General features: G+C 33.8%; 5 protein-coding genes and 2 long non-coding RNA genes across 8 annotated transcripts; 2 read left to right on the forward strand and 5 right to left on the reverse strand.

Annotated features, from left to right (window-relative positions):
* Window positions 1-5,970: 5,970 nt before the first annotated feature.
* LOC120083240 (high-affinity nitrate transporter 3.1-like) lies at window positions 5,971-7,328 on the forward strand. The gene is made up of 2 exons (XM_039038907.1): window positions 5,971-6,424; window positions 6,524-7,328. Exons 1-2 carry the CDS (start codon window positions 6,295-6,297, stop codon window positions 7,033-7,035), a joined length of 642 nt encoding a protein of 213 aa, XP_038894835.1. The 5' UTR covers window positions 5,971-6,294; the 3' UTR covers window positions 7,036-7,328.
* A 4,030-nt stretch (window positions 7,329-11,358) lies between these two features.
* On the reverse strand, window positions 11,359-14,845 carry LOC120082712 (manganese-dependent ADP-ribose/CDP-alcohol diphosphatase). Its single transcript, XM_039037992.1, has 2 exons — window positions 14,715-14,845; window positions 11,359-12,598 (listed from the first exon to the last, which is right to left on the reverse strand). Exon 2 carries the CDS (start codon window positions 12,572-12,574, stop codon window positions 11,552-11,554), a length of 1,023 nt encoding a protein of 340 aa, XP_038893920.1. The 5' UTR covers window positions 12,575-12,598; window positions 14,715-14,845; the 3' UTR covers window positions 11,359-11,551.
* A 4,398-nt stretch (window positions 14,846-19,243) lies between these two features.
* LOC120083090 (quinolinate synthase, chloroplastic) lies at window positions 19,244-24,990 on the reverse strand. Its single transcript, XM_039038641.1, has 7 exons — window positions 23,800-24,990; window positions 23,028-23,312; window positions 22,450-22,668; window positions 22,133-22,312; window positions 21,375-21,887; window positions 19,872-20,033; window positions 19,244-19,792 (listed from the first exon to the last, which is right to left on the reverse strand). Exons 1-7 carry the CDS (start codon window positions 24,532-24,534, stop codon window positions 19,742-19,744), a joined length of 2,145 nt encoding a protein of 714 aa, XP_038894569.1. The 5' UTR covers window positions 24,535-24,990; the 3' UTR covers window positions 19,244-19,741.
* A 2,598-nt stretch (window positions 24,991-27,588) lies between these two features.
* Window positions 27,589-30,118, forward strand: LOC120083872. The gene is made up of 3 exons (XR_005483563.1): window positions 27,589-28,069; window positions 28,628-28,694; window positions 29,727-30,118. It is a non-coding gene; the product is annotated as an uncharacterized LOC120083872 (long non-coding RNA).
* A 20,753-nt stretch (window positions 30,119-50,871) lies between these two features.
* Window positions 50,872-52,929, reverse strand: LOC120084089 (cytochrome P450 71A1-like). Its single transcript, XM_039039988.1, has 2 exons — window positions 51,719-52,929; window positions 50,872-51,486 (listed from the first exon to the last, which is right to left on the reverse strand). Exons 1-2 carry the CDS (start codon window positions 52,601-52,603, stop codon window positions 50,872-50,874), a joined length of 1,500 nt encoding a protein of 499 aa, XP_038895916.1. The 5' UTR covers window positions 52,604-52,929.
* Window positions 52,930-53,318: 389 nt separating this feature from the next.
* On the reverse strand, window positions 53,319-55,056 carry LOC120083697 (cytochrome P450 71A1-like). Its single transcript, XM_039039537.1, has 2 exons — window positions 54,079-55,056; window positions 53,319-53,979 (listed from the first exon to the last, which is right to left on the reverse strand). The coding sequence occupies exons 1-2, from the start codon at window positions 55,006-55,008 to the stop codon at window positions 53,377-53,379; spliced, it is 1,533 nt and encodes a 510-aa protein (XP_038895465.1). The 5' UTR covers window positions 55,009-55,056; the 3' UTR covers window positions 53,319-53,376.
* A 12,450-nt stretch (window positions 55,057-67,506) lies between these two features.
* Window positions 67,507-69,593, reverse strand: LOC120084244. 2 transcript variants are annotated; one of them, XR_005483604.1, is made up of 6 exons: window positions 69,035-69,593; window positions 68,702-68,929; window positions 68,560-68,617; window positions 68,155-68,193; window positions 67,987-68,045; window positions 67,507-67,802 (listed from the first exon to the last, which is right to left on the reverse strand). It is a non-coding gene; the product is annotated as an uncharacterized LOC120084244 (long non-coding RNA). The 2 variants fall into 2 exon arrangements; XR_005483603.1 differs by having other exon boundaries at window positions 68,702-69,593.
* Between the last annotated feature and the right edge of the window lie 2,496 nt (window positions 69,594-72,089).

Below are 72,089 nucleotides of genomic sequence, written 5' to 3' on the forward strand. Positions count from 1 at the left end.
GACTGGTTGGAAGAAAGAAGGATTAAGAAGGTGATCCATGATGTGAAAGAAGAAGGATTGAGGAGGTTGAGAGGCATGATCACTCTCTCGATACCTATGAGTCCTTCGAGGGGCACGATGAGTTGGACCAGCATGTTGTAGAGCAAGAAAACCCTCTATCTGATAAACCCTATGTTAGTGAGCAAGATCAATATATAACTAAGCATCTTTTCACAAAGCCCAAGCCATATAGGCCTATTCAGATTAATCCTGCGATCGTTCAAGATTCTCCAAACGATCGTACAGGATAATCCAAAGGATTGTTTAGAAAATCTTAAACAATCGTGTGGATATTTATATACGATCGTGTAAAAATTCTAAATTTTTAAACGATTGTATAGAATATCTTAAATGATCGTGTAGAATATCTTAAACGATCGCGTAAAATATCTTAAATGATCTGTAGAATATCTTCTTTACTTGTATGTTTTGTGTCATTTATTCAGGATAACAATAAAGGGACTCATGACAGTAATAATAATGATGGTAATGATGAAGGTGGTGGTAATAATGAACGGACTCACGATGATGGTAATAATAATAATAATGAAGGAACCCTCCACAATGAGCAGTCTAAATGTATCAGTGATCAATGCGTGGTTGTTGAGCACAATACGACAGAAGCAATAGTCAATGAAGGACTTGAACTTCCCATACAATTGTTCAATCTTAGAAGCCATTTTGATTTGGATCCAGCCAATGTTATGGTGAGTGCAACTAAAAAGGAAGCCATTAAAATGAAGGTACGGTCGTTGTATGAATTGATCATCTTAACATTGAAATCAAAGTAAGGCCATTATTATCTGACTGATTTACAATTTAAATGTAGGAGAAAAAGGACATCCCCAAGTGCGAAAAAAGGAAGAAACCAACTAAGTTTTCACTTAAGGATGTGAAAAGGAGGGAAAAAGTCACATGCGGTTGGTAAAAAAGAGGGAGAAGCTCAGCCACCTTTAAGTGATCATCAACCATCTCTTCCAAGTGATCCTCAACCACTTTCAACTGATCCACACCCTCACCTTTAAAATCTTATCAAAAAGCTCAACCACATGTAATTGAGCCTCAGCCATAAACACCTGCAGTGGAATTGAATCTAGCAACAGGTGTTATCAATCCTAACCCCTTGGCCCCGATACTGAACTTTCTTATAAGAACCATTACTGAATATAACCCATTGTTCCTAATCCTAGATGAGCTGCATAATGCATATAAAAAATGGAAAAGCCATCCAAAAACTAAAAATGAGGAGTGAACGGCTGTATATACATCCCGAACCAAGGAGTTCTTTCAGGACACTTGAGCAGAACATATGGGTGATTGAGGACGTGAGTAATTCTGTAAATCTTATAAAATTTCTATACGATCGTTTAGAAAATGTTAAACAATCGCTCAAAAAATCCTAAACAATCATTTAGCAATTACCAAATGATTGGTTAGCAAATATTATACGATCATTTAGAAAATCCTCAACGATCGTTTAGAAATGCTTGAATGATCTTGTAGTAAATCTTCAATGATCATTTAAGAACAGCTAAGTGATTATTTACTAAAACCGGATTTATATTTATATTCTTTTTTATCATAATATGGATCTCTTATTGGTACACATGCATCATAAGTTGCAGTCGAGACTTGATCTGTGCAAGTATTGATTCACAATGGTTAATTCCAGCTTCACGGTATGCAAAATTTCACATCAATAATAACTGTTCATTCAACTTTATATTTATGTATTTCTTTGCCCCAAGATGCAATAATGTCACCATAAGGAATTGCTTCCAAGATTCAGCTAGAAGGTATGGAAATGGAAGATGGAAAAATTGCAGGTTGGTTGAATCAAGAAGCACACATGAGGTTTTGGGCAAGGTTGTCTTACTTCATTGACCACATACTTGGACAACACGAATAATATAAACCGTCATGGACAAAGATTGAATTCATATTTGGGCCAATCAACATCAAACAACATTAGCTCATGCTTTCCATCAGCTAAAAATCGTGCACCATCTATGTATTTGACTCAATGCCTAACAACATAGGTAGTGATATACTTGATGGTTATCGTCAGCTGGTGGCCAGATCAACACCTTCGACGTTGATTTCCATCGGATATGATAAGCGACATAGAAAATTCAAGTACGGGCCATGGAAAGTGAAGAGATTGAAAACAACTTCCAACAAAGCAAGTCTCTTAACTGTGGCATTTTTTGTGCTAAGTTTATAGAATATCTTGTAACAGGTACAAATAGGGATAGCTTAGAATAGAACAATATGAAATTGTTTAGGAAATAATATGTTGCCCAGTTGTGGGCTAATCAATATGTATGGTAATCTATACTTGAATTTATTGAAGTTAATTTGTACAAAACAAAAAATAACATGAATAAACGATCGTACAAAAATATCTAAAACGATAATCTATAAGTAACTAAATAATTGTTTATATAATACTAAACGATCGGTTATAAATAATCAATCGCGAATATATAAGTAAATGATTGCATATATATATAAGTAAACAATCGCATATATATAAATAAACGATCGCATATATATAAGTCAACAATCATTCAAAAAAAAGGTAAATGATCTCACAGAAATAAGTACATGATCGTATATACACAAGTAAACGATCGCCCATAAATTACATATCATCAAGCCTAGATGGGCTAGTGTCAGGTGTTATTAAATTCTTTCTACACGCTTTCTTGTTATGCCCTCTCTAACCACATCATGTATACCTGTGGATTTTTCATGGTTCCTCTCTAATAGAAGGTATCCTAACGGTTTGACGTCAACCTACACTTGGTACCTTTCGTGGTGGTAGAAGTTTGAAGTTTTCAAAGTCTGATCTTCAAGTCCATTCTTGTCTACGTCTAATAGGGAAGATCGGTTTTGCATAAGCAGCAAGCACACATTCAACTGTAAATCATTTTACACATAATGTGTGAACATTAATATTTCTAAGGGTTACCGCAGATATTGCATGGGAGCATGGGATCTCTATGCAATTGAACTCCATGTAAGTACATGTCTGTGAACGGAGATCAACCAACCCCCCTAAATATCCATCGTCCACATTAGTTATATGCATGTCCACCAAAGAAATATGATATGTTCTAGACATCAATATCGATTCCTTAAGAATACTCATTGCGCAATCAGTTACAATGTTTGTGCTATGTCATTGCATGCGTACGTCGGACATATAACCAACCTTGTAGCCACTCATGGATATACTTCAATAGCTTCGTGATTGGTAGTTCTCGTGCATCTTTCAACACTCCATTAAGGCATTTTACTATATTTGTCATCGTCTTGTCATACCTACAATGGACTTGATAAACCCTTATCCACCATTGTAATCCAATCACCTCAGGATAGGCCTTCATCCCAGGATATTGATGGAGCTTAGCTCAAGACATCTAAAACTCAGACATTATATAATCTTTTGTTGCTAGGTAGAAGTGTGGAATAATGTCCTTGTTGAATTTGTCCACCAATTTGTTCCAAACATGGTATATACATAGGGCATGGAATGCATCAGGGAATATACTTGAGACAGCCTTCACAATTGAGATATCAACGATCTGATATAATCACTAAATTCGGAATGTCTCCTATCTAAGCCTTCGAATGAGTCATGAACCAATTCCATAATGCATCGTTCTCCATATCTACAATGCTAAAGGCAATAGGATATATGTTGTTATTGTCATCAAAATACGTTACTATTAACAATGTACCTTTATATTTCTCGTACATATGTGTCCCATCAACAACGATTACTGGCCGTATACAGTTCAAGAAACCCCTAATACACGAACCAAGTGTCATGAAGACATACTTAAAGTAATGTCCGTCCTCAACTTCAACCTCAAAGATCATACCCAGATTTGCAAGCTTAAGTGCCTCGCTATATGCCCTAACAATAGCATATGATCCTTCCGGCGACCCTCGTGCAAATACCAATCCATACTCTCTAGTGCGATAAGCCTGTCCGTAACTTATTTTCACTCCAAAATCTTGTCGTACGTCCTCAATGATATCCCTCGGGCGGTATGTTCAACCAACTTATTCGTATTTGGACTTGATTAGGTGTCCAATAACCCAACTTTTTGCTTGTCGATGATTACCCATTCACATTTCAAGAGAACATGTATGTTCACTTGGATATTTATTCACTTTGAAGGAATCACCTTCTTTTAATTTTTTTGCATGGACCCTCACTTGTATTCCTCCACTAAACATCATACAGTTAGCAAGCTCTTCGTTGATTTCTTTATACGGTAGTCGAAGTTATTTTTTATTGCATGTATTGACAATTTAACTGATAAGTCATATTTCGAAAAGAAAATCTAACCAACCTTTATATCATCGTCATTCAGACAGTCATGAGGTATTATGATGGGGTCATCATACGATGGGCTCTCTGATGATCTGGGTATATCTATAAATGGTTGGGTTAGAACAGTGGAATGCATTTGAACCGAAAACATCACAACTGATAAGATGGGAGCAAGTGGGGTTGGAATATGAATGTAAGGTGTTGGAGAAGTTTGTGGTCCTAAAGATTGTCCATACCCATGCTCAGTATCAAACTGTGGAGTACATTTGGGTTCATTGTTGTGACCAAACCAAACTTTACTTCGATTTTCCCTTAAGTTACATGGTTCAATATGATCATCCATTGAAGACATGGTGGGAATATTACGTGTTGGAATTGTTGCATATCCAAAGTTTTGATTAGTTGGAATGGGTTGATTCATTGGATTGCACTTTTGGTAAATATTCTCAGTGTGTACTCCATGAATTTTGCAAGGTGTAACTGATACAAATAACGACATCCAGGATGCATCACTGCCTTCTAAAAAGAAGTTAAGATTTTTATCGTTGACTATGTCAGTATTATATATACAATCGTTTATATAATACTACACGATCATGAAGTAGAATATAAAAAATCGTTTATATAATACTAAACAATCATTGGGTATTATATAAATGATCGTTTAAATAATACTAAACAATCATTCATAGAATACTAAACAAGCGGTTATATTGTAATGAATGATCGTCTATATATTGTTATATGATTGTTCATTCAATATTAAATGATCTGGGATACAAGAAATATTGTAAAATATCGCTTACATTCTCTCCATTTCTGGATCTGACGAATGAATCTTCCTCTATATCCAAAGACACAATGAAATGAACAAAGATGAAAGTGATCAACAATGGGGATGTTATACTGCAACTCTGAAAGAATAATGAGAGAATGAAAAGTGCTTGACGGAAAATGAATAACTGAGAATGACCTTTCATTCTCCATATCAATGTTATTCAATGCTATTGATAAAATATTAGTTGGGAATAAATGCGTTGATGGAATGTTAGTGTTGCATTGAATACATATTGAATGAAGAGTTGAAAAAATCGTTGAAGGAAGAAGAAATGTGGCGTGGTTTGAGAAATTTTTTAAATTAGGGGTAAAGTTGTTATTTCACATATCAAAAGGTCAATTATAAATAAGTTTTTAAGAAGAGGTCATTCATAAAAAAAAATTTGAAATTTGGGTTATTTCGTGAAATTTTTCAAATTTCAACTACAATGTAATGAAATTAAAAGTTGATACAACACAACAAATTTAAGAGTTAAAACCATATCATAAAAAAAAGGCAATAGACAAAAAAAGCATTTTTAAAAAAAAAAAAAAAAAATCGAACATGGCGTGTGGCTTTTCCTTGTCCATAAAAGCTCAGCTAAGCCCCACCATCTCTATATTTTGCAATCTCTCATTTGGTCTTTCCAACTCCACAAGTGGACAAACCACTAAATTCTGAATATTCTACAATGAACAACCAACCTTCTAATTCTGCCCAATCTTTCCCTAGCAAACAATAACATGTGTTCAATAATATAGATGTGTAAATCCAAAGTCAACCCACAAAATTAAACCCTAATTCCCCTTTCAATACTATTTTAAACCTAAACCCTCTCTCCTTTCTGTCTCTTCAATGCACTTTAGAGCCAAAGCTTCCTTGATTCTGATTATTTAAAGTATATTCTTCCTTTTAACCAATTATTTTCTCAAATTCCCAACTTGGGCTTCTTTGACTTGTTCTATTCACCACCATTTCTATATAAACCAATCCCAACCCCTTAGCTCTGTTATCAATATCATCATCATCAAATCTGAGATTCAAAATTCACTTTTTGTCTTACAACTTGGAAAGGTTAAATCAAATCGATATGGCTTCAAATGGGTTTCTCTTGGCTACTCTGTTTCTGTCCTGTTTCTTGGGATTCTCCCATGGAAATATCCATCTCTCTTCTCTCCAAAGAACTTTGGAGGTCACTGCTTCACCAAAACCTGGACAAGGTAAGCCCCTTCAATCTTCCATGGAGATCTGAATAAAAAATTCGAACTTTACCAATTTTAACAAATGGGCTGTCCTTTTTTTTTTTTTTTTTCCTGCAGTTCTTAAAGCGGGTGTTGACAAAATCAGTGTGACCTGGATTTTTGTTGGGACTGACAAAGTCAAGTCGGATTCGGATTACAAGAACATCAAGGCGAAACTCTGTTACGCGCCGGTGAGCCAAGTGGACAGAGCGTGGAGGAAAACAGAGGACGATCTTTCCAAGGACAAGACTTGTCAATTCGACATCGTGGAAAAGCCGTACAATCCGGCGAACAAGACGGTTCAAAAGTTTGAGTGGACGGTAGAGCGTGACGTTCCAACGGCGACTTTCTTCGTCAGAGTCTACGTTTTAAATTCCGCCGGCGATAAAGTAGCGTACGGCCAAACCACTGATGATAAAAAAGGAACAAACTTGTTTCAAATTGAATCGATTACTGGTCGTCATATCTCACTTGATATTGCCTCTGTTTGCTTCAGTGCCTTCTCTGTTGTGTCGTTGTTTGGATTCTTCTTCATCGACAAGAGGAAGGCCAAGAAGGCGGCGGCGGCGGCGGCGGCGCAAGGGCATTAAGTTAAGAAAAGGTGGGAACTTTTGCTCTGTTTTGAGTTTCCTTCTCAGCTTGTGACAATGGCGATCTGCTTGATCAAGAGTAGACTTTATTATTATTATTTTTTAAAAGTCTTTCTGCATTTTGGGTTTCTCTAATGCTGTAATTTTCTAGGGGAAAAGAAAAAAGATGTGTTGAGAAAAAGAAGGGTATGGTATGATCTGATATATGGTGAAAAATAAAGTGTACTAATGTGTTTAAATGTTGATGTGGAAATTTTAATGACAATATTTGAATATTTCGACTTTTGGGGTTTTATTTATTGTGGGTAGATTCATAGTTATTAGAACACGAAAGGTTGCAACTATTAACTCGTGATTATAAAACATTAATTACTACTACAAAGCCAATAACTTGATCTTAGCTTATAACCGTTAGATTAAGATAATTACAATTGATAGCACTTTTAAGTTTAATAATTAAAAGTATAACCATATTTGAAAAAATCATAAATGTAGCAAAATCTAATCATAATAATAACCTTTCATGAGAGATATAATCAATGATTGATAGATTCCGTGAGCTAGATCGAACTCTGCTATATCTATTGTACTATATTACTAATATTTAAGTTCTACTGTTATATTTAGAACTCCGGTAACAAAATGTCATATATTTTTCTCTGAGTCAAACCTTAAAAAGATGGTCGAAGATGAAGACAAGTTGGGTATTGGTGTTCGGTTCTTTTTTGGTGTGTTTTCATTTTTCTACCATAAGTTTTTGACCTCTTTTATGAAGTTTTGCTAAAAGAAGAAAATTTTATTGTTTTTAATTTGAAAGTATGTTAAATCCAAAAAATTGTTCCGACGAATTTGATCCTTTTTTTTTTCCTAATCAATCTTGAGTCTTGTCAAGATGAGTATTCAAGCCAAAGGAAATATATATGTGGTTTACAAAAATTTAAAAAAAAAAAAAAAAAAAAAATTACCTTCTTAGTCCTCAAATTTTGAAAAATATGTGCATCTGATCTCTTAATTTTAAAATGTACCTTTTTAGTCTCCAAATTTATAAAAATAAATCTATTTGGTCCATGAGTTTTTAAAACGTACCTTTTTAATTCTCAAGTTTATAAAAATAGGTTAAAAATCTCTTTGAAGTATTTTTTGTTTGATTTTTAAAAAATAATTATATGATACTTAAAATCACAAAAAAAAATAGTTTTAGAGATGATGTGATTTTTAAAATTTATTCTTCTACTTATGAAATAATAATATAAAGTTACTTAAAGGGACTTTTTAAATCTATTTTTTAAAAAATTTGGAGATTAAAAAAATACATTTTAAAAACCGAAGGGAAGACCAAATGAGTTTATTCTTCTAAATTTAGAGACTAAAAGGTTACATTTTTAAAATTAGGGATCAAACACATATTCTTCAAACTGAGGGTAAAGGATAATTTTTTCTTCCAAAAAAAAAAAAAAAAAAACCATCATGAAATTGAATATAAAAGAAACAATCATGAAATGGAATGTGAAAGGATAGGGATGGTATTGATGGTAAAGATAAATTTTAAAAGGGAAATTTTCATACCTAACTTTTTGGTAGTAGCATTTATCATTATTGCGTCTACTATCATCTAATTTCTTTCAATACTTCTCTATAGGGGAAATTATGTGTATATAAATATTTAATTTAGAACAAATTTATCCTTCATTCAAAATGAACACCTAATTTTAAAGCATTATTTAGAGATTCAATCTATTTTCAAAATTTATTATCATATATATCCAAAAAATTGTATATTTTCATATATAAGATTTAATAGAATATTCACACAAAATAATTCTTGTGGTGGACGGTTGGAGAGAGAATATATATTAAAAAAATCTTTTCATATTTATGAAACATCATTAATGTTTAAGAGAGAAAATATATTTATTATTAGTATTAATTAATTGAGATTTTCTTTCCATTTTTAATTGGAGAGAGAAAATACATTTAATATTATTTTATTTTTCATTTAACACATTTCACATATCAAGCAACTAATTTTACTAGCGGATTCATGTTATTTTTAAATATACCTTGAACATTATATTAGATTTTTGCAAATTTTCTAACCATATGTAAAGTATACTAGTAATTATATTTGATATATATTCAAACACAACTGGTTTTATGGCAACTTATTGGGTTTTCTAGAGGATTCGTGGTAATTTTTAAATATACTTTAGAACATTGTGTTAGGTATTTGAAAATATTCTAACCAATATATGAGATATATTAAGATTTTGTTGATATATTTGAAATGTACAATATGGTTGTACCATTCAAAAGTTTCGATATAACAATATCTATATGACAGTCCAATATATAAATTAAAAGTATATATTTTTAACCAAATTTCTTAATCATATATACCACAGTTTATAAACCACAGATTGACTTAATATTCAACATAAATTATAGTATATATCATATATCACAGTATATAGACTCATTGTTCAACATAAATCATAGTATATATATCATATATCATAGTATAAATCATACTTGGTTATATTTATTTATGTGTTTAGGGTTAAAAAAATAAAATAGGCTCCTTGGTTTGTGTGTGCAAGAATCTCCCCATCTTTATCTCTTCTAGAAGCCATTGTTTCCGTCGTCCATCCCCATTTGTCGTTGTTCAATCGTCCGTTGAGTGTCCACCGTCGTTTGAGTTGCACCGCCATCCATCGTCAAGCCGAGTCACACATCATCCATCATCCAGTCGAGACACGCACTGTCCGAGTCTGCCGTTTGTCTTCTGGTACTAACCGAGTCTGTCGTTTGTCGTCCATGTCCATCGTTTGTTGTCTAGTTTTGCACCAAGTCTGTCGTTTTTCGTCCAGTTCTGCTTCGAGTCCATCGTTCATTGTCTAGTTTTGCTGGTTGTCCCCCATTCGTCATCGAGTTCCACTCGCCACCCGTCACTCATGCACCATCCTTTGCTTGTCAATGTGGTTGTTGGTGGGTAGGGATGGCAACGAGGGCGAGGTGGGGCCGAGGATGCACTCCCCATCCCCATCCCCGTCCCCGCCCCATTCCCCGTTTTGGGAGTCGGGATCGGGGAATCCCGCTGGGGAAAAAATCTCTCCATTTTTATTTTTATTATTTTATTATATAAAATTAAATAAATTAATATTTATATTGAAATTATAATTTTTATATAGGAAATTAGTATTATTGTTATATATAGTTTTAAAATTAGACATTACATATTTTTTTATTATAAATTAATAAAAATTAAATTTATTATATTAACATTAAAAAAAGAAGAAAAAAACTGAAACAGTATGTTTTAGTAATTATATTATTATTATTAATTATATTATTAATTATATATATATTAGCAATTAAAAAAATCGGGGTGGGGACGGGGATCGGGTCGGGGACGGGGCGAGGATCCCCTCCTTGTCCCCGATCGGGGACCTGATTTAAATCCTTGGTTTGACCCCGTCCCAATCAAACGGGATTTTCCACCGCCGATCGGGTCGGGGACCTGCAGAGACCCAACCCTAGGGGGAATTTTGCCATCCCTAGTGGTGGGTTGCTATGAAGGTGGACTAGGGATAGATAGAGAGTGGGTTTTTGAAAAAGAATTTTGGTTAAAATAAAAAAAAAAAAGGTGTGTGAATTAATGAAACTTTTGAGTTTCCTTTTTTGAAAGATGTGTAATTGATTATATGTTAGAATGGATACTTCAACTTAATATTTGTACCTGTTATTTATTGTTATATTAGAGCTTTGTATGAAGAAGAGTTTAAAAGACACCAATACACCATATTAGACTTAAACATAAAAAGTAATTAGACCCTAATATTTTTGTAATTGAACTTTCAAAATCATTTGTTTAATCCTTAAACTTTTAAAAAGTATTTATTTTAATCCTTATTGTTAAGATTCTATTAACTTTTCAAGAATGAAATATGTTGAAGGATGTCAACAACCAATGTGAGACCAAAATCTTGATCCCAAAATAACTTTTGAGATCTCCCATAGGAGATCACCTTTACCCCCAAATTGAAGATTGAAACCCTAGATTTTGTAGGATTGTTAACTGAAACCCTAATCTTAATAACAAAGACCAAAGTTAGCATTTTTTAAAAGTCCAGAGACTAGATGAATATTTTCTAAAGTTTAAGGACCAAAATAGAACAAGATTTAAAGTTCATAAGATTTAAACTTACATTCTTCTAAATAATAGAAAAGTTGGACACAAATATAATATAGGGTCTATATTAAAATCTTATGTGTTGTTATCCTAATTTTAAATTTAAAGAATAATTTTCAAATTTAAATGCAATATCTAACAATTAGGATATCATAACAACTAACCCTTGTAAAAGGGGTAGTTGCTTGTGTCATAAAAAATTACAAAATCATTTTTCAATGGCTCCTCATCCGTCTCTACAGGAGAATCTAACTTAAAATTTCATAGTTATCCCTTTTTGAATTGCTATATACTTTATGACCATGAAATATATACGGCATAAATGATTTATGATGTAGATGTTAAAGGGTCTGTAATGCAGCCATTCTCATAGTCACAAGTTTGATCGGTATCGAAAAGCATTTTCGAGCTGCTCATCCGATCTGTAGCAATAAGATATAAACCATCATTGTACACATCGATGGATCCGAATGCGTCGCTGCCGGGGGGACACTCGAGGGCGGCTTCAAGAACCCTATGATGTATTCCATGGGAATCAATTGTATATCCACCTGTATGATTATGTCCAGCCAGGCAAACTTTGACACAATTGTAGTTGTGTATCAGGTCCATTACTTCGTCATAGTTCCATAGAAGTGCTGCAAAAGATGTCGCCCCAGGATCAAGGGGAAGATGACAGCAAACAATCACTTTTTGCTTCAAATGTGTTGCTTCCTGAAGTATACCATCCAACCATTTCAGTTGTTCTTTACCAACTCCTCCATTGAACATAAGGTATCTTCTTTCTAAGCCAACCAGTCCTGATGGGCTATTCTTATCTGCATTTGGGTTTCTCTGGGATAGGATTTCAAGGGCCTCCAGTGATTTTGGATGATCCTGAGGCCAACCAATAGCACTTATATCGTAGCCATCGAGTACGACGAATCTGAAATTCGGAATAGGTGAGAAGTCGAAATAAGCACGACCTTCATCAAATTTTGGAATCTTCAACAATGGAAGTAATTCTTTGCGAGGAAGATTGTAGAGGCAATGATTTCCAATCATATGATATACCGGACCATTAAAATTATCAAATTCACCAACTACTTTCTTAATAGAGCTGAGAGATTGGTCCTTGGGGCAAAATCCATCCACAATATCTCCAAAATTTAGGACGAATTTAAGCTTTTGTTGGTTGTTCCAGTTTTGAACTGCCCTTTTCAGCACAAGAATACTATGTCTATAATAACGAGGAGTACCAAGGAATGAGCGACCATCAGGAATATCAGCATACTGAACATCAGAGATAACACCGAAAGATAATAATGGCTGCTTTCCTTGAATACTTCCTATACCATTTGCAGACGCCATATTGTTGTAGAAAACAGTCGAACCCTATCACAAGAACATGAATGATAAGAATAAGATGCCATAAGAGAAGTGTTCTTGAAGAAACAAATAACAGGTTATTTGGCCAGACGTTCCAAAAAGGAAAATTGCATTGTATGCAAATACATTTTAAGAAACTAAAGTCATGACTTCAACTTTTTTGTAATTGTAGGTGACAATCACATACAAATCCGATAGCATTTAGATTTTTAGGCGAAAGTTTTTTTCCATGTTTACAAAAAAAGCAAAACTTAAGGACACAAGCCAAATTTTCAATTTATTTTTTTTTATTGAAGTTGCAATTGTCCCTTCCAAAAATGGTCACCATGCACTACCAGTACCAACAAGGATCGAGTTTCCTATGACTGTGAACTTCTAGGAAGATAGAAAACAAAAGAAATAAATAGGTCTCGCTGACAAACGGAACTCTACATTTAATAAGTAAAATCCTACATGGAAAAAATGGAAAGAAAATTATTGATAAAGCATAGTACGGTAAAGCTTTTCATTTATTACCATGGTACTCTTCCACTGAAAAAAATGTTACCAACTTATTATGACTGGCATATGTTCTGACATCAAACATCAGGCAACATGTGCCTTTTCTATGGCATGGCTGTTTTAGTAGGCCTGTTTGATTTGATACCAAAGCAGCCAAGCCTTGAGCATGCTACATTATCTAGGTTTTTCTTTCTTCCTTTTACCTGTGGGATTTTGTTTCTCGTTTGGGGTGGGGGTTTGAATAAAAGAACAATCATAGAAAGAAAAAAAAAGAAGCCTTTCTTTTCCTCAATGAGCTTTCATCTGTTTTTAAAGATAAAAGAAAGAAGCATATAAACTTGGTGAAGGGGCCCTATTCTCAAATCTCCAGACTTGGCATAACAATAAATAAGAATTGGAATAATACCATATCTTTTAAAAAAAAAAATTCCAAATGAAATTTCACGGCACAAGACACCAAAAAGAAGGAAATGGAGGATACATGTTACATGAAAATCTCCCGGAGAAACTTGTCAATACTCTTCTCTCACACAGAAAAAAAGGAGGGAAAACAAAAGGTTAGAGAAAGAGATAAAAAGAAAAAAAGTATGGATCCACACTATGGTGTAATATTCAAAAGTTTTCTGATACAAGAAGTTGTCAGATGCAACACTTGTGGAAGAAGAAAAAGTTATGAACTAGAAGCTTCCACGCCATTTGTCAAATCCTAGTATAAAGCCACCAAATCCTCGATCCAGTTTTTCATGGACTGATTTTCAAGGAAAAGTAGACACAAAAGATTTCTTTTAACTTGATAAAATAAATCAACATCTCCATGTTAGATAAAATGAGGTTCAATCTCAAAACCAATTGACAATAAGAGAAGTTGCCTATACATCTGATAAAGATTTAGGAGGACTCTTGATTAATATGGGATCTCAACATACTCTCTCAAGATGATGTCTCTTTGGATTCGTCATTCTTAAATCATATTTCAATTATTTTTAGACCGAACACTCCTTTAGGCTTGCCGATGCCATATTAGATAATATGAGGTTTCATCTCAAAATCAACTGACAACAACAAGAGTAGTACGGGGTTTCTTGATTAACGTGGGATCCTCAACACTCCATGAGAATAGTCTTGCTATCCAAACTACTACCTTCAATTCACTTGAATATTGTACATTGGTTAAAAATTAAACACCAATCATGAATGAGAGACATCAGACATAAATAGCCCAACTAATAACTAAACAGAAAAAATAGAATCCATATCGTGAAAACACTAAAACCTAAATTAATTAATTAAAAAAAAAAAAAAAAAAAAAAAAAAAAAAAACAGCAATCATATAGTAAGTCAATAACCAAGGTGTTTGAACTCGAGAAATTTCCCAAATGTAACAAAATGTATCGATCAATAAACCATTCAACTCAAAACTCGAAAGCAGAAAAAAGTTATTTAAGAACAAAGAAAGCGAGGGAATAGTCAGGCATTATGTCTAAAAACAACTACAGATTAGCAAAAAGTTGTGTGAATAACGAAGAACGAGAAATGCAGATTAGAGAAGATAAATCAAAGTCATGAACGAATGGAGGAGAAAGAATGAAAAATCCGGAGGGAAATTCGTAATTCAAATTACCTGATGCTTGAGAGATTTGAAGAAGAGAAAAGGAAAAATCGACGATGAGTTGTTTCAGCCAAATTCGGAGGAATTGAAGAAACTGAATGGAGAAGGTTTTGAGTTATATATATATATTATAAAATGGTGGAATTTAGCTGGTGAGGGTAATTGTTAAATATTGAAATGACCGAAGTAGACTTAAATAAATATTGTAATGACTACATTGTCCTTTGACTGCTCACGCGTGTCGCTTGAACACGTGCTTACGTGGTCCAATGGGAATGCAGGTTTTTGTTCTTTTTTTTTAATTTAACCATTAAACCTTTGACTGACTCACGCGTGTCGCTTGAACACGTTCTTTTTTTTTAAAACAAAAAGATTAAAATTAAATTAATAAACAAATATCCTGTAAGTAAACAAGTTATAATATTTATTATTTATGTTATATTTACATTGGTGTAATTTTATTGCTTTCTTTTTACATTTCATATTTTTTTTAATACTATAATAGAAAATGTCGATTCACCCTTGATGAATGTGAATCCATGAAAATATTGATGGAAATGTCGATAAAGTTTTAATACCTAATTGTATCAATCAATTTTCCATTTGTCAAGGTGTGCTTAAATCTTGTCTAATTTAATCCTTGTATGCAATTTTTTGATCATATTTTCGATTTAAGCTAAATTTACCCCCTAATTATAATCTAAATAAACATAAGAGTCCCTCAATACTCACTAATTATCTGAAAATTAAGCTTAACACAAAGTTCAGCTTGATTAATGCAAGACCAACTATTGAATAAATATTTCAAAGCTTACAATATCAACCAAAAAAAGAAACCTAAGAATTTTGGGTTTATGGTTTAGAATTTAGGGGTGTTTGTTTCAAGGGTTGGGATTGGATAGGTTAAGACATCCTAAGTCCAACCCTTATTTGGGGTATGGATTTAGGAAGCCCATACTTTCCCTATGAGTTGGAATAGTGTTTACTATTCAAACCTATGGGTTACTCCATTCATTTTTTTTTCCTTCCTTCTAATTTAATCTGGAAGTATGTCAACTAACCTCCGAACACCAATTTTGGTGACCACTGCGGTTAACTCTGGTTGCCTCCCTCTGACGATCGTCGTCGGCCAACTCCAGCTACCACCCTCCCGCGACCGCCGCTGGCCAACTTTGGCACCACCTCCGACAATCACCACGAACCAACTCTGGCCGCCACTGACCAACTCTAGTCACCACCTCCTATGACCTTCATTGGCCAACTCCAACCACCACCTTGGCGACCACCACTGGCCAACTTTAGTAGCCGCCTTGGTGATTGTCGTCAACCAACCTCAAGTCACCATTGATCAACCTCTGGCAAATCCCTTCCCCCCACACTGGCAAAATTTCGCCCACCAACTCCGTTGGCCACCTCCGGCAACCACCACCAACCATCCTTGAAAAATATTAATAAAAATACTCTTAGTATATAAAAAACTAGACAAATTTGTATATAAAAACACTTTTAAGAAAGAATTGCGATGATGTATGTTTTTTTATTTTAATGAGTTTTTATCAAAAGTGTTTAGTTAAAAATGAATTTTTAAAAGATATTTTTTTTATAAGTCATTCCAAACACGCTAATAGACTCCAATTGTATAGTTATATTTATTTAGGTTATATGTATAGAACTATATATGTTTGAAAGCTTTAATTTAATTTAATAACATTTTAATTTTTTTTTGTTAGTCAATTTAACTAGCTCGAAACTTATAATCATTTTCTAAACATAAAGATTTAAAATGTTTAAAACAACTTAGCGATCGAATAAAAACTAAAACTTAAAATTTATGATTTTTTATTCCTCAAATGTAATTTGATAAGGAAAAAAAATATAGTTTTTCAATAATTGAATTTAATATTAAAATATTAGTTTATTTCAATTTTAAGTCAGCGAATTTTGATAAAAAAAAAAAATTGATCATTTTCAAATTAATTAAAGTGACAAAAGTCTATGAAATTTTATTTCAAAAACTAGTAAAATTGAAATATCAAATTATTAAAACAATAGATTAAATACAATTATAATTTTAGTCAAAATCTCTATTTCAAATTTTTGTAAAAAAATATTCTTCTGAATTTTTAGTTTATTTTAAACTTAACTATATTAAAATAATAAGATGAAAAATTTAAACTAATCTAAAATCTAACTAATGATTAAATACAAGAAAATATTTCACAAACTAAATTTTATTTATATATACTTCATTCCAAGCTACTTAAACCTGAACTCTAAACATAGGCTTCTTAGACCCAGATTTTCAATACCTGCACTCAAACATAGTTTTCTTAAACAAAGCTACCTAAACCTCCTAGCTTAATCGGGTTTTAGGATTTAGAATTTTAAGGTCTAGGGTGTAAGGTCTAAGGTTTAGGATCAATCCTAAACCCTAAACCTTAGACCCTAGATCCTAACCTTTAATCTCTAAACTCTCACATCTTTGAAACTTCATTAGTTTTGTATTAGTTATGCATATATACTCAATTAAATATACATGTGAATATTTTCGATGAAAGTCTACCAGAGGGTAAAATTTGGGAAATTATCAGAAATAGCCCCTTCAAGTTTTTACTTTTCAAAACTAGCACACTTTTTGAAAATTCGTTCAACTAGTTTTTCTCGCTCAATCTCAAACGAGATCGACTAACGAGATTTAGATAAAAATTAATTTTTTTCTAGCTTATCAATTATTTTGGGTCTTGGTACCAATCTTTTCAAAATGTTCCCCAATTTTATACCAAATTTAATATATTTTTAAATTTTCTTACAATTCGGTTATCTTTACCGAATATACATAACTTTTCAAATCTTTAACGCAATTTATAATTTCCAATTCAATTTACCAATTGTCCAAATTGATTTTTTTTTTTTGAGAAATTCAAATTATTTTTCTAGATGGATCTTAAGTGATTTTTTAAATTTTGAAAAATATTAAATTTTGCAAAAATAAAAGGAAAATATATTAAATCTCAGTATTAATCTCAGACAGATTAACACCGAAATTCTATGTTTTTGGACTTTTTCGGTGAATTTTCGGATAGATTAAGAACAAGATTCTATATATTTCTCATACCGTACTTAAATGTTTTTTTTTTTTGTTGCAAAATTTGATATTTCTCAAATATTTAAAACCACAAATCCCATCATTTGAAAATTAAATATAATTGCAAATCCATTATAATTATGAAAACAAAAATTGGATTAAAGATTTGAAAAGTTAAATAATATTTGATATAATATTTCTAATTAATTTCTAAAAAAATTGAAATTATATAAGATTTAATACAATATTTGGGAGTTTAAATAATATTTGAAGAAATAACATAATTTAGGGAGGTTAAATAATATTTGAAAAGAATAAATAAGTTGCAAAAACTTTTTTTTTTTTTAATAACTAAATTGACTGATCTCACCCGAACTAAGAAAAACTATTCTAACCAATTTACAAAAATGATGTTCATTTTGAAAGGTGAAAACTTGAAAGGTTATTTTCGACAATTTTCCGGTTATTTTCAACAATTTTCCGTAAAACTTACTCATGCTTAAGGTAAAAGATCAATACATTTTTATCAGATATTTGTCCTTTTATTTAATCTCAAAATTTGAACATTTTATCTTAATCCTTAAATTGATAATCTTTTATCATATTCTTGACTTTTTGATATATTATGTTAGAAGGGATGAAAATATTTGTCATCACATCAATATATCCATATTGTATGGTTTGAGTTCAAAATTAACATGATATCTACAATATCTTTTATAAATGCTTGTAAGATATAAAAAAGTCAATTTGGTCAAATATGAATAGAAATACTTTTAGCTATTAACAATATTTATAATTTAGTTGGGAGGAAAAGCAATTTAATTATTAATCCAAATAAAGTTCATAATTTTTTTTACTTACAGAAATATTCGTCAATATTGATATTTTATCAATATACCCGTAAAATTGAAATCTTGATATCGATATCGACATTTTAATCCTTGTCAAGTAGGTATGAAGATTCAAAATCTAAATAAAATTTAAAAAGTCACTTGTATCTTATCTTTAGAGACATATCGTTAAACGATTATACGATAACTTATCCCAAAAAAAAAAAAAAAAAAGAAGGATTATACAAGAACATGAGAGATTAAAATGTTAAAATGGATAAAAGTGTCAACAATACAAATATTAATAGACAAAATGAACTTAGCTCACTTGACATCAAACATGTACTATTAACCTATGGACCATATTGAAACAAAACTCAAATCTTAAAAGTAAAATTGTAACATTTTGAACCTCATGGATTAAATTGAATCCATACTCAACATTTGAGGACTAAAAATATAACATTTTCAAATTTAGGGACCATATGGAAACTAGACTCAAAACTCTTATATCAAAAAGGTTTCTCTTTTTTTTGTTTCCCCCATTATATATTTTGCCCTTTCTCCTCTAGAATTTCTCATGAGAACAAATAATATCCCTCCATGAACAAGGTAGATAGAGCTCCAGAAGAAAATCAATAAATAATGCACTATACAACCTTACTTGAACGGATCTCTACTAGGTTGTACAAATGTGTCCTTTGAGTTCTAAGATGCACTATAATATAACACAGTCAAGAGTTGTTACAGATCCATATAAAAAATTAGATAAATCATATATCGTATACTATATCATCTAAGCTACTAGATATAGTATCGATTAAACATTTATTCGAGGTGATGTATAAATGGTTGTTATTGCTATACAGTGGATTTCATTTCATTCCACTTCAAACACTAATATGATATGGTAAAAAATATTGAAAATAAACACTCGAGCCTTAAATATTCTATACTAAAGTTAATTTTGCCATTACGGGAAGAACTTAGCTCAGAGGAGAGAATCATCCTTGGAAGAAAGAGTGCATATTTTCCAGGCTCAACGGCAGTGGATGAGAAGAAATTATGGTTTGCTCTTCATGTAAAGCATGGATTGACTTGCTAAAACCGTCCCCCCATTGTTACCGGTTAACTATCTGATGAACAAGTCTCTCTGGCAGCTGTTTTGCAGCCTGAAAAAAGATCCAGTGAAGGAGAATCCAATATCAAGTAGCCCAGACAATGATACAAGTGAATAGAGGAAAAACAAACCTGGAAATCTCTCATGTGCAAAATCGGCTCGCAACCGATATCTGCAACTGATTTTCCAGTTACTGTATGCAGTTTGAATCTCTTGGCTTCATAAGCTGATATTGCACTTTTGTTATCAGGTAGATCGTGACAAACTTTCATAAGAGAGCTGAGGGAATTCATCTGGATAATCCCAAATGAGACGATGTAAGAATGAGAATTTGAGACAAGGTCTCATTTCAGAATGATTATGCTGTAGGTAAGATTTCTTTCTTTTTTAAAGAAAAAAGATGCATAACTTTTGATTAAGGGAATAAAAAGAGACTAATGCTCTGAGATATGAAAGATACAACAAAACATAGCATAAACAAAGACTAAATCGAAGGACATAATCATGAAGTTAAGTCAAAACAAACTAAGAGCTTAAACAGACTTAAAACAAGAAAGAAAAACTCAGAGAGAGGTAAGATTTCCTTCTTGTAAACGGAAGAAAAAATATGTTACTCAGAGTATACAAGTTTGATCAGATTAAATTAGCTCAACTTATGCATGATTTGCCTTCTGCCAATTCTACTAATAAGAAAAAGATATATATTTTCATATCAATAGTTCCCTTTTGAAACAATTGTTAGTCGTGTGGCCTCTTAGTTGCAAGAGAGTACGAAAGCTAATGAAATTTGCAAACTCCCCCAGATTCAATTCCTTGTTCCTCCATAACTTGATTTGCAAACTCCTCCTTGCTCTAGCATGTACATTTGCATCCCAACCTGTCTCTTTTTCCGACTCATTAGCGTTGGACCCATGTGCATTCTTACAATTTTTTTTCCCATCTCATCAGTCATTTCAGGCTTTTTTCTGAAATGAGTCTGATGACTCTGTTTTCGTCAAATCATCATGCCAAATTCAATACCTACAAACCTCCAATAATCTAAAATTTGGATCCATTTCAAAAACGATGTTTCGATACCATGGTTCCAGCCAACCAAAGTATACCAAAAAGCTAAATAAAACATAGAAATACAAAAAGAAACAAAGTTAACAAGATAATTCGAGAAGCTTAAAGGCCTTTCCCTGAGCCAAACTCAATACGAAGCCTCGATGATAATAATACTACCAAGTCCTCATAGGCAAATTCTCTCTAACTCTAACGGACTCTTAACTATTCCACATGCTGAAGCCCATAGGCAATATACTAAGTACACTCCAAATGCTAATAAATTCTCAGCACCAAACTCAACTATATTAGTGAATCAACCTGTAATTTGCAAGCTTCCATGGCATAAGCACACTCATGGATGAGAAGATGACAACCAACTGATGAAAGAAAAATTTGACAGATCAACTAAGGGCATCATTTAGCCTAAGTTTTCTCCCTTCAATCAGTTTGAGGGAAAACGAACTGGTTTTAGTCAGGAATTCCCAATTTAAAATTGAAACATGCAATATATATATCCCCTTCACAAAGCTATCCAGATTGAATGAGACAATGATTCAGTAGTTGCTAAAATAACTATAAATACTAACCTTCATGTATGGACAAGAGGCACATCCACCGTGAAGAGAACATCCCTCCCCACTGGAAACTCCAGGTACTACAGGTAAATTGATCTCACCAAGTACAACTGATTTTTGGCCTGGAGATGAACTTGATGATGTTCTTGTCAATGAATCTGATGACACGGGAAAGACAATCTCCACATTGATCTTTGCTCCTCCAGAAGTGCATTTCGCAGAACTTAATAAGTTACGAACAGCTGCCACAATTGAAGTTATCATTCCAGATTCTGTTCCCAATACGAATTGTAGATGTTCATTTACATTTCTGTCTAAAGCTTCTTGCACCCTTTGTTTTATGAAATCTAATATATTTTGGGTGGAACCTACAATTCCCATTCCTCTTCTTTTTGCTTCCATCGCTAAAGCAAACATTTCTCCAGGGACTTCAAAATGGGCAGTAAGAAATGCATCACAATACATTTCATTTATCTTCTCCACAACTTCATGGCCGAAAAGATGATGTACAATGCACGTACCTTCCTGAAATTAGAAGACATCAATTATGTCAAATAACAATAATAAATCTAGAGGTCAAATAGGTCAGTGAAGGTGCGGCAATCAACACAATCTGGGATAAAAGGAATTAGAAAAAGGTGCCAAAATCTGTGAAGATATCATAATCTAGCAAAACACTTGAGAGGTACAAGATTTATACATACATGCTCAATCAAAGCCTATGGTTAAGAGGAAGGTGTAAAGAGAGCAAGTACAAGTTCAAAAAAAACCTGATAATAGTGCAGACGAGGGAGCAAAGATCTAATTGAGTCCCTATTATGTTTTGGATGAATCTTTGCAATTTCTTCATCTGTCATCTTGGTCATCTGCTGCAACAGTTCTACAATATTTGCACCCATGTAGGAATCAGGTCCATACCAAACGTTTAATTCTGGTACTTGAGCAAAAGCCTGTAATAAAGCAAAGAAAGGATGAACATTAAACAGTTAGGCAGACTCCCAGTGTATTTTGAAGTTGATTTTACTTGCTGCTAAAAGACTAATAAGTAATAAGAATCAGAATGAATAAAAATGAGAATATTTTCTACCTGCAAAATCGTTGGCATGACATTCGAAGAAGTACAGGTAATTGTTGGCACAAGCTCATGAGCATAGGCTTTAGTTTCCAATGATGTATTTATGTAGATAACATGCAGGGAAGGAGAGTCCTTTGAAGCCATTTCAAGATAATTCATATAAGAAGGAGTAGCTGCAGCATCGGCCAAAGAACAACTGATCAGTTCATCAGACATCCTGTACACACCTACCTGCACATATGGAATCATTATTGGTACCTTAATTGTTCCACCACTAAATACTTCGAGCAGAATAAAAAAAGTATTGTGATGTAAAGTGAACGAGTTTCATCCATACACTGGAAGGTTAAAAAGCAACTTCTTTTGGAGAAAATTCTTGAATTAGAGATGATATAAGACTATTATGAAAGCTTGAATAGTTCATATAAAGGGATCTTGTAGAACATGAGGCACGGGATGGTTCAGATATCGGGAACAGGTAGTAGGCTTTCAAATGAATTACAGCCTGAATTACTTTAACTGTCAGTTCATCTAGTATCTAAAGGTAACAACGAAAAGTTAAGAAGAAATTTGAGAGGAAGAAGATGCACCTCCCCAAAGCCAGCTTGATCAAGAATTGCACGCACATTTTCTGACATGAAATCTACACCAAGTACTGTTACAAATTGGCATCCATCTTTTGCCATCTTGACAGCCATATCTGCCATTACCAATGAATCAGATATATAAATATGGGGCCATTCCTTCTGGGCAGCAGTTAAGACCCCTTGGACTTCAGGATCCATGTAAAAATGTGCAACAACACCAATTTTTTTCTCCTCTAGCACTTTGACAAGCTCTTTCACCGTAGAATCATTTGGGAACAAATATCTTGCCTGGAAAGAAACTGAATAAATGTATTGCTACCATAAACGAATTTCAAGAAACATGATAAGATTCCAACTAATGACAATGAAAAACTGATATTCTAACATCCAACTCTGCCACCCATAACAAACCAAGTATCATCAAACCAAACAAAATTCCAACTTTCTCCAAAAGTCATGACACACAAACCCCACTATAGTGAATCATGTCTAATCCACGTTCTCAAGGTGTGCACGTGCTCTAATGTGCTAAATATATGTTTTCTATCTCCACAAAATAGGAATGCACAGTGAACGGAGTCTAAGCTCTTATTTTTTTGAACTCCAAGAATATTGTTTAAAGATTTTGCACTCTTATACTTGAACTTTGTTTTTTTTTTTTTTTTTTTTTTTTTATAGTTAAATGACCTTTTCCCTTTCCATTCCCCATTACATAAAGAAGTATTTAAAGTTTAATTAATCCATAATCCATAATTTATATTAAATGTCCAGTAACCTGAGCTTCGGCATAACTTCCTTTTGCATGAATTCCATCAGCAGTCACAACCAGAGATGGAAACGGCTCAAATGGCGACTTCCCTTCAAGCTCCGCAATCAAAGCCTTCGTTCTCTTTTGCATACTAATCAAAACATTATACCAAGTATTTACTCTCGATCGCTCTCCACCCGTTAATCCCACATTCAAACCAGCCAAATCGTCAGTCTTCAACCTCAGAACTTCCTCAGGCATCGCACCGTCAAGCACCGAAACTAAACACGAACAAAACCCTTTAGAAATCTCCGAATCACTATCCGCAGCAAACCTCATCTTGCCCTCTTGATCCATTCGCACCTCCAACCACACCTGCGCCGTACACCCCATGACTCGATTCGAGTCAAGTCTCGCAGTGGCATCTAAAGGAGGAAGAAGACTCGCATACCGTAACAACCGCTTCATTCTATCGACCGGCTCCGATATGGACTCGAACTCCTCAATAAGACGCTGTAGCTTAAAAGAGACGAGCTCCGTAGTAGACGAAGGAGAGAGAGTCGTAGCAGAGCATGAGAAAGAAGAATTGAGATTTCGGGTACTGGATTGAAGCGACTGAACATATCTAAGGGTGTCGAAGAACGGTAAGGGAGTCTTTTGAGCGAGAAACTTAACATGGGCACACTTAAAATTAGGTTTCCGGCAAAGAGATACAACAGAAGAAGGGGTAGCTCTACTTGCCTTGATCGCAGAGAACTCCATGGCAAGAAGAGAAGTAACTACAAAGAGGGTCGCAACGAAAAATGCAGAAAAGTTTGAAGAGAGGAATAAAGGGGCAAGCGGTCAACTAATAGGTTGGGGGATTAAAGCGCGAATCTCGAGGGAAGCAGAAGAAAAGTCCGACACGAAAAGCAGAGAGAGAGAGAGGGGGGCAGGGCCATTAATTAAATGGAAGGTCGAAATCGCAGTTCGCAGATGATGACAATGGCTGCTGCTCCACTGGTTTTGTTAGCCAATATGGCTTCAATGTTAATGGGTAATCTTCAGATTTGAAGTAGTTGAGCAAGGGGAAGACAAATTTGAAGGTAATGAAGTGAAAAATGTATGGAGATGAAGAAATGAGAACAGATTTTTAATCTGTAATCTTCAGTTCGTTAGGATTAAAAAGGCTCCACAGTTGAGAGAAAAAGGTAAGCCTTTAGCTTAATAGTGAAGAGAAAAAGACGCCATGAAAATGGAAAATGAAACCGATGGCTGAAAAAGTAGAAACAAATTGTTCTCGTGAATGAAAAACAATGGCCCACTGCCACTAGCCTCCCTCTACCATTCAATTGGCTTCTGCCACGTGACATTCACTTTTCCATTGGCTTTGGGAACCAAAGTCTTTTGGTCTCTTATATTTAGTAGGGCTAAAACTTTCAAATGTGTGCATATTTATTGTTCTTTTCCTTTTGCAATATGCATTGCTTTAATGTCTAATGATGAGTTTTGAGAAAAGAATATTATTATTATTATTATTTTGCATACATCACGTACCATTTAGATTGTGTTCACTACTTTCTTCATCCCTCTCACTCATGCTCCTTCTTCTCCTCGTACTCACATTGTCTTCTTCCCTCCCTCTCCTACTTGATGTGGAGCCACCATTTGACCGTCATCACTCACTTCGATAAATATTCATGCTCACGCTCTAGGTCACCGATTGATCATTCGACTGGCATTCAATTGAATCAACAACAAATGCATCCATGGAAGCCGTTGTGTTTCGGTTGTAGTTGTTAGTGTCATGTTTGGTCTCGCCGTTTTCGAGAACTCAACGACTAGTCTAGTCTAGTAGTGGTTCGGATAAAAAGGATTCCATCCGCAGGGCACAGACAAATGAAGGGAAAGCATGTAGTTTTTCCAAGGTTGGGTTTTGAGATTCTATCTCTGAAAAATGCCTACACCTAATGGCTTAAGCCACTGTTCCCATTGTCTCGCTCTCACACTATGCTTTTAACCATCTTCTAATAGTTTATTGCAAGCACAATAATGATATGGGAAAGGAACATAAGAATTTGCTCTACTTCCAAATATTGGAGTGGAGAAAGAAAAACAGGAGTCTGATGATCTAAGGGAGGAGCATAGGCAAAAAGGACAAAAAAAAAAGTAGCCAAAGAGATGGGTCATCCTTAAAAAATCTCATAATTTTTAATAGGAATCTAACAAGTCTTTCAATTTTCGATTTTTTGTTCAACTCATATATATTCAAAAATTTCAAAATTTTAATCCATCTATTTGTATTTGCATAAAATTGAGGTTAAATTATAAAAATAGTCTTGAATAATGGAGTTGGTTTCAATTATATAAAAAAAAATACAAATATTTCATTAAAGATATCCAAAAAATTTGTGGGACTGAGACCTCGTCGGGACTTATCCCGAACAGGGGAGGAAGTGGGAACTTTTTTTTTCATTTACAATTTGAGGCCAGGGATGAGGATTATATTCCTCATCCTTGGCCTCGCCCTGCCCAAACTTTTGTGTATGTATATGTATACATATTAATACTATAGATTTTGTTAGGATAATTATGGATGTTTTAATTATTTAAGTTTAAGACCTCATTACTTTAATTTTTTAGATATTATAATATTTAAGATATAATGTTCTAATTGTTGAATTTTGATTTTTACAAATTAAGAAAATTTAGCATTTTAATTATATATTTTCAAATTGCATGTGTATTATTGTTTTTATTAACAAAATTGATAATATTTTTTATTTAAATGAAAACTGTATTGAAAATGTTTAAGGAATTGTAATATATATATATATATATATATACACAATTGAAGTAAAAAATTTGTTCGAAAAAAATAAAGGCACGGAATTTTTTCATGGGGGAAAACAATCCTCGTGGAATCCCCGCCCCATTCCTTGCAGATAAATTTGTGGGGATGCGGAATGGAATAACGGGTGGGGACGGGGAAGGGGAAGATTTCCCGGTCCTTGCCCCGCTATGTAGACATCTCTATGTGTCATGTCTTTATTTTTTATTTATTTATTTTTTGATGTATGTGTATATTTGTTCACAGATAAACTTTCACCATCTAACACTTTGTGTTAAATAAAGGTTAAATTATAACAAATACCTCTGAACTTTTCTTTTTATTTGAAAAATACTCATATACTTAAAAAAATTATAATATTATCCCTAAACTTTCATAAACGTTTCAAAACTACCCTTGGAGTATAGATTCTTTAGAATTTCGAATAAAAATCAGGAATTAGAATTGTGTGGGATGACCTAAAATGATGGAGTGATCCAAAATTTCGTTCTATGTCACCTACTACACTGTTTCAGATCTCAATTGTTGTCCAAATTCTGATGAATTTCTACTTCAAGGATATTTTTGAAACGTTTACGAAAGTTCAAGGGTAATATCCAACTTTTAAAAATATAAAGATATTTTTGAAGCATATGATAAAGTTCAATGGTATTTTTTTATAATTTAACCTTCAATAAACATGGAGTTCCAACATGTCCTCATTGGTACCTCCTTAAATTTCCCTTTACAGAATCATACATTTATTTTAGATTGAATATCTATTTGGCTCTATAAACTCTAATAGCTTATTTGATATTTGATCTGTTGGAATTTCTATATTTGTATATGAATATGTTTTCTTTTATTGTCTTTATTCTTTCCATATTTGTAAAAGGTCTTTCTCCTGTATAAGAAGACCTAATATGCACATATTGAATAAGAGAAAAAGGAGATTAATATTCCTATTTCTCTAATTTCTACACAGTATCAGAGACAACCAGGAAGTCTTAAAAACCTTTTTTTTACAAACCTAAAGAAAATAAAAAAAAGGAAAGAAACTTTCCATCTTTTTCGTGAGAACCCCTAGCCGCCAGCTCTGAGAGGAGTGCGTGCAATCACTTCGCTGCTATTCGCGTCCGTCGCCGGCCTCGAAACGTTCTGCAATTCGTCCCAGGTACAGTCGTCCTCAACTGTTCGGGTCGTGGGTCAGACGCCGGCTAGCTAGCAGTCATGTTCGTTCGTGGGTTTCGATTGACGCTCGCCTCAATCGTCGCCCATCGACGATCTTAAAAAAATTGCAGACCTTCTCCCCTAGGTTTTCTTCTTCAAGCAGCTGTCGCCTTCACGTAACGTTTAGGTTTTCTTCTTCAAACAGCCGGTGCCAGCTACTGTTGCTGGAACTCGCGCCGCCGTTAATGCCTAGCCGCCAGATTTGAAGTCGTGCCAGCCACCGCCCAGTGCACTAGTCTGTTCCTCTTCCAACAATTGGTCTGGTTTGCTTCAGCATTTGGTCTGGCTTAGTCTACTGGTTTATTTAAAATCTGGTTCATTTGGTTTAGTTCACTCCTGGTTTGGGTTACTTCTTTTGGATTTGGTTTAAAAACTCTTTCTTTTTTGGGTGGATTTCAACTATTTGCTAAATATTTTACTATGTTACGAGAGCAAATTCATAAAATCCTACCACTATCAACCACCAAATTTTCATCTAATAATTCATGTATTTCTTTGCCTCGCACAAATTCCAAGACATTCTCATGTAATAACTCATTTTCGTGGATTATTGATTGTGGAGCTTTAGATCACATGACTAGTTCTTTGTTTGCATTTAATTTGTACTCTCCATTATATTACAATAAGAAAATTAGAATTTCTAACGGTAGTTTTTCTTCTGTTACAAGAAAATGAACTATTAAATTGACTGAAAATATTTCTCTTCAGTCTGCCTTACAAGTTCCAAAATTAGCCTGTAATCTTTTATCCGTTTCTAAACTTTCCAAAAATTCTAATTGTCATATTACATTCCTTGAATCTCATTGTATTTTTCAGGATCAACATTCAAGAAGGATGATTGGGAGTGTTAGGATGCTGGATGGTTTCTACTACATTGATGAAGGTTCTTTTAGTAATAAAATAACTCAAGGTCTTTAATAGTATCAGTTCTCTTTTTATTAAAGAATAAATTATACCCTAGCATCATAAACTAGGGCATCCCAGTTTTCCTTATCTGGAAATATTTATTTCAATATTTATTTAAGGGAATTGACGGTTTATCTCTGGATTATGAAAGTTGCATTTTCGCAAAAAACCATCGGTCCATATATTTTCCAAAACCCTACAAAGCTTTAAAACCTTTTTATTTGGTTCATACCGATGTTTGGGGTCCTTCTAAAATTATGACTTATAGTGGAAAACGATGATTTGTTACTTTTATTGATGATCATGCTCTCTTATCTTGGGTTTACTTAATGTAATAAAAATATGAGGTGAAAGACATTTTTAGACATTTTTAGAATATGATTGAAACTCAATTTCAAACAAAAATCTGCATTTTACACTTTGATAATGGAACTGCGTAATTTAATAAGTTCTTTAATGAATTTTTGAAATACAAATATATCATTTATCAGTCTACATGTCGGGATACTCCCTAACAAAATGGGATGGCTGAAAGAAAAAATAGACATTTGCTTGAAGTGTCATTTGCTATAATGTTTGCTATGCAAGTTCCAAAATATCTATGGAGGGAAGCAATTCTTACAGCTACTTACCTAATAAATAGAATGCCTAGTAAGATCTTGAATTTTAAGATTCCCATCGACTGCCTTAAAAAAGAATTTCTAACATCCCACATGTATTATGAATTACCCCACAAAGTTTTACGTATGTTCACATACCAGATCAATTCCGATCCTAACTTGATCATAGGGTTGTTAAATACATTTTTGTGGGTTACTCTTTAAATAAAAAAGGTTATAAATATTTTGATCCTTTGACAAAAAAAAACTGTTTATGAGTATGGATGTGTCTTTTTTAGAAAATCAACCATATTTTCCCCAAAGTTCTTGTTACCTCTAAAAAAAGAGTTATTCTTAGCTTAATTTAAGCTTGTTAATGGATTTTATGTGTTTATTATCTTATTTTGTAGGTATCATGCACCGAGGAGGTAGAACCAAGAAATCGAAGATAAATGGGGCTAATTTGAAGCAATTTGGAGGTGATTTGAGTAGTCAGGCTTGAAAACAGTGAAAATTACGAAATTATCACTGCACTGTCACAACGTTGCAACGCTCTACCCTGACACTCTAAGGTAGAATGTGTAGCATTGTAATGCTCCAAATTTGCGTAACGTCAGCGTTAGCATTGCGGCGATGCGATCTTTCCTATAAATACTTCCCTTCGTCTTTAGGTCAAAATATGCCAAATCTGGGAGGCTAAATTGATGGAGGTCGAAGTAAAACTCGTTCCTTCGTTCATTCCCTTCAATTTTCGGTATCTTTAAGTTAGTTTTGATTTTTATTTTGGGTTATAATCAATGGAACAAATGTGTTCTCAGATTCGTCCATGAATTGAGAGGTAATCTCTATCTAGTTTCTTTGAGCAAGAACCCCGTGTTTAATTTCTTGAAGGTTTCTTAATTAATTTAACTACAATCTTGTGAATTCTTTGGTTGGACTTGTTTAATCTTAATGGAGTTTTGATAAATTCTTCTAACAAATTAATTTATTGAAATTCTTGTTTGTAAAATCATTCTAGCCTATGTATCATTGATCGATTAAGTTGCAAGTATTAGGATTGCATGTTTAGGGTCTAGACTTTTTCTGGCTAAACTCATGTATGCCTTAATACAATCTTTCTAAATAAATCATGCTACAAGATATGGCTTTCTGACTTGTAGTTGTTGATTTTGTGTCCTGAAACTCGTAGTTTGTAAATTAATAAACATATTCTGTTTGTTTTTTGATAGAGTTGTTATTGAAATTGTAATCTTGAATCCAATAAACAAAGGTCCTGAGGCTATTTAATGTAGTTTGAAATTTATGTAGTGACATAAATGTGGATTAAGTTACCTAGGTCATCAATTAACGAAATAGTTAGTTTTATACATAAAATGACATTTAGAACATAAAAAGTGACTATTTCATGGTTCAGTCTTATGCAAACTCATTGCATAGGATGCCCCCACTTACATATCTCTATATGAACGATTCAGGATCACATCGTTTGTATTAACTATAAAGTGGGCCGCATCTATAGTGTCCCCTAGAATAAGACGCCCAACCTTATTCATATACTATAGACCATTTTGGCTATATATTTGAACTTGATCCACATTTATGTCACTACATAAAGTTCAAACTACATTAAATAGCCTCAGGACCTTTGTTTATTGGATTCAAGATTACAATTTCAATAACAACTTTATCGAAAAACAAAATGGAATATGTTTATTAATTTACAAACTACGAGTTTTAGGACACAAAATCCAACAAACTCCCACTTGGACTAAAACTCCTAGTGGAGTATCACAATGTTAAATTTAATTGAGATACATATGAGTACAATAAACATATGAATACAATAAACTAGGGCATATACCCAAAAGTTCTCCCACTTATCCTAGTTTACAAACTTCGTAGACCTAGACTCTGTAGGTGACCTTCAAATACTTTAGCCGTGAGGGCCTTTGTAAAAGGATCAGCAATGTTTTGCTCAGAAGATATCTGGATTAATACAACATCTCCACGATGTATAATCTCTCGGATCAGATGGTATTTACGCTCAATATGCTTGCTGCGCTTGTGGCTTTTTGGTTCTCTTGAATTTGCAACTACACCACTATTATCACAATATAGGGTGATAGGCAGATGCATATTTGGAACGACTTCCAAATCTATCAAGAATTTCCTCAACCATATTGCTTCCTTTGCTGCTTCACAAGTACCTACGTATTTAGCTTCCATTGTGGAGTCCGCAATACAGTTTTGCTTCACACTTCTCCGCACTATTGCTCCTCCATTCAGAATGAACATTGATCTCGATGTAGATTTTCTTGTATCTTTATCGGTTTGAAAATCAGAGTCAGTGTATCCAGTAAGGATCAAATTCTTAGTACCATACACGAGCATGTAGTTCCTTGTTCTCCTAAGATACTTGAGAATATTTTTAACGGTAGTCCAATGATCATATCTAGGATTGGATTGATACCTACTGATTTTCCCTACTGCGTAGCATATGTCAAGTCTAGTACATAACATTGCATACATCAGGCTCCCTACTGCGGAAGCATAGGGAATGCGTCTCATATCCTCAATCTCTTGAGGTGTCTTAAGACATTGATCATTTGACAAATGAGTTCCATATCTATAAGGTAACAACCTCTTTTGGAATTCTGCATCTTATACCTAGACAACATTTTGTCTATATAAGTTGCTTGAGACATGGCTATTGTTTTGTTCTTGCGGTTTCGAATAATCTGAATCTCGAGAACATACTGCGCATTTCCTAAATATTTCATTTGGAACTACGTTGCTAGCCATTTCTTGATGTCAGTTAGGTAACCTACTTTATTCCTAATGAGTAGAATATCGTTAACATATAAAACTAAGAACACTATAGTAGAATTAAAGATCTTCTTGTAAACACAAGGCTCGTCAACATTCTGTTCAAAGCCATAAGATTTGATCACAGTATCAAATCTTATATTCCAAGATCTAGAAGCTTGTTTCAACCCATAAATGGATTTTTTAAGCTTACAAACCTTTTATTCTTGACCTGTTCAATAAACCACTCTGGTTGAGCCATATAGATACTCTTCTCAAGATTGCCATTTAGAAAGGCTGTCTTGACATCCATCTGCCAAATTTCATAGTCATAAAAGGTGGCAATGAATAAGAGTATTCTAATTGACTTAAGCATGACAACAGGAGAGAAAGTTTTTTCATAGTCCACACTCTCTCTCTGGGTATAACCTTTTGCCACAGGTCGAGCCTTAAAAGTCTGTACTTTACCGACTTGGTCTCGTTTTCTTTTGTAGATCCACTTACAACCAATTGATTTTACATCATTTGGTTGATCTAAAAGTTTCCAGACAGAATTGGAGTACATAGACTCCATTTCGAGGTCCATGGCTTTGACCCATTGATCACACTCCACATTTTTTATCGCCTGTTTATAGGTTGATGGATCCTCTATGTCGTCATCAGGTATGACAACTTGTGTTTTTGTTAAACCCAAGTAACGATCAGGCTGATGAACAACCCTCCCACTATGTTGAGGCATTCTCAACTCTTGAGAAAGATGTAATTGTCCAGATATACTAGGTTTATTTACTACTTTAGTAGATGAACTAACTCTATCTGTAGCGTCTTTGAAAATTTCATTCAATACTAGTCTACTGCGAGGTTGATGACTTCTTATGTGGTCTTCCTCTAAGAATGTGGCATTATCGATACAAATACCTTATTCTCTTAAGGATCGTAAAATAAACTACCTTTTGTTTCTTTTGGATAACCTACAAATAGGCATAGTTTTGAACGACGTTCCAATTTTTTAGGATTTTGCACCAACACGTGTGCCGAGCATCTCCAAATCCTAAAGTGACATAAACTGCCTTTACGCCCTTTCCATAGCTCATAAGATGTTTCTGAAACACTTTTAGAGGGAATGTTATTCAAAATATAGACAACAGTCTCTAATGCATGTCCTCAAAAGGAATCAGGTAGCTTAGCAAAGCTCATCATTGAGCGAACCATGTCTAACAAGGTTCTATTTCTTCTTTCAGATACACCGTTCTGCTGAGGCATATTAGGTGCAGAGAGTTGTGACTTGATTCCGTGTTCTATCATATAGTCTTGGAATCTAAGTCCATGTACTCCCCACCTCGATCTGATCATAGTGTCTTAATTGTTTTACTTAACTGGTTCTCAACCTCAACCTTATATTCTTTGAACTTTTCAAAAGAATCAGACTTGTGATGCATTAGGTAAATATGACCATACCTTGAATAATCATCAATAAAATTGATGAAATATTCATAGCTACCTCGAGCTTTGACATTCATCGGTCCATAGAGGTCTGAATGTACGAGCTCTAAGGGTATTGTGGCTCTGAAACCTTTTCCAGTAAAAGATCTCTTAGTCATTTTTCCCTCAAGATAAGACTCACATGGAGGTAAAGAATTGTCTTCTAACTGATTTAGGAGTCCATTCTTAACCAATCTCTCAATCCTTTTGAGATCTATGTGGCCAAGTCTTAAGTGCCATAGATAGACATTAGAAGAAACTTTTTGTCTTTTATTCTGAGTTTTGGCTGTTTTAAACATCTCAGTATTTAAGACAAATTTTGCTTTAGTTACTCTTAACTTATATAAGTTGTTTTCAAGTATAGCAAAATAAATTTGAATACCTTTTCTGAAAATGAACACTTCATTAACTTCAAAAGATATTTTATACATTTGTTCTATATACATGTGATAGATATTAAATTCCGTCTCATTTTAGTAGCATACAAAACATCTTTAAGTATGATATATCTATCGTTGAAAAACAACTTCAAGTCTCCCACTGTTTCGGTCGAGACGACCTCTCCTGTTCCAACCTTGAGGGTGATCTCGCCTTCTTCAAGCTTTTCCAAGAACTAGTTTCCTGAAAAGAGAAGCAAATATGTTTAGTGGCTCTTGAATCTAATATCCAGGTTGAGGTATCATACTCTACTAAACATGTTTCAGCAATTAGTAAATCATATTTACCTTATGCTTCTTTCGAGGCAGGGGCCTGAGAACATTCCTCAGTTAAGACAAATCTCAGGTCATCTATTACTATTGTTGAATTCAGATTGTTTTTCCATGTTGAGTAGTTGTCGCCGTTAAGTTTTTCAGAAGCTAAGAGTTGATCTAAAGAGCTTGTCATGTTGAAAAGAAAAACATATCATTTTTAGTGAAAAATCTTTTAAATCCAATCAAGTTTAGCAAAAAAAAAAAGAACTAATAATGTACCCTTCATTATATATTTTGCAACAATATTTCAATGGTTTAGGATAACCTTCACCGAGGGGTGATCGACTATTCCTCCGTTGAACCAAGAATATCTTGACTAGATACTATCACCAGAATAACTCTTATCCCTATAGTAACTCAGTTATCGCTACTTTGATCAAGAATTTATTAACACTTAGTAATTCTCATAAGTGTGACCTTCCATTTTCAGACCTCAAAGATGGTAATCATTATGCTCCCTAAGTTGGAAAGACAAGAATGAAAACCAGACCTAAGAGACCCTATCAATTTCTAGAGTTCATGGAGTTCCGAATCCTATAATACAGCCCTCCGATTGGTAAGGTCGCTCTAGGGTAGACATGCAGGCGTATTATAGGAATCTCACGGTGCGACCTAATGGAAGAGACCGTATGATGTATTGACACACTTCCTTTTCCCATTTACTATGAATAACTTCCCCTATTCACCTTGGTATTGACTCATGCAAACACTCTCCGAATGGAGTCCGCTCCCAGGGCGGCCCAAAGCCAAACATGAATCTCATGATGTGAACTCTTAGGGACACTAGAGCTAAAAGTACATTACTTCTCTCCAGCTGAAGTGTTCTAGACAGTTAGGGTATAAAATACTTAGCGATACATTTCGGCTAACTAAACATATCCTAAGTCTAGGTGATTCATCCGAGTATAACTTTTATACTGGATTTTTAACCTATGATGTCTAGGTGATAAACAAATTTTATTACCTCACACCGCTCACGCATGCTCATAAAATCGGTTTAACCTAACTCAGATGCTGGCTCGATCTCCAAGTAGTAGGTGTTCCATGAACCATCAACTTAAAAACCTTCAACCTTAATCATCTTATCTGACTTTTTGCCAAGATCTTGTCGAGTGAGTTTTCTTGTAACTTCAGTTTTATAAGATATCGACCTATTTTCTATGAAAATTAGGATTGCTCGATGGTTAACCCTAAATGAGCAGGCATCTTATCTTTGTTATAGATTTTAGAAGTCTAGGTTATTTTATAACAATTATAAAATAAATTATAACAATTAATAACCCTAGAGCATTCATCTCTAACATTCTTCCTTCAAACAAAGATGCTTTAATATAACACTTATATTAAAACTAAGCATGCATAGTATATATTTTATAACACTAATAAGATATAACAAATGCATGTCACATGCTTTTCCTATGGCGGGGTTTTAAAACTATATGGCATACTATATTCACACATAATCAAACAACATTATACATCACATGCATAATAGGTAAACAACACTAAAGGGGACCGATTTTGGCATTTAAAACAAACAAATAACTAATTTATTACAAAAAACAGCAACCATCTTCCCGGAATTGGCTTCAAACACTTTGAACCATCTGGAGCCACTCAGAAACCACTCGAACCGGCCCAAAAACTCCAAAAACCAAGTTGAACCGGTCAAACCGACTCAACCAGGTCAAACAGACCGGTCCAGATCGTCTGGACCGGCTGGTTAACGAACGCTGGCACGGTCAATGGAGGCGTGGGCATGCGGGTCACAAAGCAGGTCAGCGCATGGGTGCGCGGGTTGCAGGCGAACGACGCATGCAAGGCAGTTTTGAAGCAGGTAATGGAGCGCGAGCAGGTGCGCGTGCGAGAAACCGGGCAACGAACCGGGTTGGGTCGGGTCTGGGAGCCTTCTCTCGGGTCTTGTGGCCAAATTCGGGTCTGTAAGTATTTTTTCTCCAATTTCGTTGTTGTCCTCTCTCTTGAAATCAAGAAATTACAACCTAATTTCAACTCTAATGACTCCAACAAATTTACATAACTTTTTTCACACATTAGTGCTCATAAACATGTGAGCAATTACAAATTTCCACAAGAAATTTATAGAAAAACAATGCCAAAATCATAATAAATCCACTTTAGTCCATATTTTATTCAACATTTGAATCGAAAGGAAGAAAACACCCACCAAAAGAAATTGAGCGTAATTAAAGCATGCTTTGATACTACATGATAGAACACAAGACATACGTAGCGGAAAAATGACCTAATTACACTCTAATTGTTTTTAATTTAAAGGAAAAAATGTATGTAATTGAAGGAAAAACAGTAATTAAAAATTATCTTTGAAGCTCCCGAAACCCGCTTTTCCTTGTTGAATCTCGACTCAAACACGAACAGACCACCACTAGAGTTGACCTACTATTCTCTGGACTCAGAATTGGATTGTAGGACCCGATGAATGAAGAAAACCAAGAGAGAGAAAGAGATGGAAAAAGATGGAGATTTTTTGGGTTGGGTTTTTAATTACTGTTTTTCTTTCAATTGCATGCATTTTTTCCTTTAAATTAAAAGCAATTAGAGTGTAATTAGGTCATTTTTTCGCTGCATATGTCTCATGTTCCATCAGTAGTATGTCTCAACAATTGAACCTTTTCTTAATGCTTTTCAGTTTTAACTTGTATGTCGTTAAGAAGGAAAAGTTTTAAACTGAATTAGTGCTAGTTTGGATTTTTAATCAAAATTGGCTAATTGGGCTAGTTTTAAGAAGGAAAAGTTTTAAACTGAATTAGTAATGATAGGAGTAGTCGGTATTTACAAATTTCTTTTGTTTCAGTTTGGAGTCGAATTAATGACATCAATTCTCCGAGTTAGAGCAAAATGACACCGTTGCCGAGGAAACCATTGATGTTTCATTAGTTAAATTTCTAGTTAGAGTATTCTTTTGCTTTTGATTTGTTTTCTTTTTGTGTCTATTTGTTCTTTTATAGTAGAAAATATCGACAGGTATGGTTTTCCATATGCGGAGCAATGGGATTCACCAGAGGTAAGAGAGATTCGTGGTCTTTGAGATCAAATTTCTGAACTAACCTCTGTTATGTAAGCTTTGGCTAATATGCAGGTTCAAAATTCGAACGGCCCTGAGTGCGGATGTCATCCTCCTTGAGAGTTGACTGACCAAGCATTGTTGCCAATGCTATATCAGTCTGCCCACGCATGTATTTCTTTACAAGATATAGTTAAGGAACTTTTTAATCGCTTTGGTGAGTATGTGCAGGAATGCCCCAACTATTTTCAAGAACCCATCAATTTCCAACAGGACGACATCTATTTCAAACGTGAGGTCAGAGCTAAAATTCAGAGTTTGAGTGACCAAATCACTCAGATCACTGAATTAGTTAGGAAACTGGAGGAGTCTTATGAATCACCTTCCAAGGATGCTAAGGTGAGCAGCGACGATATGAACATAGATGATCCCGCATAACAAATGGTTCCTCAAATTTGATCAAGGTAAGGCATTGGATTATTTAATGTGTGAATGTACTAATGATTTTTCTAAGCGCGTAGGAAATCATTTAGAGCCATCCTGTATCTATGGCACTGAGCTCGACCTTGTGATGTAATAAGAATGGACCGATTCTGATGACGTGGCTTATCTTCTGCCACAACAAGAAGAAGTCAATGAGGTTAAGTCTGAGTATGGGCTTAATTTAGAAGAATTTCAGGTAAAAGAGTTAGAGGCTCCCAAGCCTCGCCCTATTCTTTGTACTGGTATTCCTCTTATTTTTGAATTTTTCTTGCCTTCATCTCACAAGTCAGTTGAGTTAGAGTCTTTATTTTCTACAGAGTTAGTTCTTAAGTCTTTTCTTTTATTTCCTTTTATTAATATGAAAGATACCAAATTCGACCTGTCTGGTTCTCTTCAAAAGATGAAGAGCATTGTAGTCTTATTGGGCTATATCGACTCATCCAAGAAGGGACCAGAGAAATACGAGAATTTCTTTGTACATTGACAGGGGACAGATCATGTCGAGGAATCGACGTTAAAAATTTTTCGTTCTTGGAGGGAGCCAGGTGACAAAATTTACTGCTTTCTTTATTTGTTTTCTAGATTATGTTTCTTTTTATTTTTGTTTCGTAGGGATGACTTAGAGGAGATGAGCATCTTTTTTAGGCAAGCCTATGACCACCACCATCTTGTGTGCGACTATGTTTTCAGGGGAAGTTTTCTACTCCCTTGTCTTTATTTTCATTGGGCTTAGATTAAAGATATATTGGGGACAATGTATCGTTTTAAAGTTAGGGGTGGTAGTTATATATGTATGTCTGACAAGTCCTTGAGCACCTGAGCTTGGACGTTGTGGTTGAACTGTTGATATGATTTTTATGATACATGTATTATGATGATGACTTTCTGTGACAGGATTTAGATAACTTTTTCTTCAATTTGTTTAGGGTTCACAGAATGTATGTATGATTTGGGCTAAATCTAAAAATTTTTCTTGATTCCCTTGCATATTTTGAGAAAATAGCCATTTTATTTGTGGATTTGAATGCTTAGGATTGGATTATTTAGTCTCCAAAAGGTCTAGGTGAGGGTTGTTAAGTAACTGAAGCTCAACTTAGTAATGCATGCTTAGGTTTTTTTCCAAACTCTTGTGTTGTAAAGCAAAAGCCTGTTGTATGCTAATTAAAAGGCAAGCATGTTGTGGAGTAAAAGAAAGTTTGTATGATATTTTTGAAGGGGATTACTTTTCTTTCTTGGGTTAGGATTAACCTGAGGGGGTTATGACACCCATAGTTTTCCCTCTGAGATAAAGTACCCGAGGAATGAGTAAGCTTTGACACCTTGTTAGGAGACATTGCTCGTAGTTGGATGATTCGTATGACACCCGTGTGGGCAAGGCAAAACGAAGCTGATGTGTCTAGATAAGGTTTCCTCTTTCTTGTGTATAAACATGAAATAAATAAATAAATAAAAGGGTTTGATTCCCTTAAATGTTTCATTGCCACCTTGAGTCTAGGGAGCTTAATTCTTGATCCTCTGAGCCAAAGTAGGGGAAAACGAGTTGAGGGCTGAATAAAACTTTCCTAGGCTCATAGAGACCTAGATAGGATTGGCTAAGTAGACACACACGTGGGGGATAAAGAATTAATTTTAAATTTCTTGATTAAGTGTATGCATTTGAATGACCCTTTCTTTGAGAAGAGTTTGTTAAATTTAGCCTTGAGATCCGAGTACTCATTTACATCATAAGTTTCATACCTATATTTTGTTTTGCCTTGTTCGAGACGAGCAAGAATTAACACTACAAGAAAAAGAAGTTCCCCATGACGCTTAAATCCGCTGCTAAGAGATCGGTCATCGGGAGATAGGGTCTCTCCCGACGACATAAGGGATCGTCAGGTGATAGGACCTATCTCTAGACGCGGTAAGGGACCGTCGGGAGATCGGTCCTATCTCCTGATGCGGTAAGTTATTCATCAAAAGTTCCTTAGGAACTCCCAGCGGATCTCCCGACGGTTGTCGATAGCCATCGGGAAATCAGATCTGGTATATACTCATATCGAGCAGCCTCTCTTCTTCTCCAATAACCCCAATCTAAAAAACAAACCCTAGCCGATGACGCTCCCTCTCAATCCTTTCGCCGGTCGCCTGTCACCGCCGCTCACCTGTCGCTCGTGTGCCGTCCGTTGTTCATGTGCCTTCGCAAGCTCTCGTTTCCTTTGCCTTTCGTCGTTCAATTCATATCTCCAGTGTCTTTCCGATCACCGTTTGCCATTTGCTCCGATTCAGATCTCCGTTCACCTTCCAGTTCAGATCTCTGTTCGCTGTTTGGTTTAGAATTCCGTTTGCTGTTCGCTTCGATCTATTCGCCGCTTCGGTGTCCTTCGCAAGCTTTCAACAGGTTCGCCCTCATCCCTTTCATTTCTTTTCTTTTATTTTGCAAATTCAAGCCATTGTTTCATTTTCTATCACTTTGAAATTCGATTACTCTTGCTTTGATTTATTGTCATCATTTAGCATCTATCTCTCTTGTTATGCTTTAAATTAAATATAATGTTTCTAGCATAGGTTTTTTTTTTTTTTTTTTTGCCTTCTTTATTGCCCTAATTGAGATTGACCCATTTCATTACGTTATAATTTATGAAATTTTATGGATTGTGGATGTTATTGTGAATTGTGGATTGTGGATGTTACAATTTCTGCAATTTGGTGGATTGAGTTTTTTTTTTTCCTTTTAATTCTTAAGGTTAGGGATTTAGTGACTAAAACTAATTAAAAATATATTTTAAATTTACCATGATGTTTGTGTATATGACTAAAACTTCTATTGAAAATTCTATGAACATTTAATCATCCCTCTTCTTAAAAGTTATCTCATGGTTTCTAATGATGAGCATGAATAGGAAACTGGTTTTAAAAGTTGATGATTTTCTTGACTTTTCATTCTGAAGCCTAGAATTTAGAATGACAATTTATTGTTTTATTTAATGAGCTATATTTGATATCTCATAATATCCTTTAATAGTGGATGTCCTAGAACATTGGTTCTTTCAGTATAAAATTAGACATATTGTTTGAAGTTAGCAGTTATTGTTGGTTTGTGCAATTGTTTCAAGTTGGAAGCTATTGTTTGTGCAATGGTTACTATTTCTGCAATTGTTGTCCTCAATCCCCGCCGATAGAGATGTTTTTGGAAGCTATGAAAATCTATCTACAAGTTGTAAAAATTATGGTCTAGAAAAGCTTGATCTAGAAAACATGATCAAATTTGGCTGTGTTCTTTGTCCTTTGATCAAATTGTTTATTAAATCAATCAAAATTCATGCTTAATACAGGTTATTGTTTTGGATTACAAGTTGGTCAGAAAAGATTTATTTTTAAGGATGAATAAAGAATGGATTAAAATAAGGAATAAGTTATTAGTGGAGTATAGAGAAGGAGTATCCGAGTTGGATTAAAATAAAGATTATGACATTTGAATGTTTTTGTTTTATTGTAGGATGTTGTTCGGAGATGAGGTTGGACGATTATTCAAGATGCTGTGTTCTAGACGTTGTTTTCTTTTCTGTATTTATTGACATTGTTTTCATTTTATTTCTTCCATGTATTTTTGAAAACAAATTTCTTTTATTTAGTATCGACTTTGTTTTATTGTAGGATATTGTAACTTTTCCTTTATTTGTTATAGTATGTATTTCGTTTTCTTTGTTTTATTTATTATGTGAATCTGTTTGAGTTGGATAATGATGCTTTACAGGTTATTCAGACCAAATTTAAAAAAATTACAAATTATAAATTAAAAAAATTTAAAAGCCAATATTAAACTAATAAAGGAACTCCCCACGCATATTTTAGCGCGTCGAGAGTTCCCATAATTCCTGACAAATAAAACAAACCGTTGGAAGAACTTCCGACGCATAAGATAGGGCATCGGGAGTTTTTGAGAACTCCCGACGCATAGAATAGGGTGTCGGGAGTTCCTAGAACAACTCCCAACGCCCTGTTTTATGCGTTGGGAGTTCCTCTCCAGATGGATTTTTCCTGACCAAACTCCTAATGATCCATCTTTCATCAGGAGAGGATCTCCCGATGCATTTTTCACCCTTTCCCGGCGATTTGTGGCATCGGGAGAAGTGCGATTTCTTGTAGTGTAAGTTGGGGGTGTTTGTTACCTTTTAAAAAGAGCTATTATTCTTAGCTTAATTTAGGCTCGTTAATGGATTTTATGTATTTATTGTCTTATTTTGTAGGTATCATGCACCGAGGAGGTAGAACTAAGAAATCGGAGACAAACGGGACTAATTTGAAGCAATTTGAAGGTGATTTGAGCAGCCAGGCTTCAGAACAGTGAAAATTACGAAACTGTCACTACACTGTCATAGCATTGCAATGCTCTATCCTGACGCTCTAAGATAGAATGTGTAGCATTGCAATGCTTCGAAGTTGCGCAACGCTAGCGTTACAACGCTATTTTCAGTGTTGCGACACTGCGATCTTTCCTATAAATACTCCCCTTTGTCTTTAGGTCAAAATATGCCAAATTTGGGAGGCCAAATTGATAGAGGTCGAAGTAAAACTCGTTCTTTCATCCATTCCCTTCAATTAATGGTATCTTTAGGTTAGTTTCGCTTTTTATTTTGTGTTGTAATCAATGGAACAGATTTGTATCTCAGATTCGTTTATGATTTGAGAGGTAACTCTATCTAGTTTCTTTGAGCAAGAGCCCTGTGTTTAATTTCTTGAAGGTTTCTTAATTAATTTAACTGCAATCTTGTGAATTTTTTTGTTGGATTTGTTTTAATCTTAATGGAGTTTTGATAAATTCTTTTGATAAATTCTTTTGATAAATTAATTAGTTGAAATTCTTGTTTGCAAAATCATCCTAGTCTATTCATCATTGATTGATTAACTTGCAAGTATTAAGATCACATGTTTAGGGTCTAGACTTTTTCTGGCCAAACTCATGTTTGCCCTAGTACAATCTTTGCAAAGAAATCATGCTACAAGGTATGACTTTTCGGTTTGTAGTATGTCTCAACAATTGAACCCTTTCTTAATGCTTTTCAGTTTTAACTTGTATGTTACTAAGAAGGAAAAGTTTTAAGCTAAATTAGTGCTGGTTTGGATTTTTAATCAAAATTGGCTAATTCGGCTATTAGAATTTCTAATAGGTTCAGGGATTGACAGATTCAGGATAATTAATTGGTGCCTAATGAAAGAATTTGCATAGGAACTCTCTCTTGTTTTAGAAATTATATAGACTCCTTTCCTAGATTGCATTTACCCTTTTTATTTCAACTTCACACATATTATCTTTTCCACACCAAAACCCCCGTTTATCGCTCTAGTAAGAAAATTAACACAATGAAACCAATCGCGCTTCTCTGTGGATTGACTTGGACTAACCACTGTTATGTTTTAGTAGTGATAGTAGTAGTTCGGCATTTATAAATTTCTTTTGTTTCGGTTTGGAGTTGAATTAATGATATCGATTCTCTGAGTCTGAGCAGTTCTCTTTAGGGGGAGAAGTCAAATTTGGAAGAAAATTTTTGGGATGTTTGTATTTCTTTTTCCAGTCCTAATTGTATAGATGTTACTAGATCTATGATGTTAGTAGAAACTTCTCAATCAAGGGGAGAAATATTACAAAATGATCATATTAATCAAGTGCCTGAGTTTAAGTTTTATACTAGAAGAAAATTCAATCAAGGGAACCAAAACAAGATAGTTGGTCCTTCACATTACCAATCTGAGACCCTAACGACTGAAACTGGTAATCTTTTTCTATTCCTACTCCTTCAACTACTCAAAGTACTTTTCCAGTAATGTCTGATCTCGATGTTAATTTTTCTTCTATTCATACTCCTTTAACTACTCAAAGTAATTTTCTAATAGTGTCTGATCTCGATGTTCTCATTGCCCTTAGAAAAGGTATTCACAGTTGTACCAAACATCTTATTGTAAACTTTATGTCATATAAAAAATTGTCAGATAGTCATAGATCTTTCACATCAAAGATTGATGACTTATTTGTCCCAAAGAATATACTGTTGGATTTTATGTCCTAAAACTCGTGGTTTGTAAACAACAAACTCATTCTGTTAATCGATAAAGTTCTTATTGAATACATGAATTACTTATTTGAGTTTTATAGAGAAATACAATAAACTAGGGCATCACATACTCGTAGTTTGCCTTTAGGTATCACATACCCATCACATATCCATCCTTAGGTATCACATATCCATAGGTGGTCATCTAAATAAGTTAGAAGACAAATCTTTAACTTTATGTATGTTTTATCTTGAAGATAAGATGATTAAAAGAACCAAAGAACCCTTAAAAGCTTATACATTCAAATTTTTATGGTCTGGTGAATGTTAAAGCATAAAGAAGGGTATAAATACTTCAGTAGTTGCACTCTTCTCACTGTAGATATATTGTGTCCACTTGATATAACCATAATTAGTAAGTTAACCCTTCACAGGTTGTTCGTAATAACGGCTGGGTCAAAAGGCTGTTTTACCTCTAAGATTACCTCTTGTTCCTTAAGTCCCACTAATCCTCTAATGAACAATTAGTTTTTGATCCGATCATCAAACCGAGCTCTCTCTTGGGACAATGAGAGGGTGGGGCCTCTTGTTCAAAACTTGAAGTCAGCACTTAAGGGAACAACCTCTCTAATATCCCTGAAAGCGAGTAGGAGTGAATTTCATTTTGCATCCTATGTCCCCAGTTATCTATTCGGTCTTACCCCTAAAATCGAAGGCTTATTGAGCCGATGCTATTGAGCCAACCCTCAAATATGCAAATCTAAGGATAATTCCAAATAAACAGGAGTTCATAGTTAGGTCAGGATTAAGGTTAAGTTACCTAGGTCATCGCTATGAAATAGTCAGTCTTAAACAGTAAACAACGTTATAAAGTAAGAGTGACTTATCTCTTGGTCTGATCTTATGCAAACTCATTGCACAGGACACTCTCATTCCTCATGTCACCACATGAATGAATTAAGATAACTTCGTTTGTAGCACTTACAACTCCCTGTAACAACTACTGAGTAGGCCACATCCGATAGTGTTACTAGAATAAGGCACCCAACCTTATTCGTATACTATAGATCATTTTGACTATTTACTCAAACCTGATCCACTCTTATATCTCCACATAAAGTTCAAGTACTTATGTAATACTCATGGATCTTTTAGTTTATTGGATTTATTTCTAAAACGAAACAAGCAATTCAGGTATTCAATAACAACTTCATCGATTAATAGAATGAGTTTATTATTTACAAACCACGAGTTTTAAGACATAAAACCCAACAAACTCCCACTTGACTATAATTCCAGTGGTAGATACATATGAATACATTGAGTTTTTGAGTTTTACAGAGAAATACAATAAACTAAGGCATCACATACCCATGGTTTGCCTTTAGGTATCACATACCTATCCTTAGGTGTCACATACCCATCCTTAGGTATCATATACCCATGGGTCTTTCTCCCACTTTCCCTAGGTTATACAACCTGTAATCCTAGTCTCATAAGGTGATCCTCAAATACTATAGCCGAGAGAATTGCTGTAAACATATTAGTATACAACGAACTTAAATTCAAAACAATATAGGGAATGCATCTTTTTCACAACTTCTTGTTCTTGATATTGTCACCAAGACTGGATGACTTGAGTTTCCACTAATCCCAAATTATGGCTAGGTTGTCATACATTCCTCCCACTATATTGAGGTATCCTCTACTCTTTGAGTTAGATGTATTTGATCTATCCAAACAACTTTTGTTACAGTGTCAGCTTTAATTAATAACTCTTATTGATATACACATTACTTTTTATGGAAACTAAATAATACATAGTCATCTTGTATACTTTTCTAGAAAAATTTAGCATTTGTCAACACAAACACTTGATTTTCTATTTCTTGAAAATTATACTACTTTTGGTTTGCCTACAGATAAGCATGCCATCTAAACAATATTCCAATACTTAAGGGTTCGACAATAACACATGTGATCTATTCTAGATTTCTGAACTATGTAAACATTTTTTACATATCATAAACACCTTTTATAAGTTCTCCATATCTCATATGGAATTTCAGAAGCACTTTAAAATTGGAATGTTGTTCAAAACAATTAAGACAACTAGGTATAAGAGTTGCCATTTGATTTCATGGTCTACCAAAATAGCCCTAGAAATCTCAGACTCTCTGTATTCTTTACCTAACAGGTTTTATACACTTTGAACCTTTCAAGTGTTCTAAACTTATTACTTAGGTAAACATAACCATTTGCCTTATTTCTTTTCAGCCATTAAATATCTAAATATTTGAAATGACCTTGAACTTTTGTTGGTTTTAACTGAAGTTGCTTTATAGTATAACAAATATAAAATGTAACTTTTGCTAATGAACATTTTATTTATAACAAAAGATTATATACAACATGTCCTTTACAAAAGATAAAACAACTTTTATTACATTATAAAAGTAATCGGATTCATATTTTGTTAACAACTCTAAAATCTCCCACTGGTCTTTCTATGATATTCTCCCATGTTCACAACCTGGAACATTATCTCATTACAAGCAATCCTCAGGAACTAGTTTCCTTGTTTTTCTTTTTTCACTTTTTTCTCTACAAGGTATTATAGGCAGTTTCTCTTCCAGTGCCCGTCCTCGCTGTAGTAGAAACATTTTCCTTTTTCTGCAGCTTTGGCCTTGCCTTTGCAGCCAGTAGAAGTTTTCTTTTTCTCTTTCCACTTTTTCTTCTTCAAGGGAATACTCTTATTCTTAAAAGAAGAAGCAACATCATGCTTTTTAGAGGACAACCCTCTTTCCTCAGCAACAACAACATTTACCTTCGCTTATTGCCCTTTTGTTCTCAAAATGGACTGAAAATCCTATAGCTTATTAAGAAGTGTGGTCAAGTTGTATTCTATCTTGTTCATTAACGTGTTAGTACGAAATTGCAAGAAGCTCTTCGGAAGAGACTCTAGAATAAAACCAACTTGACTTCTCTCATCTATGACAGCTCAGTTTACCTCTGCCACATAGAAATGAACCATTATGTCTAGGACATGTTCTCTAACAGAGGCCCTTTCTTTCATTTGACAATTGTAAACATATTTGATAGCATTGTGCCTCAGGGAGAAGGACGGTTGTCCAAACATCCCACGTAGAGATTCCATAATCTCTTTGGCAGAAAACATGCTTTCGTGTATCTTAGCAAAAACATCAGATATGTTGGCAAGAATGTAGGCATGGGCTTTCTCATTCGCCTTCGTCCATCTGTCGTATGCTTCCCGAATAGTTCAGTTTGCATTTGAGCTTGGTATGGGAGGACAATCCTCACAACGAACCTTAAATCGTCTATCACTAGTATTATGTTCAAATTTGATTTCCATGTTGCATAATTATCCACAGTTAATTTATCCGAAGCCAACAGCTGTATCAATGAACTAGTCATTCTGAAAAATAAACAATTTCTTTAATACATGAATTTCTGATTTTGTTTTAGAAATAAATCCAATAAACTAAAAGATCTATAACTATTACATGAGTACTTGAACTTTATGTGGAAACGTAAGAGTGGATCAGGTTCAAGTAAATAGTCAAAATGATCTATAGTATATGAATAAGGTTGAATACCTTATTCTGGTAACATTGTTGGATACAACCCACTCTTTAGTTGTTACAGGGAGTTATAAAGTGCTACAAACGAAGTGATCCTAATTTGTTCATGTGGTGACATGAGAAGTGGGGGCGTCCTGTACAAAGAGTTTGTATAAGATCAGACCAAGAAATAAGTCACTTTTACTTTATAACGTTGTTTACTATTTAAGACTGACTATTTCACAACAATGATTTAGGTAACTTAACCTTAATCCTGAGCTAACTATGAACTCCTGTTTATTCAGGATTATCTTTAGATTTTCGTAAGTGAGGGTTGACTCAACAGCAACTACTCAATAAACCTCCCATTCAAGAGGGAAGACCGGGTAGATAGCTGGGGACATAGGGTGCAAGACAGAATTCACTCCTACCCATTTTTAGGGATAGTAGAAAGATTGTTCCCCTTAAGTGCTAACTCCAGGTTTTGAACAAGGGGCCCTACCTTCTCATTGGCCCGAGAGGAACTCTATTTGATGATCGAATCACAAATGAATTGTTCCTTAGAGGATCAGTGGGACTTAAGAAACAAGAGGTAATCTCGGGGGCAAAACAGCCTTTTGACCTAGTCGTTATTATGAACAACTTGTAAAGGGTTAACCTACTAATTGGGATTATATTGAGTGGACACAATATATTTATAGTGAGGGGAGTGTAACTACTGGGCTTTAGTGGAGTGACCTTGTAGTTAACAAATGAGGGTTAATTTGGTATAAAAAGTTTAGCCAATTAATCTCGGATCATTGGAGCCCATGATCTGTAGGTCCATTAGGTTCCCCTACTAGATCACAAACAGATTAGCCTTAGAATAATATGATAAGTTGATTTGAAACGTTCAAATTCGAATTAAGGGAATTAGTAATTATATGTGATATAATTATACTTTTAATTTTGGAATTAAACGTAATTGGAGAATCGATTAATATATAAATATGATTTAAATATTAATTTCATGAATAGGGATTCATGGTAATGGAATTGGTGGCAAGTTAGTTTATATTTGATATTAAATTAATAGAATTAATTAAAATTTTTAATTAATTATTAATTATTAATTTTATTAGAAAATTGATTATTGAATTAATTTTTGTAAAATAAATAAAATTTCAATTTTAATTAAAGAATTAAAATTGGAAAAAGTTTTGATTTTGAAAATCAATTTCAAAATGAAAAAGGGGAATTGAAAAATAGGAAAATCCAAATATGGGATTTTCCCACTTTTAAGCAAGAAGGTTAGTCACCTTCTTACATACAATTCCACCATCAAATTCAAGGAGTAGCTGGAATCACTTTAAGTGATCAGTTTGCATGAGAGCCATGTAATAAAACCACTCTTGATTGAGTGAAAATGCTGATGCAATTGCTGAATTGTTGAGTTTTTGAAGGTTGAAGAAGTTCTTCAACAAGCTGAAAAACCAGAAAACCTCTTCTCCAATTTCCCTAAGTTCAAGCTTGTTTTGAGTCCTACAACTCAATCTAAGGCTCCTAGAGAATATTAGGGAAGCTCTAGTGGTGGTCCACAATAAGAATTGGAGAAGATTGCAGCTGATTCTCGAGTTTGAAGAGAATCTTCAAAGATATATAATGAAACCCTCTTAATACTCCATGAATATACTTAATTTGATGTCAAAATTGAAGAATTAGAATGCTTAATGATCCTGTTTTCTTCCACTGCATGTTTTTGTAAACCAACATATACATGAGACTTTAGATGATTCAAGTTGGAAATTAGTAGTTATGGAGGAGATGAATGCTCTAAAACAAAATGGAACTTGGAAAATAGTAGAATTACCTAAGAATAAGAAACCAGTGGGGTGTAAATGGGTGTTTACCATAAAGTGTCATGTTGATGGTAGTGTTGAAAGATACAAGACCAAACTGATAGCTAAATGATTCACCCAGACATATGGAATTGATCATTGATGGTAGTGTTGAAAGATACAAGACCAAATTGGTAGCTAAATGATTCACTGACATATGAAATTGATCATCTGAAAACATTTTCTCTGTTGCAAAAATTAACTCTATTAGAAACTTTGAAATATTTTTCCTAGGAATATAATTTGTAAGATAAAAAAAAAAAGATCTTTGTTAAACAAAGAAAGTATGTCCTTGATTTACTTAAAGAAACAGGCTTGCTTGGTTGCAAGGTTGTAGAAACTCCTATTGAACCTAATATAAAGCTCCTAACAGCAAAAGCAGAAGAAATAAATGACAAGGAACGATATAAGAGGCTTGTTAATAGACTAATTTATCTATCTCATACACATCTTGATATTGCATTTGCTGTGAGCATGGTTAGTCAATTTATGCATGCTCCTGGACCGACTCATTTTGAAGCGACCTACAGAATTGTGAGATATCTGAAAGAGTCTCCTGGAAAAAGTATTCTATTCAAAATGAATAATCACTTCCAAATAGAAGTCTATACTGACGCAGATTGGGCTGCAAATACTACAGATAGAAGATCTACCTCTAGTTATTGTTCCTTCGTTGGAGGAAATTTGGTTACTTTGAGGAGTAAAACAAAATGTGGTGGCCAGAAGTAGTGCTGAAGCATAGTTTAGAGCCTTGGCTCATGGAATTTGTGAGAGCACATGGATCAAAAGGATACTTGAAGAGTTGAAGATTTCTTTGACTATGCCTATACGGACTGTAATTTCTATTGCTCATAATCTAGTTCTACACGATTGAACAAAACATATTGAGGTTGATAAACATTTTATAAATAAAAAATTGAAACAGGAACAATATGTATTCCTTATCTTCCTACATCAGAGCAAATTACTGATGTGCTAACTAAAAGCCTTTTAAAGAAACAATTTGACAGATTGATTGACAAGCTGGCTATGGAAGACATCTTCAAACCAGCTTGAGGGGGAGTGTTAAAATTTCTATATTTGTATATGAATATTTTTTTCTTTATTGTCTTTATTCTTTCCATATTTGTAAAAGGTCTTTCTCCTATATCAAAAGACGTAATCTGAACATATTGAATAAGAGAAAAAAGAGATTAATATTTTTATTCCTCCAATTTCTACGTGATCGTATATCTTCCATTTCATTGTTCTATTACTGGTTCTTGTTCCAACTCCCTACCCATCTCCATCTTCCGAGACTCTTTTGCTTGCTGAAAAGGAATTGGATTAACGCTCCTATGAGTAGAAGAAATCCAAGTTTAATGCAGTTCATATAACGTATCCATAATACTACTATGGTTTGTTATTAATTTCTTGCGACAAAGGAAGACAGAGATCGGATAAAACACAACCAGAAACCAACTTCCAGCAATTAACATAACAGATCAAACAAATATTACATTAAGTTGAAAATGCTATTGGCTTAAGAAAAAGGGGATTTTTCTTGACAAGAGCAATCCCCATATCTTCAGTCATGTCCACGTCTTTGGCCATCATCTTGTCATCACCTACCTTCCAATCAAACCACTGTAAAAGGTTAGCCAACACGTATTCGATTGACGCAAAAGCAAAATTCATGCCTGGGCAGATTCTTCTCCCAGCACCAAATGGGAGGCAATGGCACTCTTGTCCTTTGAAATCAACTGGGTTGTTCATAAATCTCTCTGGAATGAAATCCTCTGGGTTTTCCCAGATTCTTGGATCCCTCTGAATCGCCCAAATATTGAAAAACACTCTGGTTTTTGATGGAATACAACACCCTCCTAGCTTTACCATTTCAGATGTTTCTCGAGGTAATAATAGAGGAGCAGGTGGATGCACCCTCAATGATTCCTTGATAACACATTTTAGATATTCCATTCTAAGGATATCATTGTCATCTATCTTTGACTTTTTTCCCACCACTCTTCTTACTTCTTCTTGTGCTTTCTTCATCATGCTTGGATTTCTTGCTAGCTCTGCTATTGTCCATTCCAATACTGATGCAGTCGTATCCGTTCCAGCTATAAACATATCCTGAAACAATAATCTGATACACTGAGCCCTCCCTTCCTATTTGAGGATGTTATGGAGTCCACAAATAATGGGGAAAAAAAAAACGTAAAACAATAGAGAATCGACACAAAGATTTACATGGTTCACTAAGTGCGTTACCTACGTCCATAGACAAAGAGAGAGCAATTTTATTAGGGAGAAAATTATATTCCAATAGATGATATGTTTGTGTGCGTATAGGAAGGAGAAATACCTCTAACACTGATTTTAGACTGTCTTGAGTGAATTCAAAACCAAGATCATCCTTCTGTTGAACTTGGAGAAGAATGTCCACAAAATCTTCTCTGTCACCTTGAGAATCATGTTTCTTCTTTGTCTTGTGTTCTGCAATCAACTGTTCAAGAAAAGTATCAAGTGCACGAGAAGTTTCTTTCAATTGACCAATTAAGCCAGTGATATTGTCAACCCATCCAAAACCAGGGAAAAAATCTCCCACACTAAAAGCCACAACTAACTTAGCCATCTTTCTTGTTAGTTCACCAAATCTGCTCTTTCCATTTTCATCTTCAAACTTCTCTCCAAATATACATCTTGAAACTATGTTATTAGAGGTTGAGGTAATCAAGTCACTAAGATTAACAGATAAACCTGCAGATCTGGCTTTATGTACCTTATTCACCAAGACTTCAACTTCTTCTTCCCTCACATACTGAAATTCTTGCACTCTTTTCTGACTTAAAAGTTCAAGAGTGCAAATCTTTTTTAATCCTCTCCAGTAGTTCCCATATGGAGAAAAGCCAACATCTTTGTATCCATAGAAAAACAAATTGGCAGCGGTTGATTTGGGTCTGTTAGAGAAACTGATATCATGATTCTTAAATATCTCTCTGGCCATCTCTGCTGAGGAAACCACAAGGGTTGGAGTGAATCCCAGTCGCAGAAACATGAGAGAACCATACTTTTTAGAGAGAGCTTGAAGGGATCGATGAGGATATCTGCCCAGCTGAAGAAGGTTTCCAATTATTGGCAGCTTTGGTGGTGATGGAGGTAAGTTCACTCTTTTGGCTCTAAACAACTTGAGAACAAGAAGGAATAGTATGAAAAATAGAGAGAAATTCAAAAGATTGAACTGATCCATATGATTAGTCAAGTTGGTAGACCCAGTGTAACTGCAATTTTAGATCTATCTTTTCTGGATTGGTTAAGCATATATTATATGTTACCCATGTTCCACCTAATAAAAAAATTGCCCATATCCTGCATTGTGAGTTATTAATATTAAATCTTCATCAAACCATTTTAATATTACAAAATGTGTCACACCCCTCCATTTAAATAATAAGTCAGTGCTGGTTTGACCTTGTGGAGTGATAGCTGTTCCTTGTAATGTAATCCATTGAGAATATATGAACTAAGCAAAGTGGTGGGAACACAATATCTTATTATATTTGTGTGATATGATAGAAAGAGATTGTGCTTCCAAAGATCATGCATGCTATTATTTGAGTTGGAAATAAGAAATACCTCAATTTTGTTTTTGTTAATTAATTTAAAATAATTAAGAAATAAAATTTTAATTTTAATTTTAATAGTGATGAACTTAATTAATTATAATTCTTTTAAGTTAACTCATAGATGTTATCACGGCCAACAAGAGCATAGCTCAACTGGCATAATGTTCATACTATCAACCTCGTGGTTTATAAAAGAAGGTTATATCAACTTTCATATACATTCACCATCCATATTTAATATAGAAAACGTGAGAGAATGAAGTTGATAGAACACTTCTATAGAAGAAGGTTATATCAACTACCGTAGGACTAAGTTCACATTAAACAGTAAATTAACAATCATACAAATTAAAATTTACAAATTGCGAATATGAAATAACTCAACAACAATATATTTCTAGATATAATATGGTACAGGCTTGAGATGCAGGGGTTTTTTCTTGCAAATAGTGAGTCCATTTTCTTCATCAACGTCCAAAACAGAGCCATGAGGAAGCTTCCAATCAAACCAGTAAAGAACATTTGCCAATGCAAACTCAAAGGAAGTAATTGCAAACGATATTCCAGCACACTTTCTTCTCCCACTCCCAAATGGAATGAACTCAAAGTCATGACCTTTGTAATCAATTGAATTCTGTATGAATCTCTCTGGGACGAACTCGTTTGGCTTTTCCCAAATCATGGGGTCCCTTTGAATTGCCCAAACATTCACAAAAACTCTGGTTTTTGATGGAATGTGGTAGCCTTCAATCTCAACTTCTCCTGCTGATTCTCGAGGCACTAAGAAAGGAGCCGGCGGGTGTAATCTCAAAGTTTCTTTTATCACACAGTGCATGTACTCCATCTTTTCTATATCTTCCATTTCAATCTTTGGCTTATTTCCAACTATTGTTCTGATCTCTTCTTGGACTTTCTTCATGGCTGCAGGGTTTCTCATCAGCTCTGTCATTGCCCATTCTAAACTTGTTGCAGTTGTGTCACTTCCACCTACAAACATATCCTGCAATTTGGAGACAAAAATGGCTTCAGGTTAGAGCACGTCAAAAGTGATTTTGGTCATCAGCAGATGTGAGAGAGAGAAAAAGAAAAAAGAACAAACCAGTAGGATTGCTTTTAGCCTATCTAGACTAAAATCATGATAGTCAAACATGTCATCCTGTTGGAGCTGCAGCATAATATCCACAAAATCCTTTTCTTCATCAGATTTACCAACACTCATCTTTGTCCTGTGTTCTTCAATTATCTTATCAAAGAAGCCATCCAATATTTTGGAGGTTGTTTTCAGTTCCCTAATGAAGCCTCTAACTACATCAATCCATCCAAAAGAAGGGAAGAAATCCCCAACAGAAAATGCTGTAATTAACACCAAAATCCTTCTTGACACATCTCCAAATCTACTCTCCCCATTTTCATCCTCAAACTTCTCTCCCAAAACACATCTCGATATTATATTGGTCGTCGTCGACATGAACATCTGTTTAAGATTCACACACTCGTCCCCACAAATGACATCACAACTTTTACGACGAATCCTATCAATAAGCAAACCAACTTCCTCATCTCTCACATATTGAAATGCCTCCACTCTTTTGGCACTTAAAAGCTCAAGAACACACATTTTTTTGGCTTGTCTCCAATATTCTCCATATGGAGAAAAAGCCAAGTCTTGGCATCCATAGAGCAAGTGCTTTCCTGGTGTGGTTTGAGGCCTATTGGAGAATTTAAGGTCATGGGTCTTCATTATCTCTCTAGCCATTTTTGGTGATGAAACCACTAGAGTTGGGGTCTGGCCCAGCTTTAAGAACATTAGAGGCCCATATTTCTTGGAAAGGGCAGCTAGAGATTGGTGAGGCAGGGCTCCTAGCTGGTGAAGGTTGCCAATGATGGGCAATTTGGGAGGTGAAGGAGGGAATTTAGTGATCTTTTTGTTGCCTCTAAACAGCTTAAGAAAAATTAGGAAGAAGAAGAAACAAAGAGAGAAAGAGATGAGATTGAAGTGAAGGGTGCCTCCATATGGAGCTTGATCCATTTTGAGATGTGGGTTTGAGAATTTTGCAAGTTCTCCAAGGTTTATTTACGAGGAAATGAATATTAAAATATAGTCCATCCAATGCATGATTTTGTATATTTAAATGGATATTCTTAAATTATTTTGAACTACTTTTGGAATTGTTTACCATAATCATAATAATAATATAAAAGAATGAATATAAAAGTCGGTTAATTATGATAGAGGATGATCCTGTATAGGTGCAAGAGTAACTTGAATTATTTTGCAAGCATAATTGATACACAAATTCAATTTGAGCTATATATTATAAGAACGCATGTTATCCAACATTAAAGTATCTATTTTTTTAAAAAATGTTTAATAATTTTATTAAAACAAATGGGTCTTATTTGATAAGGTTTCCTTTCTTTACAGAAGCCCAATAAGAAGAGTACCACTTTATTTGGCCTAGAAACAAAGACAAGAAATTTTCATATGTGATTCACTTTCGGTCACATAGTAGAGAAAAATAAATTGAGTAAAAATTTCAGGTAATCAACCTTATCTCCTCATGTCAATTTCATTCTCTCACTTAGGGTTCTAAAGCTCTCTAACTACTCTTTCTTACTCTTGGTCATTTCATGTAGATCGAAGAAGAATTATTTTTGAAAAAAATGAGCATGCAACTTATGAGATGAAATGAGAAGAAAAAGATATGCACAAGGATTATAGTGGCCAAGTCTAATAGACCTACATCCATTGTCAAATGTATAAGTTTCTTCTTTTATTTAAAAGATTTTTTAAGGTGTTTTAAATTTTTTCATATTTCGTATGTCATCTCTATTTTTCCTTCCAAATCTGTTTTATATACACAGATATGTTTGTAAGGAGGTTACAAAATAGGTAAACTAAAAAACAACTTTTTCAGATTATTTATTGTTTCGACAAATAGTAACAACTTTCTGTTTTCTTGTAATAAGTACAGATGAATTGTAACTTCAACTTTGAAGTTTAAATGTAATTGTTTAGCTCAGTTTCTTTTACAACTCTCTACCTTGAGCTAAAAATTACTCATACCTTGACTTTGTTTTGTAACTTCACCCTTCAGCTGGATGGTCTACTATCTTAAGTAGACCCAAACAATATTCTAGCTTGGATCGAAGCACAACTTTAGTTAAAAAATCAAATAAATTTTCTTCAGTCTTAACTTTCTCAATTTTTATTTCACCTTTATCTATTTCGTTTCTTTATGAAGTGCATTCGTATATCCACATGTTTGGTTTTATCATGAATCTGAGAGTTTTTAGTTAGGCAAATAGTACTCTAATTGTCACATTTAATGTTTATTACCTTCTGATTAAACCCAAAGCCTGATAGGAGTCATTGTAGCCATTTAGCTTCTTTGACAGCCTCTGTTAATACAATAAATCTTGCCCTTGTTGTAGATAGAGCTATAATGGACCGTAGATTAGATTTTTAGCTGATAGTATTACCTTTAAATTGGAAAACATACCCTGTGATTGACCTTTTTTTGTCTAAATCACTAGCAAAGTCTAAGTCAGAGTAGCCCATTAGACTTAGGCTAGTTGAAGTAGGGTGTCCATATAAAAGACCCTTCTTTTGAGTGCCCACTAGGTATCTAAATGCCCACTTTATTGCCTCCCAATATGCCTTCCCTGGATTTCCCATATACCTGCTTACTAAGCTCGAACAGTGAGCTAAATCAGATATTGTGCATACCATCAAGTATATTAGGCTATCTATGGCACTTGAATAGGGAATTCTCTCCATTACGTTTTTTCTTCTTCAATGGATAGAGAGTTTTTGGCAGATAGTTTAAAATGTTGAGCTAGGGGGGTACACACAATCTTGGCATTTGCCATGTTAAACCTCTTTAATACTTTAGTTGCATAGTTTGACTGACATATGAACAACTCTCCCTTATTTCTATTTTTGTAGATTTCCATCCCTAGGATTTTGCTTGTAGCCCCTAGGTCTTTCATATCAAATTCCTTGCTCATTTGAGCTTTAATTTTATTTAATTAACCCATATTACTTCCTGCCAATAACATATCATCTACATATAGTAGAAGATAGAATTCTTCCTTATTCTCACACTTCCTTATGTAGACACGAGAATCATAGTTGCTTCTTTTGAACTATAGGCTCGATATAAACTCATCAAAATGCTTATACCAACACCTTGGAGATTGTTTAAGCCTATATAGGGACTTCTTCAACAAACAAACTAGATCTTCTGACCCTTTTTTCTTATAACCTTTAGGCTAAGACATATAGATAATTTCTTCTAGTTTTCCATGTAGGAAAGCTGTGGTCACATCTAGCTGTTTTAGCTCTAGGTTTCTGCAAGCTACAATAACTAGGAACACTCTTATAGAAGTATGCTTCAATACAGGGGAGAAAATGCCATTGTAGTCTAGTCTTTCTCTTTAAGTGTATCCCCTAGTTACTAGTCTAGTCTTGTATCTCACTCCACCTTCATCTGCCTTCCCCAAATTTTTCTTAAATAACCACTTGAAGGACACAACTTTCTATTTATAAGGTAGAGTAGTCAAAGTTCATGTCTCATTTTTATATAAGAGTTCATTTCTTTATTCATTGTCTTCACCCACTGTTTGCTTTCCTTGCTGTTAACTGATTCTTCATAGCTTTTAGGTTCATCATCATTTAGGTCATCATAAAGGTTAGCAAAAGAAACATAATCATCCTCTTTATACCTTTGTGATGGCCTTCTTTCCCTTATAGTTATGTCTCTTATTAGAGTATAGTTTGTTAAGTTCTGAGGTTGAGGTTCTTGGGTTTCTACTTGAATTTCTGCCTCTGTCCCTATTTGTTCTTCTTCAGGTTGATCAGGGTGATCAGTTTGAATATGATTGAAAGGAGTTTGAGAATATTAGAGAACTCCATCTCAGAGTGGTCTTAAGTCACTGTTCCATTACCAGTTTCAGCTGGTTTAGAATCTTTAGAGTCCATATAAAGTATTTCTTCTCTGAATGCAACATCTCTACTGATTATGCTTCGATTAGATTTGAAATCCCACAACTTGAACCCTTCAGTTCCTTCTCGATAGTCAATGAACATACATTTCATAGCTCTAGGTTGAACCTTCCCCTATTTGACATGAATATATCCCACACAGCCAAAATGCTTTAAGAAAGAGAGGTTAGAAGGATGCCTTGACCAAATTTCCTCAGGTGTTTTAAAATCAATAACTGTGCAAGGACTTCTATTAATAGTAAAACAAGTTGTAGCCACTGCCTTTGCCCAAAAAAACTCTTCCATTTTAACTTTTGAAATCATGTATCTTACTCTCTCTAGGATAGTTCTATTCATCCTCTTAGCTACTCCATTTTGCTGTGGAGTGTAGGGTACTGTTCTATGCCTTGAAATTCCATTATCAGCATAAAAACTATTGAAGACATTTCCTAGGAATCTAAACCATTGTCTGTTCTTAAGTATTTTACTTTCTTACTAGATTGATTCTCAATAATGGATTTCCAATTTTTAAATTTGTCAAATGTTTGGTCTTTGGATTTTAGCAAAAACACCCAAACTTCCCTTGAGTAATCATCTATTAGAGAAAGGAAATACCTTGAACCATTCCATTAAGGAATCTTTGTAGGGCCCTACAGGTCAGCATGTATGTAGCTTAGAATATCAGTGGTTTTGTGAGTCCCCTTCAACCTCTTAGTACCCTTTGACTTGATTAGCACCTATTTCTGTAGCTCTTGAATTCCTCTCTCACTTATATGTGAGAGTCTTCTGTGCCACAAATCAATCTCATCCTTTTCAAGCTTCCGTGCTACAAGTGTTTGAGTTGGTAATGAAACATTTCTCACAAAGTACAACCCATTAGACTTCACCTCATTAAAGATAGGTCTTCCATCCTTTGAAATCTCTAGGCTTCCATTCTTTCTAACAAACACACAGCTTTGGTCATCAAGCATTCCCATAGAAATCAAATTCCGTCTAAGTTGTGGAACATGCCTTATTTCTTTGAGGAGTATGTCTCTATTGTCTTGGAGTTTAAGCACCACTGGGCCTATTCCAACCACCTTACAATCGTGATTGTCTCCCATGAATACTGATCCTCCACCCCATGATTTATAGGAGATAAACCATGCCTTTGGTGATGTCATGTGATAGGTACAACCTGAGTCTAACACCTAGTCTTCTTTAGATTCATGGCCATTTGCTCTTTCCTTAGTGGTTGCAAGAATTTCTATGAGTTCAAGTCCATCCTCCCTAATAGAAACATTTCCTCTCCATGTTCCTTTGGCCTTTTGAAATCCTTTCTATGTGGAATCTCTTTTGAAATATCCTTCTTTATGGAAAAAGAAACATTTTAGAACAAATTTATCCCTCTATGCACGATTATCCTTCTAAAAGTTAGATTTCCCCTTTCTTGAGAAAGATTTTCATTTTGTAAACAGTGATTCAACATCACCATTGCCCTTAGATTTAACTTTAAGCTCTAGCTCTTTACTTCTAAAGGTTGTGATTACATTATCAACAAAAATTGAATCTCTTCCATATTTCAATGTTGTCTTTACATCTTTATAACTCTCATGTAGAGAGTTTATCAAAATTGCTGCCTTATTGTCTTCTCCCAACTTGTCCCCTATTTGAGCGAACTCATTTGTGAGTTTCTTAAACTCATCAAGATTCGCATCTAAGGACTTTAAAGAACTCATTTTAAAGAAAAATAATTTCTCCCTCACATATAGCTTGTTAGGCACATCCTTCTTCATATAGAGCTTCTCTAGCTTCTCCCGTACCTCATAGGTTGTGTTTGATGACCTATCTTAGCACACCATCTGAAATATTCAAGATCAGTGCTCCATAAGCCACTTGCTCCATGTTCTGTCTTTCTGATTCAATGAAAGTTTCAGGCAAGAATTTAGGATCATCAAGAGCCCTTAAAACCTTTTGTGAAGCCAGAAAAGCTTGAATTCTCTTCATCCACAGCTGAAAATCCCCATGTCCTGTGAATTTCTCCACCTCATACCAAGCTACTGTCATTTCTGACTTTCTTGATGTTCTTGATGTTGGGGTTGGTGCCTTAAATCTTGTAAGGTCCTATAGTTTGTAATTGTAATATACAAACATCTTATTTATTTAATAAAACATATGAAGTTTTATTTCAATTATTTATTTAATAGAACATATAATGCTTTATTTCCATTTTAGTTGCATTAACCACAAACCAATAAACTAAGATCCAAGGTTATCTTGTAGCTTAAACATGTATGTAGAGACATACGAGTGGATCATGTTTAAGTGATAATGTAAATGGTCTGTAGATGGATAAAGATGACTACCTTATCCTGGTGACACTAGGAGTATGACCCACTTTCTAGATGTTACAATTGTTGTAAAGTGCTACAACTGATCTGATCCTATCATTCATGTGAACGGGGATATTCTATACAAAGGAGTTTGTATAAGACTAGACCACAAAATGTTTAGTCTTATAATATAACATCGTTCATAATAGAGATTTACATTTCACCAGGATGACCATAGGTAACATGACCTGAATCTTGAGTGAGTTGTGAACTTCTCACTATAGAGGTGGTCCTTTGATTTGTATGGGTGAGAATAGTCAGATCATTGACTCAATAAGCCTACTATTTTGGGGATTTATCTGATTGGGGAGTTGGAAATACAGCTACACAAGGAGGAATTCACTCATTCCCCAATGTCGGTGTAAGTAGATAAATTACTCCCTTAAGGGCTGATTCCAAGACTTGAATAATATGATGCCACACTCTTGAAGAATACCTGTGAAGGGTCTATAGTGGAAGCGGATCGTCCCAATTTTAAAAAATTTACAGAACACAATTTTACAGAGAAACAGAACAGATCATGCATTTAATTAAACAAAACATACAACATACTTGAGAAACTAAGAAGAGAAAAAAGGAATAGAAGACTTACCCTTGAAGAACGAAATCTTCACGTTTGCTCTTCCTGTGAAAATCACAAACACTAAAAAGGGCACTATCACAAAAGCAACCTCGGTATTCTCTGGATGAAAATCCAGGAGGAGTGGGCTATAACTATTTTGGTGAGGAAAGGGATTTGGAAAGGAGAAAAGAAGAAAAGCCTGAGATTTAATCTGAGATATCAGAACTACCTTGTGTGATTTTTCTATGTTTTCTTTCTTCACCATACAGAGAAGAAGAAAGTGTAACCAACCCACATACACGATCTAGAGAGAAAGAGGGGGAAAGAGTTACAACTTTTTCCCAAATAACATTAATTAAAAAATAAATAAATAAATAAATGTATTTATTTAATAAATTATTTTATATATATTCGTATGATAACTACCTTATCATATAATATATATTAAACTATATGTTATATCAAATATAACATATCTTTCTCTCATCAATGGCTTTTAATATAAATCACATTTATATTAATTTTAACCATATGAATTCAATTCATATAATTAGTATTTGAATCATATTCAAATATTTATTTCCTCTCACAAATACTTAATATTATAATGTATCAATACATTATAGTAATTATATCATATATAATTAAATTAAATTAATTATATCACATATAATTAATTACCTTAATTAATTTGAACAATTCAAATTAATCCAAAAACTGGTTCTCATTAAATCCCATTGAGCCACCAAAGGGACCTCATGGACCTGTAGCTTGAAGCTCCAACGGTACAACGATACGTGAATAATTAATAACTCTTTAATTTAAATTATTCACCATCCTAACTATGGTAACTGACAGAGATGTTGAGGATCCATTGTCTTCCAAGGAGGCAACAGAGGATGTTAACAAAGATGAGTGGATCAAAGCTATGGATCTCGAAATGGAGTCGATGTATTTCAATTCGGTTTTGTATCTTGTAGATCAACTTGATGGGGTTAAACCTATAGGTTACAAATGGATCTATAAGAGAAAATGGGGTCTGATGGGAAGGTGTAAACCTTCAAAACTAGACTAGTGGCAAAGGGTTATATCCAAGTTGAGAGAGTCGACTATGAGGAGACTTTCTCACCTATTGCCATGCTAAAGTCTATCTGGATCCTCTTGTTCATTTCCTCATATTATGACTATAAGATTTGGCAAATGGACGTCAACACTGTCTTTCTGAATGGTAATCTTGAGGAGACCATTTATATGGAGCAGCCTGAGGGATTCATAACCCAAGGTTAAGAGAAAAATGTTTACAGGCTTAATCAGTCCATTTATGGACTGAAGTAGGCTTCTTGATCTTAGAACATAAGGTTTGACACTACGATCAAATATTATGGTTTTGATTAGAATGTTGATGAGCCTTGTGTATACAAGAAAATTATCAATAGTTCAGTAACTTTCCTAGTATTGTATGTAGATAATATCCTACTTATAGGGAATGATGTAGGTCTACTGATTGAAGTTAATAACTGCCTAGCGATCCAATTCCAAATGAAATATTTGGGAGAGGCTTAGTTTGTTATGGGAATTCAGATCTTTAGAGATCGAAAGAACAAAAAGCTAGCTCTATCTCAAACATCATACATTGACAAAATGCTTGTCAAGTATTCAATGCAAAACTCCAAGAGAGACTTACTACCTTTTAGGCATGGAGTTATATTTTCTAAGGAACAATGTCCTAAGACACCTTAAGAGGTTGAAGAAATGAGACAGATCCCCTATGCATCGGTTGTTGGCAGTTTGATGTATGCGATGTTGTGTACTAGACTACATCTGCTATACGGTGGGGATAGTCAGTAGATATCAGTCTAATCTAGGATTTGATCATTAGACTGCTGTTAAGAATATCCTCAAGTATGTACGGAGAACGAAGGACTAGATACTCGTGTATGGTTCTAAGGATTTGATCCTTACAGGATACACGGACTTTGATTTTCAGACTGATAAGGATTATAGGAAATCCACATCAGGATCAGTGTTCACTCTTAAAGAGGTAGTAATCTGGAGGAGCACCAAGCAAGGGTGCATTGCTAACTCTACCATAGAGGCTGAGTATGTAGCAGCTTATGAAGCTTATAAGGAAGCTGTTTGGCTCAGGAAATTCTTGACTGATTTGGAAGTCGTTCCAGACATGTCAAAGCCCATCACACTTTATTTTGAAAATAGTGATGTTGTGGCTAATTTCCGAGAGCCAAGGAGTCACAAACGTGTGAAGCACATATAACGGAAGTATCATCTCATCCAAGAGATTGTGTATCGAGGGGAGTGATCGTCACGTAGATAGCTTCGAAGCATAACGTTGCTGATCCATTTGCAAAGACCATGACGACTAAGGTGTTTGAGGGTCAGCTGTAGAGTATGGGTCTATAGGATAGACCACGTTTAGACTAGGGCAAGTGGGAGATTTGTGTATTGGGCATATTATGCTCTAGTTTATTGTTTGTATACTTTGTATATTAGTTTGACTTTTATATTGTATACCACACTCCATTAGCTTTAGGTTAAGTAGGAGATTGTTGGGGTTGGTGCCTTAAATCTCATAGGGTCTATAGTTTGTAATGTAGTGTACAAACTATTGGGAATGTCCTAAAACTCGCAGTTTATATTGTTTAAACATATTCTATTTTTTATAATAGAAGTATTATTGAAACTTTATTCAATAAAAGTGTTATTGAAATTGCATCATGTTATAAAATCCAATAAACGAACCTATGGCCATAGTATGAATACTTTAACTTTATGTAGAGACATAAAAGAGGATCAAGTTTTAGTTTATAGCCAAAAAGGTCTATAAGTATATGGATGATATTGGGTACCTCATCCTAGGGACACTATGGATGCGGCCCATGTTGTATATTGATACAAATGATGTGATCCCCAAATCGTTCATGTGGAGACATCCGAGTGGAGACATCTTATGCAAAAGATGTTTGCATAAGACCGGACCATAAAATAGTTACTTTTCTTTATAACGACCGTTTGCTGTTAAAATTGACTATTTTAAATAAATGACTTAAGGTAACTCGATCTTAAACCTGAGCTAACTATAAACTTCTATTTATTCAAGATTATCCTTTGATCTGCATAGGTGATAGTGGTTCAACATCACCGCTTAATAAGTCTCCCATTATGGGGATAAAACTGGATAGATAGCTGGGGACGTAGTCCTGTAAGAAGAAACTCACTCTTACCTGTTTTAAGGTTAGCAGATAGGTTATTCTCTGAAATACTGATTCCTGGTCTTGAACAAAAGGGCCCTGCCCTCTCATGACAGAGAGGGATATGGTTTATTAGTTGGACTAATAATTGGAGAGGGATATGGTTTGGATAATTATATTCGATATAATTAACGTTTAAATTTATTGAAACTAAATGTAATTTGAGAGTTTAATATATTTAAATAACGATTTAAATATAGATTACATGAATAGGATTCATGTTTGAATTTGGTGTTTAATTAATTTTATTATTTGATATTAAATTATTATTATTTAATTAATTAAATATGTTTAATTAATTATTTAAAATTAGATCAAATTTCTTTTCAGAAATTGAATTTTATATCATGTTTAATTTAATTATAAATTAAATGTAATTGAAATTTGAAATACATTGACAGTGGATTTACCCCAATTCACTTTTTTAGTGGATTTATCTACAAAAAACACCTTGCCCACTTCAATATTGTTTTTTGAAGTGTCCTTCGGTGATAGAGTAAAGAAGCAAAACGTGGAAGCTAACAGAATCATTAAGCACTTTAATTACACTTAATTTGAGTTTTTCACAAAAGAGGGTTTTTAGAATGTATACCTTTGTAGATACACTTCAATTCCGTGCTGAATACCACAAATTCATCTTTAAATCCTTAATAAACCACCAAGAGGAGCTTCTCTATTATTTCAGCCTTGAATTTGAGTGGTGGAACTCTTAATTGAGATGAATTAAGATTGAGATTGGATGGGTTTGAGAGAGTTTCAAAACTTCAGAATTTTTGAAAAAAAAAACCAACATACAAATCTACTCCAATTTCTGAAAATTGAAGTATTTAACAAATTCAAGCATGCAACCACTTAGTCTTTAGGTTAATTGACACTTCAAAATCCATTAACTAAGTGCCCTAGATGTTGAATTATGGATTAATCTCTAAACCAATTTTAATTTTGGGTAAACCCACTTTCAAATTAAAACCAATTTTTAATTTGAAATTTAATCTAATTAATTTTACTTTAAAATTAAATTAGATAAAACAAAAATTCAATATTTAAAATTGAATTTTATAAATTAAAATTGATTTATTTAAATAAATAATTAATTAAACAATAATTTAATATCAAATATTAAATTAATAAGACACCTAATTCAAACATGAATACGTATTCATGGAATCAATATTTAAAAATTTTAAACTCTCCAATTACGCTTAGTTTTGATAAAATTAAGTATGTAATTGTGTCGAATATAATTATCCAAACTTTAAATTGAATTTGAACACTTCTTGGAGCTTTCTTGAAGAACTAGCTCTTATACTAGTTGTTAAAACAAATGGGGCTTCTTTAATAGGATTTTCTTTCTTTACAAAAGTCCAATAAGAAGAGTACCACTTTATCTGTCCCAGAAACAAAAATAAGAAATTTTCATATATGATTCACCTTCAACCACGTAGCAGAGAAAAACAAATTGAGTAAAAATTTCAGGTAATCAACCTTATCTCCTCATTCTGTCAATTTCATTCTCTCACTTAAGGTTCTAAAGCTCTCTAACTTCTCTCTCTTATTCTTGGTCATTTCAAGTAGATCGAAGAAGAATTCTTTTTGAAGAAAATGAGCATGCAATTTATGAGATGGAGAGAGAAGAAGAAGACCCACACAAAGATTATAGTGGTTCGGTCTAATAGACCTACATCCATTGTCAAAAGTATGAATTTCTTCTTTTATTCAAGAGATTTTTTAAGATATTTCAGATTTTTTCAGATTTCTTATGTCGTATTTATTTTTCCATCCAAATTTGTTGTATATACATAGATATGTTTGTAAGGAGGTTATAAAATAGATAATCTAAAAAACAACTTTTTCAGATTATTTATTGTTTCAACAAATAGTAACAGCTTTCTATTTTCTTGTAATAAGTATATATCAATTGTAACTTTAACTTTAAAGTTTTTAGCTCTGTTTCTTTGACCATTTTTCATTTTCATCAAATTTTTTATTTTTTTAAAAAATTTAATAGATAGGAATCTCATTGTTTCTCTATTATTTATCTGACATATTCTAGATAAACCTTATTTAGTTTATTTTAGATGGGAGGGAAGTCTGCATCAAAATTATTGGAAGGTGATTAACATGAGAGTGGAGACTTTTGTTTAAAAGGAAAAAGGATAAGAAGGAGACAAGGAAGAAGGAAAATGGGAGACTTATCTTGTCTTCAAATAAATTTTATTCTCGTTTTAGATTTTTTATTATTTATTTTTAAGAATTAAGTTTCTAAACACTACTTCGGTTTATTGATTTTTTTTTTTTATCTATATTTTAAGAATACATTTAAAAAACCAATCTAAATTTTCAAAATTAAAAGAATATACAATTGATATTTTATCTCTATATCTTTGAAATGGAAATATCACTGCCAACATCAACATTTCAATAATTGTGAATCATCAATTTGGAGAGATACAAACTCCTCTCAGCGGATATGTTATATAATTGAGTTGCTCATCATTTCTGATAAGGTGGGCAATTCCTACCTCTGAAAAATAACATAAAAAAAGTGGGTCTTTCAATTAGAGTGTGTTGGATAGTGATATGAAAACAATAATTTGAAAATGAGTAATTCAATGAAAATGAGATTGTATTTCATGTTTATTTCCATATGTGTTTAGTTATTTCTTTATAAATTAGATTTCATGGTTAAGTTGGTTGATTTTTTTTTTTTTTTTTTACATGCGAAATTTCATGTTTGTCCATGGTTTGTCAAGAGCATTATTGTCTTGTCTAGAAATATCTTTTCTTGTTTATCAATGGAGTTTTTCTCCTTTTCTAAAGTTATCTGCATGCTGATCATATTTATTTAGGTGTTAGATTTCTTTTAGGGTTAGCCTCTATGTTGTACGAAAAAAGTTGTGTGAGAGTTTTGAAGAACTCTCTAGAGGACTCAACTATCCTTTTCTAGTTATTAAAAAAAGAGAGAAAAATGGATAATAAATAAACACTACTTGGATTATTTGATGTTTTTTCAATATCAAGTAAATGGTATATCTGACGCTTATAAAAGCGTCGAGTATTCGATTGTCAAGTATAGTGTAATAACTTGACTTCGAAAAAACATCAAAATAAATGTTTCTTAATACAATTTTCGTATCAAGAAAGATAATACACTTGACATTGGTGGTATGTCAAGTTTATTGATTCTTGACATTGATACGTATCATATATAATAACTCTTGACGTTGTTTGTGTCAAGTATATGTCTTTTTTTTTTTTCAAATTAAATGTCCCAATCGATATTTTCATTGTCTACCTTGTATTCCAACAATACAATTACATCAACTAAATAAACATTATATATTTAAAATCTATCAACTCAATATATTCACTAAAAATTCCATATTTTCAACTATGACCTTTCATAGAACACTCCTCACAAATTACAACAATATTTCTCTTTCACTTGTACATGCACAAAATAAAATCTCAACTATTGCTTTTGTATATAAAACTCAACTTTCAACAAACACAAAAGTGACAAATTGTTTAATAAGTAACCTCTAAACAAATTACATTATTTAATCTATACATTGAGCTTTGAAGTTTAAAGATTGAGAACTAAGAGCCAAGCAAGCCATGTTTAAACAAGTCAACCTACAAAATAGAATAAATGACGATTACATCAAATTTCAAAATATAGAAATAAGTGTTAAGATACAACAATGACAAAAAGTTACGCACAAAAAGAAAAATGTACATGATTGGCTTACTTTATTCAATAGAAAAATATCATAATCGAGACTTAAAAAATATCTACAACTTAAAGTTAGGAACTTACTAAGATTTTATTCATTCTCTTTTAACCATATCTAGCCTCGGTGGAACAATTACCTTTCACTACAAAACAAAGGAAGATAGGAGAGATTTGAGAAAATATAATAAAGAGGAAGAATATTATCAACAAATCAAGCATATGCTAAAATTTAAAATACAAGAATGCAGATACCTTTTGCGCAACTTTCACAACTTTCACAACTTATCTTATCTACAAGCAATAAAAAATAGTGAATATTAGAAGCCCAATCTTATCTACAAATTTCATTCAAAACTACAACAAAGTAATCCAATTTTATCTACAAACTTCATTCAAAACTACAACAAAGTAATCCAATCTTATCTACAAAATTTCATTCAAAACTATAGAATATTAGAACCCCAATTCTTCAAATTTTCATTTACCAAAATAACGGATTAACTTCAAATAGATTACCCAAATTGTAGCTTGATTCGAATGCCACTTCGAAACTACAACAAAGTAATCCAACCTATGAAAAGTTCAATAATAATGATTACAAAATGCAAATTTCGGCAACTATGTAACAATTTCAAAGGAGTTTCAAAGACTTAATACCTATCAAAATGTCCAAACATCGTTAACTTTCTGGATAGTGGCTCCAATCCCTTGAAATCTATAAATTGAACATCCAAAAGTGAGAATAACTATATTATTAGACCAATACTTCAATGGGTAACAAATGACTATTAATACTAACCTCCAAACTTACCAAAACCTTGTCAAGATCGGTCTCAAACCTATTGACAGCAACTCAACTCTTTCCAATACTTCAAAAGCAATCTCATCATCATACATTCAAACAAGCAAATCATTACAGAAGATGCTACATTATAACCCAAATCACAAAATCATTCTAATACATCCAAAACACTTGTCCAAAGTGTTTGCTCAAATCGGCGCTTCACTTGAGCCTCGACCAACTTGCCTGAAAAGAAAAACAAAAGAGGAACAAGAATACTCATAAAACTATAAGAAGCTCTTACTTGACAAGGGCAGCACAACTGTACGACGAATTCGGTGGAGGACTGACCGGATCTGGTAGAGGATTGATCGAATCTGGCGCGAGGACTGACCAGATTTGGTGCGAGGCTGGGCTGGGCGATTGGCACTGATCCGATGGGGGAGACTAACCGGTGGGCGCTGTACGGTGGCTGATCGGTGGGCATCCTGGCGCGGACCAGTGGGTATTTAAGATTTGCCAAAAAAAACCCATACAAGACACCAAAAACTTACCTAAAACACTGACGATAGGTCTGAGATTGGGTGCAGTAAGACAGAACCACATGACTAGTCTGAAAGAGAAGAGATTGGATAGAGATGGAGAGATCAACAACGACGGGTGCACACAAAAGTCGAAACTGAACGATCCTCGCGGTCGGTCGTTCGTTGGAGGGCGGCGCAGTGATGACGAACACTGAGCGATGGCCAGAGGAACTGGAAGTGGTGTAAATTAGTCGCAGTGGGCTGGTTTACGAGAAGGTGATGAAAGTAGAGGAGGGAGAGAGAGTTATCGTGGGAGGGGGGTGGTTGCGGCCGTGAGAGGGAGAAGAAGGGGAATTTTCTAATTTGATAATTATTTTTTACTTATTTAAAATAATAAGTTAATTATTTTTTATATTTTATTTGATAACTTTGGTAGGTGGGAAATCAAATTTAAGAGGGAAATGAAAATGAGGGAGGAAGGGAAACAAAAAATAAAGATTAAAAAAATATTATTTTTTATATTTTATTTGACATAAAAAATATGTCAAGTAAGAGCTTCTTATACTTGATACGAAAACATGTCAAGTAAGACCTTATATTACTTGACACGAAAAACATATCAAGTAACTGTTCGCGTGAAAATATCTTAAACATTCCGTCAATCTCTGCTTTTTTAACCTTTTTACTTGACATTTTCTTTTCTAAAAGGTCATTACTTGACATTTTTTTTTCAATAAAACATCAAGTAATTAAAAACTACAAGTGTCAAGTAATGTAAATTTTGTAATAGTGAATGGAAAAGATAGAGAGTTTTTTTATTCATAAAGATTGATAAAAGGGCATATTGGTCTTCTTAAATGATTTAAATGTATAAAAAATTAAAATAAATAAATAATTGAAAATTGAAAAGAAAGGAAAAAAAGGGAAAAATTAAAATGAGGCACTTGTTTGTATATATGTGTTGGGTAATTGGGAGTATAGCAAGTGGCAAGTGATAGAATTAAGAGGTGTTGAAGAATTTTAAAAAGAAAGGGGTTAATTACTATGTTCTTTTTCCTTGAGGAACCGTGGGTAGAGAGAAAAGGGTGATTAAGGGGATGGAAAAAAATTGTGGAAAAAGGAAGTAGATAAGATGAGACTTGAAGCTTGAAACAAAATTTGAAGGTGGAATGCTCATGGGCCACTCACATCCATATATCAAATATTGAATTTATGTCTCATTTATGTCAAATGAGATGTAGTTCATAGAGTTGGATCTCATTTGATTACATTTGTTGTTATTTATCCGTATTTCGTAATTTTAATGAACTATGTGATTCACCTTCAAATCTGTAATCAAAACATGCAATGGTGTTCAATCTAATTTGTGTTTGAAAATTCCGTGAGATCCACTATTTGTGTTACTACCGATACTGTTATTGTTATAATAGAAGAATTATGAATCTATCACGATTACTGTAACCTTTACCTTTATCTTTATCGATTAATCCCAAAACGATAGAGGCAAAAATAATGATAAGAAGACAATGTAAAGTAAATAACCATAACCGTACTTAAATTATCTTTGCAAAATTGGTAAGTAAATGTAATCAAAAGGGATCTAATTACGTTTGTGATTGATATCAATTACAATTCATCCATTTATGAAATCTCATTGCAATTATACCAATTTTAATTAGAGATAAAAAACGTAACCTAATTAGTAAGTATTTCAAGTTTAAGCAAAGAACAATTAGAAGGATCATGAAATTCAGAGGAGTTGGATTTGGTGGGTTTTCTTCCTAAGCAACAAAAGTTATTTTGTAAAGAGATTAAAGGCTAACAAAAGTAGAGACTAAGAGAAATGGAACAATTTATGTGTTTTAATTTATAATGGAGGTTGGCTGTGTTTTGTTTATGCAGATTGATGTTCAAATAATTGGGAAAAAAGAAGAAGAAGAAACCTTAGAAAAGGATGAGGTTTTGGGATAGCTTATTATTTAAAGGGTGATCGATAATAATTTTCTGAGTGATTTGTTTTATGAGATGTTTAATTATTTAGCTAAATATTGTGGAATTTCGCGTAGTTTGTGATTATGTTGAAGTTATATGTTTAAGAATGTCAAATATATGTATTTTTTAATTTTAAAATGGTTCTAAAATAATGATCAAGCATGTTTTTAGTATGATAAAACTATGAGATTTATGCTACAAGCGGTTTTTAATTCACCATATCCGATACATCTCATGGATATGCTTTTGTTGTGTAAATGATATGGTGATTTTTCGATAAACTTCATTAATGTATTTTTGAGATATAAATATTATGATTATGTTTATTAAATACACACCACCAGAATATATTTTAGTGGTGTAAATGTAATCGTACATGCACATATGGAAGATTATCAAGAATTATTTCGGTTGATTTTCTTATGTTTTATTAAACTTGAATGTTTTTTTGATTTTTGCTATGAGGTTGAATTTTACTTTAGTTTGAAAAAAGTTTTACTAAAGTTATTTTAATATTAATCTTATCACTAGATATTTCAGCTCATTTTTTTTAAAATTTTTGCTACCAAATTGTTTTTTAATTTCAATTAGAGTTAGTTGACCAGTATCTATCATCGGTCATGCTTAGAGGAGAAATAAGAGAGGGTCTTCAAGCTTTGGGGAGCCTAAGTCAAACACAGAGAAGTAGGCTGTATGAGGGTTATTGTAGAAGATATCTAACAGATAAGTACTTCATTATAATCGCTTAACTCTTTATTAGTGAAGATTTTTTGTAACGAGTACATTGTCCCCCAAACGTAGGTATGTACCAAACTAGTCGGTCACCAATCTGTGTATCTTTCTAGTTCTGCTTATTTTTTGAGTTTGCCCTTTTGTCACTATTATTATTA

This window comes from Benincasa hispida, chromosome 8 (assembly GCF_009727055.1).
Source record: "Benincasa hispida cultivar B227 chromosome 8, ASM972705v1, whole genome shotgun sequence".
Taxonomy (NCBI): domain Eukaryota; kingdom Viridiplantae; phylum Streptophyta; class Magnoliopsida; order Cucurbitales; family Cucurbitaceae; genus Benincasa; species Benincasa hispida.

Excerpts from the sequence above, each read along its gene's own strand:
- LOC120083240 (XM_039038907.1), top strand. The coding sequence starts at position 6,295 with ATGGCTTCAAATGGGTTTCTCTTGGCTACTCTGTTTCTGTCCTGTTTC. Across the intron at positions 6,425-6,523 it reads TTCACCAAAACCTGGACAAG|TTCTTAAAGCGGGTGTTGAC; the intron begins GTAAGCCCCTTC and ends TTTTTCCTGCAG.
- LOC120082712 (XM_039037992.1), bottom strand. The coding sequence starts at position 12,574 with ATGGCGTCTGCAAATGGTATAGGAAGTATTCAAGGAAAGCAGCCATTA.
- LOC120083090 (XM_039038641.1), bottom strand. The coding sequence starts at position 24,534 with ATGGAGTTCTCTGCGATCAAGGCAAGTAGAGCTACCCCTTCTTCTGTT. Across the intron at positions 20,034-21,374 it reads CCTCTTGTCCATACATGAAG|ATGAATTCCCTCAGCTCTCT; the intron begins GTTAGTATTTAT and ends GGGATTATCCAG. Across the intron at positions 19,793-19,871 it reads TGCACATGAGAGATTTCCAG|GCTGCAAAACAGCTGCCAGA; the intron begins GTTTGTTTTTCC and ends ATCTTTTTTCAG.
- LOC120084089 (XM_039039988.1), bottom strand. The coding sequence starts at position 52,603 with ATGGATCAGTTCAATCTTTTGAATTTCTCTCTATTTTTCATACTATTC. Across the intron at positions 51,487-51,718 it reads GTCTAAAATCAGTGTTAGAG|GATATGTTTATAGCTGGAAC; the intron begins GTATTTCTCCTT and ends TTATTGTTTCAG.
- LOC120083697 (XM_039039537.1), bottom strand. The coding sequence starts at position 55,008 with ATGGATCAAGCTCCATATGGAGGCACCCTTCACTTCAATCTCATCTCT. Across the intron at positions 53,980-54,078 it reads GGCTAAAAGCAATCCTACTG|GATATGTTTGTAGGTGGAAG; the intron begins GTTTGTTCTTTT and ends TCCAAATTGCAG.